The 72,089-nt window shown below is 35.1% G+C and overlaps 1 protein-coding gene across 1 annotated transcript; it reads left to right on the top strand.

Annotated features, from left to right (window-relative positions):
- Positions 1-13,915: 13,915 nt before the first annotated feature.
- On the top strand, positions 13,916-48,702 carry LOC149779796 (beta-1,3-galactosyltransferase 1-like). The gene is made up of 2 exons (XM_089940663.1): positions 13,916-14,157; positions 38,067-48,702. The coding sequence occupies exon 2, from the start codon at positions 38,114-38,116 to the stop codon at positions 39,506-39,508; it is 1,395 nt and encodes a 464-aa protein (XP_089796789.1). The 5' UTR covers positions 13,916-14,157; positions 38,067-38,113; the 3' UTR covers positions 39,509-48,702.
- The last annotated feature ends 23,387 nt before the right edge of the window (positions 48,703-72,089 follow it).

Below are 72,089 nucleotides of genomic sequence, written 5' to 3' on the forward strand. Positions count from 1 at the left end.
CTTTCACCTGAAATGTTCTCTACAAATCAAATTAGTCCACACTGTGGATGTTCGGAAAGTAGAATGGATCCTGAGAAGTAGTATAGGAACTCTGGGCCAGGAAAAATTGAACGTCCCCGGTATTCATAATGTTTCTAAGACATAACGATAGGCAAATATTTCATTCTTTTCTATTAAAAGTTCCGTCCAGTGATAGGTGCTCTGTTGAAAGAAAGTTTTGATGAGTTTAGTTTTCAATTAGATGATTGACGGTATGTTCAGTCAGGCATTCAACCCTTTTAAGATCATCTCTTCTTGCGTTAGGCTCTGTGCTTCGTCCACACACTCTTCCAGCTTTAATAACTGGTTCTGCTTCAAACGTTGGTCCTATTGCACTTGATTAAGACAACCGATTTGACAAACACAACCATATTTCTAAACAGGAGTATAGTTCTTTCAGCTGCGTTGATAGCAATATGGGAGACTAAGTGTCGTTCTTGCTCGGACCATCGTGATTGTACGACTGTGCGTTTTCTTATCTAGGCCTTATTCAGGTTCTGGAACTTGAAATGGTTTCTTAACAATAATTCCGTTAAAGGCAGCATTCCTGACGATGCCAGTGAATGAAAGTTAAAGTAGTTGACCTTGAAATACATGATCTTAGGTCTTGGATCGGCGTTAAGAATTAACAGTGAAGGTTGGACTTATATTTGGCTATTGGGATATTTGGATATTGTTTTTATTCCACAGCTTGGACAGTATAGTTTCTCAATTTAGTTAAGACATCAACACCGTGCAGACGAACATTCATCAATGTTAGTTTTGTGATCATTATCATTTGCCATCAGTATCTGATTTACATCGACGTCATTCAACAACTAATTTATTTTGCTACCTCGTGTCCAAGTTGAAATGAGCCAATCTTTCTAAACAAAGTCTTTGTTCGATTGTCTTTGGGCATTCGTTAGATCCATTTATGTGTATTTGACTATGCCCAAGGTGTCAGGTTTCTACAATAAATAACCGTGGAGGTGTGTGTTCGTGGTTTCTTTCCCTATGTCAGTACATTTTCGAGGAATGCCTTGTAAAGGGTAGGTAAGAAACGGTGTGTTATTCGAGCATAAATCCACTTTGGTGAATAACGAATGCATATTATTGTTGATACAAACCACTCTGGTATAAACATTCTCTCCACTTTAACACTGTTCACTTTCAGGTCAATATCGCTGCATTATTTAGTTTGTCTCTTGATTTTATACTAGATAGAAGTTGGGGTAATCAAAATGCAGACTTGGAGAATATCTTAACCATAGAATATAATCGTTTCGGATGACAAAGAGATCAAGTTATATCTCTTAGACTCGTAGTGAAATATTAATTTTGGTAATTTACAAGGTCCACATTTCTGACCATTTTTCTTGTATGCTTTTTACTGATCCTCTTTATGAGGTTTAAAGAGCTTTTGACATCTTCTCCAATCTCTTTCATTAACGTTGAATCTATTCACGCTACAGGAGTGTGCAAAGATTTTATATGGGTATCTCTGATCACCGAGATCTTTCCACGTCGTGATCAACGTATGTTTTTCAACGTATGTTTTTTCATGCCTTCGTAAACACTTGGAAAGAACTTTGATGGTTGATGAGCACCTTTTGGAGGATAATTGTTTCCGTGCTCATGGAGTAACCTTTTAGACCATATTTGTGAGTGACCATAGGTTTCATTTCGATTGCCTCCGCATGATAGACAATTTTCAATATATCACCCAAGCTGTATCTTCGTTGTGGAGCTACTCTCTGTTCACAGACTAAAGGATGTACAAAGCACACTAGAATCGTTTTTGAAAATGTAGTTTCACGTTGACGTTTAGGTTAGAGAATATAATATTTATTTCCAAAATCTCTAATTCATGCTAATGCTCACGTTGTCAAAATACAATATACTGAAAGAAACATAATGAGGCAAACTTTATACTTGTTTCTGCATTGGATTCGATAAATAACCTTAGTGAAAAGTGAATTTCGCTGCTTTTGCAGTGAGAATATAATCTCTGCTTTTAAATCTTGTTTCTTAGTATGGTATACGACGTCCCAAAATCAAACGGTGTCATTTCATTCTAACTAGTCAATTCTTCTGGAGCACTTCCGATGCAAAGATCGCACCGTTGATTTTTGTCAGTCGAATATTCTTGTAACCATTGTAGCACATCTTGCAGACTTTGCAGTTTGGATTTGGATGTAGGAAACAATTTTTGAATTGCTCTGTAGCTATCTGCGTGGAGAGGATAGAACAAATACGACCTAAGGTGTATCTGTGTTGCTGCTGCTCAGTACATTACGCAATGTTTGATGTCTTTATGGTCGTGTAGTATTTATCTATCGTTATTTTTGAAGAGTTGAGAAAGCGAGGTAGGGAAGAAAGACCTTTCTGTTGATTGCTATGGATCTTTTGTCATTTTTATATTTGTCACTTCTATCTGATCTTCGTTTTTTCTTTTCGGAAGCAGAGTGTATCGACATCGTCTATTTGGCATCAACGTTCAGTTTTTATCGCCTTGAGGTAAGGACATGTGTCAACGTGACCGCCAAACCTGGGCAAATTGTGTTTGACTAAGCATGTTTTATATACTTCTAACCTCTCCCTTTTCTTTTTCCCTTTTTGCGTTTTTCTCGTCCAGCAAACTATTGTCATGGTCTGTATACCTGGTTCTGATCTTGATTATGAAGCATTGAACAAGATGTCGATTTAGATTTGATTTAAAGAAGCGGGTTTTCCCTTGGAAAATTATACTGGTCAAGTGAAACATGCATACAAATGATTTGGTAAATAACTTCCTCATTCCAGTTTCATTTCAATATATGGGAATCTATTATCAGAGTTTAGAGTTGTGTCCTGATATAATTCTGGTGGAATATTTAAATCATTAATATAAATTACAATACTCATTGACGGGATTAAAAAATTATTTTGAGATGTTTGTGTTCAGTTCAAAGCTATTATGGATTACATCTTTGTTCCATCATCACACTGAAGATTACTAAAGTTCATTCAGGCAGTTGAGTGTGGCTGCGCTAACAATCCGCTTAATTTTTGTAACTGTGGCATAACACCTAGTCTCAGGATATGTTTCTGAAAAAGCAGTGACCTCTTTACCTATCGAATGTATTTATTTATTCCTAGGCAATGAGCTAGCTGGAGATAAGATCATGGTTAATTCAGTTGTAACATGCAAACCTCGTTTGGATGAAAACGTTGATTGGAAACATCCCTGCTTGATACCCCGCTTGTGCCATTACCAGAGCTAAGGCCAAAAGTTCTCTTGAGGATGATTTTGTCAGGAAATTATTTATTAAGCTGACACATACATTGAAGAGGACAGTTTGCTTCTGGTATTAATTAATCAATATATATTGATCATAGTGATTCTCATTTTACAATACATTCTCTTTAATCTAATCAGGTTGACAAAGGAAATCTCTGTGTGGTCACTGAGCTATCAAATTGTCGTTCGCTTCGATGCATATATACAGGAACCTATTAGTCTAGCCCATAAAAACCCGTTGACAGAATATTTAGGAGTCAGTAAAAAAATCGTTAAATTAAATTCATCATTTAAAATACTACGGATCGCATCACACTTGTCAAATAGTATGAAAATATAATCAGAGGATACATTTGACCAAGTTCAAGCTATTCCAGCATCTGTCGAGCAAATACAATCATAATTAGAGACTATGTATTTCAGGTAAACAATACGTGTTGACCATGATATCTGCAGACACATGATTTCCAGTGGAAAATATTAAAGCTGAAATTATAGTAAGAGCCTTTACACAGTTTTTCATAATTCCAAATCCACTCAGTGTGATCAAGGTTAAAATTTTATGTCTGAAATTTTCCAGAATGTTTTGCATGAATTAGGCATCAAAATTTTTAAAACTTCAACCTATCACCCTAAGGGAGGCTTTCGAACCATTTCATCGAGCTTTGAACAGTGTGATTTAGTCATATTTATTTTATTCATGAAATCATTAAGGTCAGTCTGTTCATGCACTGATGCTTGTTGCTAGGACACCAGTTCAAGAATCAATGACTCTTATTTCTTTTGAACTAATTTTGGAAATACTGTCCCTGGCTATTGAATTTCTTAAAAGAAAACCTTCTTCCAACCTAAGTTTCCAAAATTATTCTTCTTGATTATACTTCATGCCTATGATTTCAAATAATAGTCGTCAAAAGATTGTCAAATAGCATGGAGTGTGTGTGTGTGTGTGTGTGTGTGTGTGTGTGTGTGTGTGATTTGGAGGCTAAAAGTAGCTTTACCATTTTCCAAGAACTAATCTTGACTTTGCTCATTCTGACTAGAAACTAGCTTATGACAAAATACAAAGGAAATGAGCTTTTATCCCTGTGACCAGTTGAGTTTTTCGGAAAATTTTATATTTTCGGATTAGTGATTTGGGATTAAGGATTGCTTAGGATTTAATTCACAATACTGTGTGTTTTAAATTTTCACTTTGTATAATAGGTACATAAATTATTTGCTAATTTTATCAAACTTGTTGGATTTGCTTCTTTCTGTCACTTGTTTAAGACCAAAGAATGGTAATAATACATATAAAATGCAACAGCACGAATCAGCTTACCGAATTATGCTGCACGTGCTCTTAGTTGATGAACCTCCAAATCAGTCTGATCCGTAGACTTTATATTAAGCCGCGTTTACTTCTAATGTCATTCGTTCGTAAGACAAATCGCAATATTGTTGATGTCCCGAAAAGGCACGTAATGTATTGCTTGTTGTAGTCCATGACAAATGAAATTCAGTCAAGTCGCTTGCCAACTCTGACACAACATTTGCTGATCTTTCTGACTTATCTTGATCTCGCTTAAACAAGGCACATCAGTTTGGAAATTGTTAAATTCAAACAGGAACTTAAGGTCAAGGGAAAAAGTGTATATGCTAGTCATTCTACAACATGTGTGTGAGTGTGTAATTTAGAATTTTAACGTAGCTTTAACAATTTATCACATACGCATCCCTTACCATTTAAGGTACAAATGGAGTACCTATACTACAAAGCCATCATTAACAGGATGAAATATTGATAATCAAAAAGGGGATACACACAATTCACATATAAGCATCCTTGTACACACAATTCACATATAACCATGCTTGTACACACAATTTGCATATAAGAATGCTTGTAAACACAATTCACCACAATTAAGCATTCTTGTACACACCTACCTTATATAAGCATGCTGGCACACACAATTCAAATATAAGCATGCTTGTAAACACAACTCTCATATAAACATGCTTGTACATACAATTCACATATAAGAATGCTTGTACACAAAATTTGCATATATGCATACCGGTAGACAAAATTATCATGAAAGCAAATAAGCATTATTTTACACACAATGCGCATATAGGAATAATTGTACACACAATTCACTAAAGAGCACGCTTGTACACGCAATTTGATAATAAACACGCATGTACATACAATTAACATAAGGCATACCTGCACACACAATCCGCATATGAGCATGCTTGTACACACAATTAACATATAAACATGCTTGTACCCGCAATCCGATAATAAGCACGCATGTACACAAACTTCACATCAAAGCATGTTTGTACGCACAATTCACATATAAGCGTGCTTGTATACAAACTTCACATGCAAACCTGTTTGTACGCACAATTCACATATAAGCGTGCTTGTATACAAACTTCACATGCAAACATGTTTGTACGCACAATTCACATATAAGCGTGCTTGTACACAAAATTCACATGCAAACATGTTTATACACACACTTTACATATAAGCATGCCTGTACAAACGATTCTCATATAGACACAATTACCGACACAATTAACATATAAGCATGCTTCCACACACAATTCACATATAAAAATGTGGGTGTACACAATTCTCATATAAGCATACTTGTGCACACAATTAAAATAAAAGCATGCTTATACACACAATTCACATATAAGCATTCTTGTACACACAATTCGCATATAAGCATTCTTGTACAAACAATTCGCATATAAGCATTCTTCTACGCACATTTCACATAGTGGCATGCTTGTACACACACGTCACTTACAATCATGCCTATACACACTATTACCATATAAGTATGATTGTAAACACAATTAATATATAAGCATTCTTGCACACACAATTCACATATAAGCATATTTGTCCACAAATGTAGCATATAAGATTGCTTGTGCACACAACTCACATAAAAGCATGCTTGTACACACTGTTCACATACAAGCATGGTTGTACACACAATTCAAACATTAGCATGCTTCTACACAAAATTTACATATAAGCATGCTCGTAAACACAATTTGCATATAAGAATGTTTGTATAAACAATTCACTTGTAAGTATTCTTGTATACCTGTTTCATATATAAGAATGCTTGTACACACAATTATATAAAAGGATATGTGTACACATAATTCAAATATAAGCAACGTTCTACACATATATCCCATAAAAGCATGTATGTAGACACAACTGACATACAATTATGCTTGCACACACAAATCAAATATAAGCATTTATGTACACACAATTTGCACATAAGCATGCAGGTACACTCAATTGCATATACGAAGTTTGCATACACAATTTACATATAACCATTCATTAACACAAAATTTTTATATAAGCAGGCTCGTACACACAATTCACATTTAATCATGTTTATTCACACAATTCATATAAAAGCATATTTGTACTCACATTTCTAATATAAGCAAGACTGTACACACACTTCTCAAATAAGCATTCTTGTACACCAAATTCGCATATAAACTAGCCTGTACAAACAATTCACATATAAACTAGCCTGTACACATAATTCACATATAAGCTAGCTTGTGCACATAATTCACATATAAGCATACTTGTATACACTATTCACACATATGCATTCTTGTGCACAATCTTTTTATATAAGCATGCTTGTACACACAGATCACATTTAATATTGCTTGTGCACACAATTCATCAAAAGCATATTTGTACTCACAATTCAAATATTAGCAAGCTTGTACACACAATTCATAAATAAGCATGCTTGTACACCAAATTCGCATATATGCGTGCATGTAGACATAATTCACATGTAAGCATCCTTGTACACACACTTCACATATAATTATGCTTGTACACACAACTAACACAAAAGCATGCTTGTATACACAATTCACATATAAGCGTGATTTTACACACAACTCACATATAACCAAGCTTGTACCCACAATTCACATATGCATGCTTGTTCACACAATTCGCAAATAAGCATGCTTAGACACACAATGCACATATATGATTACCTGTACAAACAATTTGTATATAAGCCTACTTGTATACGCTATTCTCATATAAGTATTCTTGTACACACAATTCACATATAGGCATTTTTGTACACACAATTCACATATATGTATGCTTCTACACATAATTAACATAAAAGCATGCTTGTACACACAATTCATACATAGGCATGCTTGCACACACAGTTCACATATAAGTATGCTTGTACACACAAATCGGGTATAAGAATGCTTGTAAACACATTTCACATATAAATATATTTTGTACAAACAATTCCCATATCAGCATATGTGTACACACAGTTCTCATACAAGCTTACTGGTACACACAATCCACGTAAAATCATTCTTGTAAAAGCATTCTTGTACACACAAGGTACATATAGACCACTCCGGTGGTTTAGTTTTTATCGAGTCTGCCTCGGATGGGGAGGTCTTGTGTTCGATTCCCAGCTGAGTCGTACCAGCGACTTACAAAAATGGTACTAATAGCTCCTTCGCTAGTCGCTCAGCATTACGATGTTAGTGTTTTTACTGGTCGGCATGGTGTCGGGATAATGTGATTGTGTGGGACATCATGCTACATGTCTCCGGCATGATGCACCAGTGCTAGACATCGCTATAAAATGCCAAACTGCAGACATCGTATCGGTATGACTAAAAATAGTTAAAGCTACCTTAAAATTCCAAATTACACACACAAATCACTTACAAGCATACTTTTACACACAATATACATTGAAGCAATCCCGTACACACAATTCGCATATAATCGTACTTGTACACGCAATTCGCATATAAGCATGCTTTTATACACAATACATATAATCATTGTTGTACAAACAATTCACATAAAAGCATGCTTGTGCACACATTTCAGATATACGCGTGCTTGTACACACACTTCACATATGAGAATGATTGTAAACGAAATGCACATATAAGCATGCTTGTACACACAATTGGCATATAAGCATGCTTGTATTCAGAATTCACATATTATCATGTTTCTACACACAATTTATATATAAGCATGATTTTAGACACAAATCAAATATAAACATATTTGCACACAGAATTCACATATAAGCAAGCCTGTATACACATTTCGCATATACGCTAACCTGTACACACAATTCACATATAAGCATGCTTGTACACACTGTTCACACATAAAGATTATTGTACATACAATGGACATATAGCCATGCTAGTACACACAATTCGCATATAAGCATGATTGTACATAAAATTCAAGTATAAGCATGCTAGTACACACAATTCACGTATAAGCTTCAATGTACACACAATTCGCCTATAAGCATGCTTGTACACACAAGTCACATATAAGCATGCTTGTACACACCATTCATGTATAAGCATTCTTGTATACAAAATTCACATATAAGCATCCTTGTACACACAATTCACATATAAGATTGCTCTTACACACAGTTCTTACAAAACGATGCTCGTGCACTTAATTCACATATAAAAATGCGTGTAAACAGAATTACATATAAGCATACTAGTACACACAATTCACATATAAGGATATTTGTACACGCAATTCGTGCAAACGAGCGCATGTTCACAACATTCACCTCAAAGAATGCATGTACACAATTCACATATAAGCATGCTTGTACACACAATTCGCACATAAGCATGCTTGTACACGCAATTCACATTTAAACACGCTTCTATACACAAATCACAAAAATATACTCGTACACACAATTTACATATAAGCATACTTGTACACACTATTCCCATATAAGCGTGCATATTGACAAACTTCACATATAACCATGCTTGCACACACATTTCACATATAGTTATGACTGTACACATAAATTGCATATAAAATTGCTTGTACACACAATTCCCTTACAAGCATGTTTGTGAAGACAATTCCCATATAAGAATCGTTGTACACAATACAAATATAAGCATCATTGTGCACACAATACACATATAATCATGCTTGTACACACAATTTGCATATAAGCATTCTTGTGCACACTATTCACGTATATACATGCTTCTACACGTAATTCATACATCAGCGTTCTTATACGCCAGATTCGCATATAAGCATGGTTGTACACACAATTCGCACATAAGTATGCTAGTGTATACTTTTCACAGACAAGCATTCTTGAACACACAATTGAATGCTTGTGCACAGGAATCACATATACGCAAGCTTGTACACACAATTCACTTTTGAGATCGCTTTTACATACAATTCGGATATATGCATACTTGTACACACTAATCAAATATAAGCATGCTTGTATACAAAATTCACATTTAAGCACTCTTGTATATACAACATACATATAAACATGATTGTGCACATAATACATACGTAAGTATATTTGTACACACAATCCAAATATAAGCATGCTTGTACACACAATTCACATATAAGCATGCTTGTACATACAATTCACTTATAAGCATGCTTGTACGCACAATTCACATATAAGCATGCTTGTACATACAATTCACTTATAAGCATGCTTGTACACACAATTCACATATAAGCATGCTTGTACATACAATTCACTTATAAGCATCCTTGTACACGCAATTCGCAAAAAGCATGCGTGCACACATAATTCACATATATGAAAGCTTGTACACAAAATTCTCATATAAGCAAGCATGTAAAAACAATTCACATATAAGCGTGCTTGTAAACACTATTCACATATAAGCATGCTTGTACACACAATTCGCATACAAGCATGCTTCTACAATCAAATCGCATATAAGCATGCTTGTATACAAAATTCACATATGATCATTCTTGTACGCATAACTTACAAATATGCATGATTATACAAGCAAATCGCATATAAGCATGCTTGTGAACACAATTGATACGTGAGCATATTAGCACAAGCAAATAAAACATAACCATGCTTGTACACACAATCCGCATATATGCATCCTTGTACACACAATTTACATGCAACCACGCTTGTACACACATTTAACATAAAAGCATGATTGTACACACAATTCCCATATAAGCATGCTTGAACGCACAATTCGAATATATGAATGCTTGTACACACAATTCACATATAAGCATTCTTGTAAACGAAATTCACATATAAGCATGTTTGTTTACAAAATTCAAATATAAGGAAAAGTTAGCTAGTAGCTACATGGGAGGGTCGTTAGGGGATTCAGGATATATTTAAAAAGTACATTATTATCCTCAATCTTAATCTACGATTCCACTCGGAAATGAATTTTAATATAGCTCACTGTAAATGAGAAATGTAATTGGTGATGAGTATTTTAGGAATATTTGAATAAATTAGATTGTTGATGATAAGGGAATGGATTGGTTTCGAATAAATAAGAAACTCCAAAGTTATGAGGCTAACATGTCTGATAATTGACTTTTCCAATACAATATTTACTTTGTTGCATATATTTTCATGACATTTGTCGTGCATACCACATACCTTACAAATATAAATCGAAATAAAAGGTAACGAACAAAACTCAACCAATTGTTTTCTGTTATTAATGTACTGAATTGTGCGAAAATGTTCTGTTACTCTTTGGTAAGGACATTCATTATATTTAACTGGAAATATTTGGTTATCACATAAGAAAGATGAAACCATATCGAAGCTTAATACAAATATGAGCGATGGATAATTTTGCATCTTTGTTTCCTGTAGGAAAAAGAAGACTTTAAACTTTGGAAAATATATTTGTCTGTTTTAATGCTTATCCCTTCAAGGTGATTATTTCATAACTAAACACATTCTTGTTAAACTTAATGAATATTTTTATATCAGTCACATACCTTGTAAAACGCAGCTATTTTGCATAAACTTAGAATTAAAAGGTAGACATGACATTACTTTGAAAAGCTGCTGGCCATGGTTTATGCCAGTGAGAAACGACCTATGTACAAGGACATCACTTAACATCCAGCCGGCCGCTTGGCTATAGACATCCAATCTGATTAGTTCCGTTGTCGGAGGATATGGCAGCTATTGCGGCATTGAGTGATGAATGGTCCTCAACAGATGTTGCAAACCTCTCTCTCATAGCTGAGCCTTCAGTCAGCGGTCCTGGCTTCAAACGTCCATGACATCTGTTGACCACGCTGAACAGTTTCCGGGCAAACAGGGTAGTTGTACAGACAACTTTGTCCGATGGGGCCAGGCCACTGGCTCTTCGTTGATCTGTTAAGCTTTACGGACCATGTCCCACACTGAACAGTTGACAGGATCTACACCTTGCTAATGATAACGATGTTAAATGGCTGCGCATTCATTACACATGATACAAATAAATAAATATTTTTACAAAGAAACTTCTAAATTGAATTAAAAGTATTTCACATGAATATTCACTTGGCACAAAATTAATGTCATATGAAACTCTTATCCCATTATATTGTCTATATTAATTAAAACAAAGGAATTAATTATGTTTGATTTTTTTCTTTTTTATGAACAGTTGCTTGCAAACAAATGGTGGGTGCTTGCCTTTCATGTTTGGAAAATGTGCTGAAGTAATTGTATAACAAATGCATGACCCAACAAATCCCAGAGCCAGAACTGCTACATGACCTGAACAGTGTCAATGATGAAAGTTATGAGTGTGGAAATACTAATGAACAACAAATTAGACGTGCTTATTTAAACTTCTGTGTCATGTCTAGTGAGTTTAGTGCTGGAATTCAAGTTTTGCAGCACAAGGGCAGATTTCTGGTATTTGAATTAATGTTAAAAGAATAAACTAAACAGCCTCAATTACCATCTGTTTCTATGTTGACTACCTCTTAGCCATTAATTCACGACCTGTTCACCAAAGGCAAGTCAGTATTTACTGTATTTGACATTTACACAGTGACTGAAATTTGTCTTTATTGGCATGTCCAGCTGTCAAAATAACTAGCTTAGCATTATATGATTCGACTATTCTTACATGATAAAATGTGTCTGATCAAAGTGTATCAGTTTGTCACAAAACATATATTGAATAAACTAAAAGATTTATTAAGCATTATAACATTTGGTTAAACAATATTCAGTAATGTTAATCTAACTGCAATTTCTATTTATGTTACTCCAGAAGACCGAAACCACATTGCTGTCTCAAATGGATATAATATGAGCATTCTATGCACAACGTTTAGAAAAGTTATCCTCTATAGTTTGAGTGGACGGGGGGGGGGGATATCACAATATCGCTTACTACAGTGGAGAAATAAAATGACTTTCGCATCGCTTGTTTTCTGCATTTACCGTTAGTTCCTGTTTAAATATATTCGAAAATCTCCATTTCCGTCACGCCATTTATTTAATATCTTGTTTAGTTTTTGAACGCTTATTTTAAATAAAAAAAACATTCACATGACTGTTTATTGTTTAAATATTATATCTATATAGTCTATTCTTTTAGAATAACATTTCCTGTACTTTATCTTCAATCCCGTATAAATGAGGTTAAGAAATCCCATCGAAATATAAAGACAACCTCGTACACAAGTAATCCTAATGAGATGTACTTTCCTGTACACAAAAATCATCCTAACGAGATACAAAAAGACATACTTGTACACGAAAATTCCATGCTGACTAGATGAACACAAACATACTCGTACACAAAAATTCCATCCTAAAAACACAGACATACTGGTACACAAAAATTCCATCCTAACTAGATGAACACAGACATACTGGTACACAAAAAGTCCATCCTAACTAGATGAACACAGACATACTCGTACACAAAAATTCCATCCTAACGAGATGCACACAGACATACTCGTACACAAAAATTCCATCCCAACTAGATGAACACAGACATACTAGTACACAAAAATTCCATCCTAACTAGATGAACACAGACATACTCGTACACGAATATTCCATCCTAACTAGATGAACACAGACATACTCGAACACAATAAAACCTAAAACGGTGCATCCAAACTCGTACACAAGAAATCCTAAAGAGATGTGCACAGACATACTCGTAAACAAGAAATCCCAATTACATGCACACACACACACACATACTCGTACACAAGAATTCATAACGAGATGTATACATGTATGCTCATAAACTTAATAAAATGCAATGACATACTCGTACACAAAATATAACGAGATCTGGCTCTTCACTTTTTTGTATGTGTATGCATGTACGTGTGTGTATATATATGTGTGGGTATGTGAGTATGCGTGTGTGTTGTACCCACTATTAACTGCTTATGATTGGTCTATGCAGTTTAATGAAGCATAGCAATTTATAAAATCAATAAAAGTACAAAAACACAGGGCCACTGCACACCTACGGATTGACCTAAATGCAATCTGTTACAGCGAAATCAATTATGAGAGTGCATTTATATGCTTATGCAAATTCCATGCATGCAATCATAATGATTACTGGAAGAAACTGCTCCGCCTATTTTTACGTCAACATTGTTGCCGCTTTTTTAAAACAATTTTCTTGACATGCCCAGCATCCTATGCAGAGATGCAGAATTCAAAAGTCCATTTTATAAGAGTTTCTGATTTGGCGATATTGCTCTTTGATGGTACAGTTATCTGATGCAGTTTACATTTGACACTGTACATTTGTTTAAAGGGCGAATATAGCATCATTAAATTGTGCATGTGTTGATATTATATCAAGCTACGGATAAATAGAAATGATCTCTGTTATGTTCCCGGCAATTAACGAAGCAGATGTCAAATCAAAGGAGAACGTGACTCGTAATTCATAATTCTGTCCAGGTAGGTGTTTTGCACATTGTTCTAAGCCATTAAAACACACGTTGTTATAAAGTTTATTTAAGACGACTATTTTACTCGTCCTTAGAATTACTATTTCTAATGATATGAAACTAATCAGATAACAATCCTCTTACTTTGATCCATATCCAGCCACAAATGACTATTTTGGTTGTCGTGTTGTTTGTGTAGTCTTACAAACTGGCCATATCATTGCATTGTGTAACTTTCATCTGATTCATACATACATACATGCATACATACGTTCGTACGTACATTAGCGCATAGAAGCGAAAATTACTAAGAAAACTTGATATCGAAAAATGTCAGTTTAGAGTATTAAACAGTCAGGATGATTTTTCTTCTAGGAGTCTAAATGAAACTGTTGCATATGTTCTCATTATTATATAATTAAAGAGATTACTTTACATCTATCCGTTGAATAAGAATAATGGATGGATTGAACAAATTTACGATTACATAGAGGACAGGGTGAAGACTTACTTATCAATTTACTTATTTACATGCGCCATGAAAATGTACATGTAGATTTCAATTTGACTATTTTTAGTGTAATACAGATTAATATAATGTGAGCATGTGTATGGCGTTTTACATCATTTGAACGCATTATAGATATGCACACTTGTGAGTTGAAATAACTATATTCTGCGACGAATCGGAAACAAAGTTTTACAGTAAACCAAAGTTGTGTTCTGGGGATACAGATGCTCAGCCGTACAGAAAATTAACTTTCTTGAGATACAGATGTCCAGCCCGTATAACACTCTAAAGTTCTGGCGATACAAATTCCCAGCACATATAGCACACTAACGTTCTGGCGATACAAATACCAAGCCCATCTAGGAAACTAACGTTCAGGCGATACAGATGTCAAGCCCATGTAAAAAACTAACATTCTGGCGATACAGATTTCCAGTCCATATAGCAAACTAACGTTCTGGCGATACAGATGCCCAGCACATATAGCAAACTAAGGAAACTGATGCTGAACACAATTCAAAGTCAGACCAAAATAAATCTCAGTTTGATGCGTGGAACCTCACCAAAATCGTTTTATATTATACAGAATAGCAGACATTGATTCATATCACGGAATACTTTGCAAATGCGAAAAGATATTCCTGATTTAAGAACAGTGCTTTAACACAATAAATTCAAAACATGAGCTATATATTTTATTTAGTGAGTGGGTTGGTTGTCGGCCTATGGAATGCATGCAAAGTATTAGGGCATACTGCATTCTTAAGCACTAATAACACTATTTCTTCTCAAAAGATTAAAATTAGTTTATCAAATCCTGCAAACATAGTTGCGCCATGCTCAGTTAATTTCATAATTTCATGTCTTAAGTATATCATAGATAGGTTGAATCTTACCAAAAGATTGTGAACCATCTATGCAAATCTTCAGAAAAATGGCAAATAATATACGAGCGTTTCCGTCGTAATGTGCCTAAGTCTGTGAGTCGTGGTGTGCCTTAGTCTGGTGGTCGTGATGTACCTTAGTATGGGAGTCGTGATGTGCCTTAGTCTGCGGATCGTGATGTAACTTAGTTTTGGAGTCGTAATGTGCCTTAGTCTGGGAGTCGTGATGTACCATAGTCTGGGAGTCGTGATGTGCCTTAGTCTGGGGGTCATGGTGTGCCTTAGTCTGGGGGTCTTGATGAACATTAACCTGGTGGTCGTGATGTGCCTTTGTCTGGGAGTCGTGATGTGCCTTTGTCTGGGAGTCGTTATGTGCCTTAGTCTTGGAGTCGGGATGTGCCTTAGCCTGCGGGTCGTGATGTACCTTAGTCTTGGAATCGTGATGTGCCTTAGTCTGGGATTCGTAACGTAATATATTCTGGGAGTTGTGATGTGCCTTAGTCTGGGGGTCTTGATGAACATTATCCTGGTGGTCGTGATGTGCCTTTGTCTGGGAGTCGTGATGTGCCTTAGTCTTGGAGACGTGATGTGCCTTAGTCTGGGGGTCGTGGTGTGCCTTAGTATGGGAGTCGTGATGTGCCTTAGTCTGTGGTTTCTTATTTGCCTTAGTATGTGGGTCGTGATGTATCTTAGTCTGGGCTTCGCTATGTGCCTTAGTCTGTGGGTCGTCATGTCTTATTCTGGGAGTCATGATGTACTTTAGTCTGGTGGCGGTGATGTGCCTTAGTCTGTGGCTCGTGATGCGTCTTAGTATGTGAGTCGTGATGTGCCTTATTTCGGGGGTCGTGATGTACCTTATTCTGGGAGTTGTAATGTGCTGTAGTCTGTAGTCGTTACGTGCCTTATTCTGGGGGTCGTCATGTCTTAGTCTGGGATCGTGATGTACTTTAGTCTGGGGTTCGCGATGTGCCTTAGTCTATGGGTCGTCATGTCTTAGTCTGGGGGTCGTGATGTACTTTAGTCTGGTGGTGGTGATGTGCCTTAGTCTGTGGCTCGTGATGCGCCTTAATTTGGGAGTCACGAAGTTTCTTAGTCTGCGTTTGTGATGTACCTTAGTCACGGGGTCGTGATGTCCCTTAGTCTGTGAGTCGTTATGTGCCTTAATCTGGGAGTCTGCATAACGCGCTAAACAACCCATACATATTCAGTCCCCACGTTTGATTGCAAGATTTGATTTTCATGAAAGGATTTCCCTTAGTTGTAGAGTATCGATCAAAACGTCTTGACAGCAGGATTGGGATGATTTGAATGAGACTAAGTCATAAACGAAATAAGAACCAGACATGATGCTGAGTTTTGTTTCAGAAAATGTTATTCTTCGCTCTCTCCAACACAACTACGATGGCGTGCTTCAACTCTTCAGCAACTAAGCTGAAGAGAAATTCCAAGCAAATTTGAATGTTTCTCCGTGAAATTTGAATAAGAATGAGTATACTGCAATTCACAATCCCTTTTTTGAATTAAATGACTAATGCACATTTCTTACAACTGCTCTTGTTGAATTGCATATTGTTGTTGTTGTTGGTTGTTGTTGGGGTAATGCTATTTCTCAGTGCAAGACATTGCGGCAAGAATACCTGGTGCAGGTAGAGAGTCGGGAAAATCCCTGTAAGAACCACCGAACCACGGGAAATTTACTGGTAGGCTTTCTTACATGCATACATTAGACAAGCTCGAGACTTGAACCCACATGGATAATTGTGGAATGGCGGTGATTTAAACAGGATAGCCTTTTGACCACTCGGCCACATGGGACTCCTGCATTTCATACTACCTGTTAATCTGAATGGTCATTAGAATTCCCCCAAATCATTCATGCTTTATCGATTTATCTTTATATGTATATATATTTTATCGGGAAGACTGTTAAAGAAGAGGAAAGAATTCCATTAATGGTTCAGTTCGATAATGTTAAACCTCTGCTACAAACATTGCATTAATTTGCAAAATAAACTTCTGGAAGTACCGACCTGCCTGTTTTAAAAAGAAATTAAAAATGTGTGATTTAAATCCCAAATAGTCATTAACGGTTTATCACAAGACCAAAAGTATACACTATTTTAAATTAATTCCTGTGGTGTTCCAAAAGAATTATTATATTCAATGTGCTGTTCTACCTATAGTTGAAATCATTGATGATCTGACTCAACAAATTGGTTAGAGGAACATCAATCAGGGACAAATTTGATGATATCCAGCCATGCCCCAAATTGCATCAGTTGCTTTTACTGATAGTCATCATGGACCTTATTTTATATTGGCTTAACTTGACAGTGTCTCACAAAATGTTTCAAAAGCTGTAACAAAAGCACGCAAAACTCACTTTTACCTCAAATAATTGTCACGTTTGCAACCTTTACTAGTTCAATGAATTTCCAAACGATTTTCAAGTGATAGTTCCAAAGGTCATTGATGTAAGCGTCACAATTATATAGACCAGACGTTATCAGGTTCATGAAGCTCTGGCAAGTTTAAGTAGGAAATCTCATACCAAAAGGCAACCTTTTATAAAGTCCATTCAGAGTCACAAATATCCTTGGCAATTCTAACGATTGGAATTAGATGCAATCATTTCAAAAGGTTTAACCCGATAACATAGTTGGCATGTCCATCTTTGTCAGTGTAATCATCGATTTTAGGCATTGAAAATTATTCTACTTTGGTGACGCTGTTCACCTTTCTAGTGTCGGTGTGCATGGCAAAAGTATTATGAGATTTTGGCACTATAATACATGGAGAACTGCAAATAAATTGACTTGTTCTATGCAAATAATGAATTTTTATTCAGACATTCCTTTTGATATGATTCGTACTGTAAACAAGCTGTTTCATATGTGAATAATTTACAATGTTAACGATATCGTAGATTTTATTGTCATGTTGGAACATATGGAAGTGTACATACTTATATTAGAGCTATTTGTTTGTGGCTATTGAGTGAAAATTTATGTTTCAAATTATTTATATTTCTGAATTTGAAGATGGTTTAACTATAGCCAAATTGCATTGCTTCATTTAGATAGTCACTGTGTGAGACAGGTACAAATAAACTGACTGAGTGATAGCATACATATCTCTATCAACATACTCCAATGACATATTTACAAATTATATATGTTTTAACCTCTCATGAGAGTTAATAATATAATTGAATTGGCTTACTTTCTTTCATCTGTATAAGGGACATACTACTTAGCCTGAAGAGGGTTTTGAGATTTGGGGCAAGAGAGCCTGAACTCTATTACCAGGCCGAAAATTCTCTTCCTTTGCATTGCTGTCATAACTTATTTTTTTCTCTGACTTGACTAGACAGAGTGAATATTAGGACGTGCCATTTCACAAGTCTTTGGAAACTGATATTTGAACTGAGAGGATTTGTCAATAAAATTAATCTTTGTGTTTGCGATTGCAGGAAGTCTCTACTTTAATATTGTCATTGCTCCACAGACAGTATGTCCAATAACTATTTCAACAAAGACTAAAACCTAATATTTATTAAAATAATTCTCATTCCGTAACGAACAATAGAGGAACACATTGATCCCAATCATTTCAAAGCGATATGACCGAATGATATTTCTGAAAGTTTGATGCAAAATTCCTCCACGGAATCTCCTCTGAAAATTGTGTGGTTGCACACGTTATAGTCAACAAGCATTGGTTGCCTGACGTGATAGTAGGTAAGAGATCGATCTGTTATTTGGTTTGTCAAATGCAAGGATTGATTGCATCTAAGTATTATGTATCTTTTGAGTGGGTTATTCTACTATTTGGCAATTATGGCATGCGTTACATTATTTAGAAACATTACCTTTTATATTTGGTCAATACAAATTATCCAAGACCTTGTCCTTCATCTTAATGATCCCTAAATTAGAAAACAAAGGATGTGATAGGCTTGAGTAAATATTTCCTGTCTATATGACTTACGTTACGAGCACCAGTTTGAAATCACAATGACTATACGGAACCAGCCGGTGCATCAGGTGTTCTCCAATTTCGCGTAATGACCCCCATTTTAACAAAATAACAAACTGATACATGTGTGGTTCCAATTTCACTAATAGGAATCTGCAACAGACATAAACACATCGTTATCAGATTCCCGTCTGATAACGAGAGATTGTATTTTATTACAATGATTAGAACAAAACAAATGAGTAGTAACTACATAATCAGTGTGATCGATTGATTGATCAATAACAGGAGCAAACATGACTGGAAAATAAATGTGTCAACTAAAGGAATAATGTCCTGAGCTACATCATGTTCAAGACTATTTTAGCCACAGCTCTTGCAACTCCATAAGCTGATTTGAATGATTTCGTTTTCAATAGGTTCAAATCTTTAATCTAAATGAGGCCTGTCAGATACGACAGGATTAATCACAACATTATATCCAGTTAGGCCATTGCCTAGCAATACATTAATGTCTTCTTTGGGTAAAGAACACTGTTCCGACTGCCACTAGTCTAGAGACCAAATCAGATGACAAATTTACACATTGAAAACAAAAGGTTTTAAAGTCGCACTCTACGCACTGAAAAAATCACTTTCAAAAGAAGGAAACTTCTCAGATAAGACGAAGTACCTGCTAAGAAAAGACTGTGAGATGCTCATGCGACTCTTAATCTTTTAATAGGGATAGACTTGGCAGAATCATCAATACGTGACACAGAATGTTTCGAAATGAATGGTTCATAATCCCGCGTAATAAAATTTGACTGTGACTTGTTTTGCCCAACAAATGTATCGCATTCTATTGGATAGGTCTGTCTTTATTCTATACTTATTTTCTTGTTTAATATATTCAACTCTTGAACATGATCTCGTCAATAACACCAACTGAACCAGTCTAAATTACTTAACATTTGTTGCGAAATATGGTATATTGAATGCGAAATGAATATGTTTAATTTAATATATAAACAGAAAGCTATTTATCATTCTCTGCATCATTTGCTCAAACATCATAATGGTATGCATCTAAAACCTATATTAGCTATTACTGCCCTAAATAACTCTTAAGATGCAAACGATGGAAATACTGTATTTAAATTCCGGATTAAAAACGCCCATTTATAGCAAAACTTTTACAGGATATTAAATCAATTCAGACGTAACTTTTAAATTTATATGCAAATGAATAGTAGAGCTAACAATGGTAAGATCCCACGTTAAATTTAGATGTTCCTGCCTAATAATATTGTGTATATTCATAAATTAAGTGGTGTGAGCTATCTGAAAGAAGACAATATTTCTTCACTGTACTTTACCTTAAAGCATGTATGTATTTGTATATATGTTTTTCCGTGTATCTCTACGTATTCTTTCACCCCATCTTTATCTTTGTGTTATGGTATATCCGTTTGACATATTTTAGGTGATGGTCTTTTATGTTTGTGGATCTATTCATCTACATGTGTATCTATCAACAATGATGCAACCTCTTTCAAGAAACGTTGCAGCTGCGCATATTTGTAAATGAAGAATGGCTGAAAGGAAACTGGTGAATGTAAAATAATAATTGATTAGTATTAAAGAATAGAAGAGTTGAGGAACTTTGTGATTTCGTTTTGCTGGTGGCACTCAATGATAAACTGCACACAACTGATGTTTAATGGAAATAAACAAAACGGAATATTTATAATTACTGGCAGAAGACTGTATCAGCATAAATAAGATCCCTGTATGTGGTCATCCGGGTTTGTCGTGTTATGTAACTTCATATGGGATTTTATTGGACGTGGCCATTCTAGCTCCTAAAAAATGAGATTCCGCCATTAAGGGGTCTCAAAACTAGTTGTTTGTTACCTGTCTTGTACACTTGCAGTTTATAACTGGTTAAGATTGCTTAAACCATTTTATCACTGCTCTGCAGAGTTTGACAACTTTCTGCATGTTTAAATACGTGTATATGCATGTTTGAATACGTGTATATGCATGTTTGAAAGTGTGTATATGCATGTTTGCATACGTGTATATTCATGTTTGTATATGTGTATGTGCATGCTTGAATAGGTGTATATGCACGTTTGAATACGAGTATATGCATGTTTGAATACGTGTATGTGCATGTTTGAATAGCTGTATGTGCATGTTTGAATACGTGTATCTTCATGTTTGAATACGTGTATGTGCATGTTTGAATAGGTGTATATTCATGTTTGAATACGAGTATATGCATTTTTGAATACGTGTATGTGCATGTTTGAATAGCTGTATGTGCATGTTTGAATAGCTGTATGTGCATGTTTGAATACGTGTATATTCATGTTTGAATATGTGTATGTGCCTGTTTGAATAGGTATATATGCATGTTTGAATACGAGTATATGCATGTTTGAATACGTGTATGTTCGTGTTTGAATACGTGTATATGCATGCTTGAAAACGTGTATATCAATGTTTGAATACGTGTATGTGCATGTTAGAATACGTGTATGTGCATGTTTGAATACGTATATGTTCGTGTTTGAATACGTATATGTGCATGTCTGAAAACGTGTACATGAATGTTTGAATACGTGTATATGCATGTTTGAATCCGTGTATCTGGATGTTTGAATACGTGTATGTGCACGTTTGAATACATATATGTGCATGTTTGAATACGTGTATATGCATGTTTGAATACGAGTATATGCATATTTGAATACGTGTATGTGTATGCTTGATTACGTGTATATGCATGTTGGAATACGTGTATGTGCATTTTTAAATACGTATATATGCATGTTTGAATACATGTATCTGCATGTTTGAATATGTGTATGTGCATGTTTGAATACGTGTATGTGCATGTTTTAAAACGTGTATATGAATGTTTGAATACGTGTATGTGCAAGTTTGAATACGTGTATGTGCATGTTTGAATACGTGTATGTTCGTGTTTGAATACGTGCATGTTTGTGTTTAAATCCGTGTATGTTCGTGTTTGAATACGTGTATATGCATGCTTGAATACGTCTATATGCATGTTGGAATGCGTGTAGGTGCATGTTTGAATACGTGTATATGCATGTTTGAATACGTGTATGTGCATGTTTGAAGACGTGTATGTGCATGTTTGAAAACGTGTATATGAATCTTTGAATATGTTCATCTGCATGTTTGAATACGTGTATGTTTATGTTTGAATATGTGTATGTTCGTGTTTGAATACGTGTAGGTTCGTGTTTGAACACGTGTATGTTCGTGTTTGAATACGTGTATATGCATGCTTGAAAACGTGTATATCAATGTTTGAATACGTGTATGTGCATGTTAGAATACGTGTATGTGCATGTTTGAATACGTGTATGTGCATGTTTGAAAAAGTGTATGTTCGTGTTTGAATACGTGTATGTTCGTGTTTGAATACGTGTATGTGCATGTTTGAATACGTGTATGTGCATGTTTGAATACGTGTATGTGCATTTTTAAAAACGTGTATATGAATGTTTGAATACGTGTGTATGCATGTTTAAATACGTGTATATGAATGATTGAATACGTGTAAGTTCGTGTTTGAATACGTGTATGTTTGTGTTTGAATACGTGTCTGTGCATGTTTGAAAACGTGTATGTTTGTGTTTGATGAAGCAACATAATGTCACCATCAGACGAGGACATACCGCAATTCATCATGATGAGGCAATTGTTGAAAAATTTAATCGAACGCTAGCTGAGCGGTTATTTGGAAATCAATACGCGAAGGAATTTATTCAAGACAAGAGATCTCGTGAATGGGTTGCAAGATTACCAAGTGTGATAACTGCGTTAAATAATGATGTAACTCGAACGACCAACATGAAACCTATTAATGCAATTACAAGAAAAAATATACCAATACAACGACGTGATTTTTCAACGCAACCAGTATTAGGTAATACCACTGTAAGGTAATTATATGAACACGGTGAAGTCGAAGGTGGTAAAAATAGAGCGACTGATCCTATTTGGGGTGTTACCACATATAAGATATCCACCGTGACAAGATCCTCAGGTAGACCCGCAATCTACAGATTAGATTCAACTGCTCCTCAAAGTGGATTTACACGTGAACAATTACAAGTAATTCCTGAGGATACACAATTACCACCGCGATCACTTAACTAGCACCCCTACGTCGATTACACTCAAGACAGGTCAACATGGTATTTTCTCGTGTATGACCGCGACTGTTATCTTTTCTATCTACGGTAAATTGTCTTGGATTATTACTCGAATATCTCCATGACATCACACAATTACAGCTCGCACAATGATTATTCTGTTGTTGTTTCAACGTGCTGATAAATTCAACATCAAGATGAAAATCGCGTTTATATTTTTATCAGATTGTTTATAACCAGCTAATTTTTTTCTTATTATATCATTGTCAATATCATCACTAGACACTGACTCGTCCAAGACAATTCTCCGCAACTGAGATATTCTTCTGATTCGAGACACTGCGAGATAAACTAAGTTTGACCACTCGATACGATCATCTATAATCCAAACAACTGTATCATAAATAGTTAGCCCCTGAGATGAGTGAATCGTCATTGCAAATCCTAGTGTCCACGGAGATTTGTTCAACGATAATGCATTTTAACAGCGTTGATATCAACTGTGATAATATCATTTAATACTAAATTCAGTTTCTCGGAATGTCCCGGTATATCAACGTCAATATTTTGCCGCCGTGTATCAGCTGGTCGATAACATAACGGAACCGGCAATGTTGGAAATTTCTCTTTATGTAACTGAAACAATTCCCGTTGAAGTGTATCACGAACTATTTTTCTACTTGCAACTATCAGATCATTCGGTTTCCACGTCTGCAGAAAGTTGTTCATGGGTGTTTCTGAAATTATTCCACGCATTACTTCACATTGAATTTTATTCGGCTGTAGTCTGATTAATTTTTTAAAATGTTTTAATTCTTCATCAACTGCTCTATGATCATCATATATTTCTTCGTAATAATCAACGAAATTTTCTAACCAATTATGTGGAGATGGTCCAACAAACGGTGGTGGTTGACCGTGATCGCCGCACATTATCACAGCAGTATTTCTTGTTAATAACCAATCAAGAAATGTTTTTAACGTTTCTAACGCCACCGTGCATATTTCATCCCAAATGATGATCCTTGGAATGTATTTTTCTCCCATCCTCGAAGAAGTCCATGCATCACCCTTCCATCGGAAGAAGCTATGATAAGTACATGATTGTACTCCTCGTTGTTTCATCTCTCGCGCGAGTCTATGTGTGGGTGTTAGCACGATCATATCTAATTTCTGAAACAGTTCGATCGCTCGAGTGGTTTTACCAGAATCTCCAGGCCCGTTTAGATAAACCGTTTTATTTCAAGTTATTGGATCGTACACCGATGGTGCAGATGATAATTGTAGTTTTTGATGTTTTTTACAATAAATATCTTTAACCGCAACATCGGCTGATTCGGATAATCAAGTATATTTTCCTTTTTATTCTCCACGAACCCCATGATGCACAAGAATCGATATTTAATTTTTCTAACAGTCCTAAATATTTTTTATTGATATAAATGAATCTGTAGCGACTCTGACAGCGAGTGTAGAAACTTTATTTATCATCGATAATAGAGGTATTGAAACTTACGCGAGCATCGATCTTAAATGAGTAAACTGCGGTGACTCACCGTCCATATAACTTACAATTGTACCTAATTTAGTTCCATTTGAGAAGAAAGCTATTTCTCGACTTATAAACGTATTTCTGTTCGTTGTATCAGCGATTATAATATCTAACTCAGCATCATCCATGATCATTCTTGTACAATGTCGTCTGTGATCATATGCTCCTCCTTGGGTGAACTTGCTGATTATTTTTCTACTGACATCTTTTGTAATTTTATTCTCGTAATCGGTTATATCGGGGTTTTCATCATCGGAATATTTTTTTTGTTGTGGTAACCAAACTTCGGTTTGTTTCCGATATGATATAATTGCTTCACTTACAATCAACGTTATCAATATTTTACAATCGAGCATATGCCGTAAAAATACTATTGGTACCCAAATTTTTTCTGAAAAATGTTTTCCACACCAGGTATAACAAATCGCGTGGAGATCTTTAGACATTTCAAATGACTCGATACAAGCAAATCCAGTCAGGTCAAAATCCGGCAATGGTCCATTTATCGATTCTCGTGTCATCTCGTGCGTCGGATGACCGAATCGCTCAAAGTACACAAAACAATCTCCGTATCCAAGAAAAAGTCCAGGATAACATGCAACCGAAATAACATCTTTATAATTATACTTGCCATTCCACAATCTACCGTGTCCGTATTCGACACAACTTGATATTATATCATCGAGAAAATCAAACCGAGTTGGTTTCCACAAATTTTTCTTTCTAGCAAAATGAGCCGCAACTGTCGGAACAGTAAAACAGTTACTCAATAGTTCGTCAATGTCATCAGTATATTGAAGTGCAAGACTTTTTATTTTTTCGTGGAGAAGATCTGAAATAACACCATTCGGTCTTACAAATTGATCGAACTTGATTTTTTCTTCCATATCTGATTCGTCGTTAGAACTCTGAAACAGCCATACTGACACAGGATCGTTTTTACTTATCTTGTTAATAAAATAAAAAATATTTCATTGATAAAATTTAACAATTCGATCTCGTGGAAATATTGTTACTGCGATCGTCCACGCGTGAGCGTTATGATCAATAATTTCGATTGAAGCTCCTCTTGATTTATATTTCGATTCATACAAGGTCTCTCCGGTTATTGTTTTCACGGTTATTGGGAATTTTAGTGTTGTTTCCAACTTAGCAAAATCGTTTATTGTAGCTCCAGTATCCTTCACTAAATCAGCCCATTTGCTTATTTTTTCACGTCGTAAATTCGTCAGACCTTTTCCGCGCATCGTGTTTGTAAAATGCTCCTTTACTCATTCAGCCACACAGTTTATTTTTACAAATTTCATCGGCGCCAGTTTATTAATGCTGGGTTTTTCATTTATCACATAGATTCCATAAATAACTGCTGTCACATGATACGCTCGCTCATAATACGGTTTGTCAATACCAGTCAGCGCTCCTGGTTTGGAACTTCTACTTATTATGACAGTTTTTTATTATTGTGGACAGGATCATATTTGTCACGGATAATCCAATTATCTGTTTCTGTTAATACGACAAATTTTATTCTGAAAAGATAACTTCTATCATCGAGCTGCTCAGTAATAGTTGCCGGTCGTTTGTCATTCATCGTAGCGTCAATGATATCTTTGTCGCGTAGAATCTTGAACGTTGACCATACATGAGATGCACCATCTGCATGAAATTCTTTCTTGGTGTCGTGAATTTTATTGATCAAACTTTTATTTTTCTTATCAGCTAGATGTTTTATTGGTCGAGGTTGAATTTACTTGTTTTCCAAGGCTTGATTCTGGATAATCTCTCGAATTCTCCCATATTATATCTCAGACAAGTATTTAAATTGAAACATTATATATACAATGTCTCAACAGAACAAGTGCAAGTGGTTGATGATCGGATCATTGACTCACTGTAATAAACCCTGCAAAAAGGAATTCTGCGGGATTCACTTGCAGTCCGTTCGTAGACGTTGTTTAGGACCAATACCGTGTCTGTGATGTGGTGTTGGAGTACGAGTTAAACAGAGTTATGTGCAAATGGCGGTGGTAAAAAATATCGCGAGCTTAAAAGATATTATGAGAAAAAATATAATGTCAGTGACGGAGCTATAAAATCCGTGGAGGATTATCTAAATAAATTTTCAGACAAATTATGATTTAAACAAATAATATTATTGTATAATGGGCAAAACGAATTTGTCCCACATCCTATAATAACAAACTGCGAGTCAAATGGTGATGGTATGATAAGACACTGTCAGAGGAAAGTACCAGTTGGTTCTGTTAATAATACTGGTTATCTCATGTTCACGTTTCGTGCTGATAAAAGAAAAATTATCTCTGTCACCGTTTCGTATACGAGTGTCACAAGGGGTTGATCAAAGATTGTCTTATGATTGATCACATCAACGGTGTGAAAACCGACAATAGTTTATCCAATCTTCAAGCTATTACACAGAGCGAGAACTCTGCGCGTGGTAATACTGGTAAACATGAAAAAATTGCAAGATCCGTTAAATCTACAAACATCGAAACTTTCGAAGAAATTATATTTCAATCAATAAATTCTGCTGCGAAATACTTTGATATTAACTCGCGTGTGGTAAAATACATCGCAGATAATATAACCAAATGTACTCTTTCCAAGAAATATAAACAAAGAATCATCTTCCAATATCAATAATGGAGATAAACTATCATCAGTATCAAGTAATTACCTCGAATTCTATGTATTAACCATTTATTTAATTTTTATTTTGGGTTCCAGCATCTTCCACTCGTATATTACTTATTTTTTCGACTTGAGCGAAAGGGAGATAATTTTGTAAATATATATTTCTTTGTAGATTTCTGATTTTTTCACGGTCGTAATTAGTCAATTAACCATCTACGTCGTAATTAATATCAATAATTATACTCGTAGAGAGATATTTATGGTTTTTTAGCTTACAAAATAGAAGAATAAACGTATTTTACATCGTACAATGTAGCGAGTTATTTTTAAATCTGTTATGAGAAATCAAGGCAGAACATGCTGTTAGTGCAGATATTTACAATCTGTTTAGAAACCGCTGTTATAATGCAGAAATATTTAAACCGATCTGTAGGTAATAAAACGTTTGATGGTGCAGTGGTAGGAGATGTACATATATTTTGTCAAGGCAGAACACACTGCTAGTGCAGATATTTACAATCTGTTACGAGAAATCGAGGCAGAACACGCTGTTACATTTATATATTTACAATCTATTCAGAAACCGCTGTTTTAATATAGAAATTTTTACAATCTATTCAGAAACCGCTGTTTTAATGCAGAAATATGTATAACTTACAATCTATTCAGAAACCGTAGCTATATAATAATTTCCGAAAGGTATAATTGTTAGATGATTCGATAGCTCAGTTGATAATGTATCGGACCGTGATACTTGAGGTCCCAGGATCGAATCCCATGACTGACAACTGTCGGTGGTTACGATTATTAGCGATTTTTATAATTAATTGGAGCCCCACCAGCCCTCAAAACTCAACAGAACCCCCACCACGTCACTGGTGGTGGTGGGTGTTCTGTTGAGCGTAGAGAATGGCCCCATACATGCTGTGTTGTCCTTGTAAATATGTAAATATTATAAATACTACGTGTTGTGCTGTCCTTGTAAATATGTAAATATGTAAATATTATAAATACTATGGGTTGCGTTGTCCTTATTTGTATCCTCTAAACTTGCTAGAATACGGTGGTAAGCTAGACGTTTATGGGGATTGTGCTGTCCTTAATTAAGATTTATATGTTGTGCTGTCCTTAATTAAGATTTATATGTTGTGTTGTCCTTATGTGTGTCCTCTAAACTTGCTAGAATACGGTGGTAAGCAAGGAGTTTATGGGGATTGTGCTGTCCTTGTATTGAGATGCATCGTCGATTGAGGTACTCATTATATTTTATACAGTAACCAACTGAGGTGTTTCAGCTACAAATTCCAAGCACCACCAGTAAGATGTTGCGGTTAATTTCTTATCAGCTGCTTCCAGAATAAATATTTCTTCGGTTCACTTGTTTAATATGATAGTTACAACTCCAGAAAACTTGTCAGTTGAATGACGCCATGGATACGTTGTAAATATCTCGAATTTTTCAACACTGAACACAGATAGCCTGTACATGCCAATGACTGTTGCGGTATATTTAATAGTTTTATTCTGCGTTGACCATGTTGCAAATCCCGATCATACCGTGTATACGATGTTGGTAATATGCCCGGGAGTTATTCCAGGTGGAATTTTAATCAAACTAATTGTGTTAACGATCTCAGGAATCCCCGCTACGACGTCTTCGAGTGTTTTTTTAATAGTGTCGATGTTAGTTTTGATATCAGATAGTTTTGTGTCAACGGTCAACGGAGTACCAAAAAATTCCTCTGCGGTTTCGTTAATTTTTCTAAAATTTCTACGGAGATCTGTAAACGCGTTTACGTAAACATCATACTCGGCCCGCAACGTGGATAATTTGCCATCTACGGTGTTGTAGTTGACGTCGACGTATTTTTTCGTTGCTTCGTCGGATGTTGGATCTCTCAAAACTACTATCTTATTCCCGTTCATGCTGAGTTCTAGCGCCATTGTGTCACCGGTATTTTTCACGCGATTAACAACGCTTCTTGCAATTTCATCTCTGACGGTTGTAAACGATATGCTTAAGTCTCTGATTTTTTCGCTGTCAGTAAACACAGGGATGTTATTCGTGACCGTACCGAGTACTCGTCGAACTGTGTCATTCCATTTGATATTGCTGGTTTTTAAAACACCATATCGGTCCTGAAAAACAACAACTTCATCTCGGTCAACTCCAGCCAGGTTCATAATATCGGCAAATTCATCTTTAGTCGCTTACTTTGACAAATCAATGTCGTCGGAATTTTTCTTACTTTTCTTACATGTATAGGAAGATCTTCCGTAAATATCAACCATTATATAAGATCCTTGATCTGTTTAAAACACCTTGCGCGCAACGAAGCAGTTACTTGTATAATCATGCACAACTTTATGTGGCGGTTTGGATGATTTTGATATGGCGTTATGTACATTAATTGCTTCATGGCCGCATATTGGCGGATCTGTCATTGTTTGTGTTGGTAGCGTTGAATACCAAACTTTTTATGAAGTGGCTCGACATACTTGATAAATTCAACGGGTAGAGCTAACCCGTACGAATCAAAATAAACGATTCCACGTGGATCAAGTGCGCATGATACCCAATGAGTACCGGGTCTTGAATTTGAGTCGAGATTAATAATACCCGTTTCAGTTCATTCGGTTGTTTCGGTAATTGATCTCGCATAAAAACACCTCTAAAGGCAGATATTTTTAGTTGTTTAGCAGGATTAAGTAAACCAAAATTTGATGCTGGAACGTCTAACGGATTGTTCCTGGAAGCCTCAGACCTCTTCCCCAACGAGATCCTGGTAATCTTAGGCCGCGTCCCTTTTTTGTGTATCCCTTTCCTTCTGCTTTCTTTAGAGCCATTCCAGCAGCGGTTCCAACAGCACCTAACGCGGCTGCTTTTGCTACGGCTGGAGCAGCATCAGCTATTAATGCCGGAATGGCCGCGAGAAGTGGAAAAAATACCACCTGTTTTAATCATGTCCTTGACGGCGCTCGGAGAAAGATGAAATTGAACTCCGGGTTTTGATTCCAGCGCTTTATTGAGATGTTTAATCTGGTTATTTGTCAACGATAATTTGTTTGGACCGCCACTAGAAATCTGATCTCGCTTTAGTGATATTTTGTTCCGCATTTGTTGTCGTTTTTTGATTGAAGTTTCTTCACCTGACCGGGAGTCAGAGTGACATTAACGTGATTGTATGACATTTTATGATAAATATCTTTTTCTAAATAACACGATTATAGATTTTCCACTAGTGCATCAATGACTCTCATTCGACCACTACCACCTTCAAGTAACATCGCTTTGTCGCTAAGTATTACCGCGATTGCTCTATAGTGGACACCACCACCTGGCGGGTTACTAACATAAGCTCGAAAATGTATATCAACAACAGACTGCTTGGATAAATCAAGATTCTCTAGCGAAAAAAAATAAATCGGATATAGATTTGTAAAATCTAACTGTGATATTTGCAAACCAGTATCCACATTTTGATCACACGTGCTACATGGTTTAACGATATATTTTCGGATGGTTCTTGTTGTCCGTTTATCCGTAAAGAAACCTCAGTAACGCCTAAATTGTCAAATATCATATGTGAACGTTCCTGACTACCTATCTGATTATTATTTTGCAGTGCAACAAAAATATGTCACGGCGCAGAAACACCCTGTTGTGATGCTTTATGCCATGTAAATAAACCCCGAATAGATCTTTCAATAGCATCTGTGGCTACTGTTAACCATGATAGCAATTATTTGTCGCCTTGATCCATAAAAGATAATAATTTCTGTTCTTCTGTAATTGATGGAGTTAATACAGGCATCCACAGTGACAGTTTTTTTATAATTACTTTGCCATCAGCAATACCAGCACCTCGCCAGATCGCATCGTTATCATCACCCTTTCTTACAAGCACAACTGTGTGTTTAGCTCCAAAGATGACCTTTCTAAAATCTCTGCAAAATCCGAAGATGTGAGATAATGGAATTGCACATGAAAACTCTCTATTGTCACCTTTCAACATCACTCGGGGTGTTGCAAATCATAAGTTGCAAGTTGCATTAACACTTCCTATAATATCAAAAGCAGCACCTGGTCTATCCGCATGTTCAAAATCAACTGCTTGTGGATCAGATGCAGTACCTCGTAGTGTTTGTACTTTAATATACTGAACATGATCGGCGTTGTCGGTAATATCCTAAGCAAACATCATTGATGTACCAGCTGATCTTGTGTAATCATCAGAATATCTTGCTAGACCAATTATTGTTGTAGCAACGTCGACATCGTTCTCAATTGTCTCGATGTTTTTCCCATCGATCATATAAGTAGCGCTACTAAACAACACCATAATATCGTTATTGACAAAACCAACTCGCAAATTAGCATCATATGCCGTATCAGCTGCAACATTCGTCACAATTTCACCCTCTACCTCAATAAATGCCTCATGGGGTAAGAAATATCTACTCGTATCCTGAACTTGAAGTTCGATACGTCCACGTTGATTTGATTGTCTTGCGTCATAGGAATAAAATTGATAATCACGTTTTGATTCGTCCTTTTCGACAGGTGCTTCCATGTCGAATGCTACGTCAGATATACGTTTAAACATTTATTATATAACTTTGATTTAAATCTTTGTCGCGCTGACTTTGTCAAGCGAGCACGAAGTCCACTTCCTGCTATCAAATTTGCAGTAATATTTCTTTGTGCTTCATCAGATCCTTGATCCATCAACGCTGCTAGGAGAGTTGTTGTTGTTCTAGTTGTTTTTTCTCTCTATAAAGTCTTTTTACTTCTTTATCAAGATTTTTGTATTCTAAACCTCTAGCTTGTTTTTTGTTGTAATATATACGATATACCCATCTAATAAAATTTTCATTGTTTGTTTTTTCATAACCGGGTTTTAAAATATCAGATTTATTAAATATACCAAATAATATTATTTCGGGTAAATCATTTTCTTCAGTGTTTCTAATATCTTCGATAAACTCCTCTCTAAATTTTTTAATCAATTCTACGTTTTCTTTTACTGGTTTGGGTTTAGGTGCAAGTTTTTTTTCACGTCGGCGACTTCAGTACGAAGTTTTCCAATACCTTCAAGTATTTCTTCATCGACGGATGGAGGCTGAGCCGCAGCTATATCAGTTGGAAGATCTCCTAAAATCTTCAATGTATGTTTAGTTCTTCTTGCTATTTTTTCAGTTTCTTCTGCGGATTGTTTTAATACTGGAAAAATACCCTTTTTCCTCTTCTCCTCGTCCTCCTTAATATCTCCCCATATAGCTTTTTCAGCAGCCGCTGAAGCTTTTTCACTAGCTGTAGTGACGGGTTTAAATAGGTTTTTAATGTCTTCCTCGTACTCAACTTGTGATCGTTGCTGCGCTCGTAAGTTTTCTCTAAATGAGTCTCTAACAGGAAGAAATTTCTTAATTGCTTCTAATCGTTCTCGTGCTATTCTTGCAGTATGAGATTCAGAGTGAACCATTTTATTATAACAATAATTTTTTTAATTAATAGCAGCAGAAAGGGCGCGACCTCAAATAAGACGTAATTGCATAAAGCGCGTGCATAATTAACTAGAAACAATCACCAACGGCAATAAAGTAATATTAATTAGAAATTCCATAGAGACTCTCTTAGTAAAGTGTCGACGCTTTTTTAATTTTGTCGACGCTTTTCTTTTTTTCGATCATTTGTAGGAAGGCTTATTTTCGGTTTCGGACGCTTCTACAAAAAGGTCTGTTCGCCCTACCTGCTGCTGCATGTTTCAAAACGTATATATGAATGTCTGAATACGCGTATATGCATGTTTAAATACGTGAATATGAACGTTTGAATACGTGTATGTGAATGTTTGAATACGTGTATGTGAATGTTTGAATACGTGTATATGCATGTTTGAATACGTGTATATGCATGTTTGAATACGTGTATATGCTTCCGACACAGTATGTGAATTTGAGATTTGGTTTAACTAATGCTTTATCAACAGTTTCATTTATACTATTAAGATCGTTTTAGGTGGGTTCGCAGAAAGTCAAATGTTATTTTGGCACTATTTATTGCCGTCGTTTTATAGTGCATCCAGTGCAGGTTTTGGGCTCATATCTGTACCCAGTTAAGGTTACTGAGCCTAAATAAATTTTAACAATTATTAGCTCTGTTTATTTGGTTAACTTCATCTGACAACATTTACAATACATATATATATATATATATATATATATATATATATATATATATATATATATATATATATATATATATATATATATCATTACCTTTGATGATTATCTAGGATATTTAAGGAAGGAGAAGTGACCTGTATTGTTTCGGTATCATCATTTTGCCCATTAGCTGCACAAATGTTTGTACTTCGTGAACATGATGTATTCATTCAGTTTGAAAATATTTATTTTTGTATTATGATGTCTTTACAGACATCCATCCATATTTAGTACTGCTGCACTGTTAACATTTCCTTCTACCTTCATATATTACACTTGAAGATTATACATGTTGCAAACAAAAAAGTTGTATTTATTTTAGGAACTGTCATCTGCTAACTTTTTTAAGGTTTAATGATTTATGTTGTTTATGAAATACCGTAATGTGTGGTATTCTTGTTTTAATCGAACGTGGTATCTATCCTATCTATGGCGAGTTGCCTTTTACTGTGTGGTGCTACTTCTTTTGATATGATCTATTGTTGACAAATTCGTGTAAGCGAAATGTGCATTAACGCTCCTCACAAACGTAAAGACTGTTTCGTGATCATAAAGTGATGGTATCGCTTCTTCCATTTATGATAGTTTGCTTTTTCTTGGATACCTTATTCTTTCATGCTTTCATTTATTTTTATTCCATAGAAACATATGGAACAACAGTATTTCCAAGAATGTTCAAATAATGATCGACGCTTTTATTACAAATGCAAAATCGTTTACTCTTAATCTCTGCTCGAACTGTCTTATTTTAGTGAATCTTGTAGAATTGTTATCTGCCGAAGCCAAGTCAATAATGATTTGCTCAAGTATACCAATATGTGAGTTGTTTATATCGTTGTAGAGCATCAAATAATATATGCTGAAAAGCATTGTTTACTAACATGCATTTAGAGAGATGTACAGAAAATGAATGTCATGGTTGGATAAAAACTGTTATGATCTGGTTTTTATGACAAAGAGTTTTGTATCATATAAGTTACGAAATGCCTTTGCCCATGGTTAGAGAGAGAGAGAGAGAGAGAGAGAAGAAGGAATTCAGGCTCTCTAACAAGGGTGTCACCAATAACCGTGGAGATACAACTATATCTTGGAGAATGAGGTAAGCAATCACTGTAAGGAAAAGACAGAGCTGTTCTGACTGGAGGAACGAACTTTATATATATATATATATATATATATATATATATATATATATATATATATATATATATATATATATATATATATAATACTCAATTCTAAAGATACATTTATAGAGCCTTTATATTAAGAATAGATGAAATACATATAAACTTACACTTTTCCATCGTGCTTACCAACTTCATTGTATAATTTCTGCCTTTTAGAATGTAATACAGCTAGTTAAATCTCGATTAACTTCATGATATCCAATGAGTATAAAATTCAATAGTTGTGATTAATGCAACAATAATTTTGATGTATCGTGCTAAATTTAAAATAGGATACTAATTTGGAATAGGTTACTAATCATTGCTCAATATTACTTAAAGGATCTTTTATTTCCAAATTAAATCTAAACATGAAGTTGTTAGTGAATTCATCTTTTCCAATAATACATACCACAAATACAATTAAACATTCCATTATATTATAATATAAAAAATAAAGAACTCACAAACATGTTGGAAAATATCAACTTTACCGTTAAAGTCTCAAATATTGAAAAGTATACATTCTTTAAAGAAGTTTGCGAACACAGGCGATTCTTACCTGTAAGAAAAAGACAAAGCTCTTCTGACTCGAGGAACGAATTAATTCTTCATAAGCCTGCTTCGCTATCTATACAGTTTTTCGTTCGCTCAGTCTTAGTGAGAACAATGCCTCTTTGAACGTTTCCATGGCGACCCTGTGAACCATCTGCGTAACGCGTCCATTATTGATATAATAATTTGTCTGTTCGGCAGCTTCCCCCCCAAATCTAAATTGCTGATATTTAGATACAAGCGAAATGTATTTTGTGCTGACAATTGTTGATATTTAGTTACGAGCAAAATGTATTGCATAAGTTTCTGTACTTGCTTGCAAAGCGGGATCTTTTTATAATAGCATACAGTTGTATTACACAAATATATAAATTTTATCTCAATATATTTTAGTGGAAAATTGTTTTCAATATAAATTAATGAAAAATTACTTTTAATACAGTTTAGAATAAATTTGAACCTTAATACTTTTTATTTAAAAGTTCTGTCCTAGTAGAAACGTTAATATATTGAACTCGCTGCATCTAAGCGAATAGTTTGCCTATCAAATCTCATTATCACCATATGTAACGATTGACGTATTCTTCAGACTGTAAGATTAGTTCTTACCTCGAATAAGTACTTCTTTAAGAGCTTACGATAAATAGACTGACGAAATCTTAGTCAATATTTCAAGCACAGGTGTTTATTGTGAGGCTTCCAGTTCATTATTTCATGTTCTGCTTGATCTCTTTAGTACTAAAACTAGCGTCTATTTCTATTAAAAGTAAGTGTACTTGCATTTCAAACGTTTATTAACCTGTAAAAGACTTATGCTTCTTATCCAAGACATCTCATGAATACCATATTAGTAATATATGAATACGTACAATCAAAACAATTATCTCCTTAATATGTGGGGGGAGGGATTGGGGTTGCAGTTTTGATCATCCGTACGAAGCAAGACAAACAAAAACAAGAGTCAGCGTTAGGAATGTCACTTGCATTTCCGGTTTTCGTTTCCACGTCTGCAAAAACAAACAAAAATGATAAGGCTAATAGCTAACATAAAATGCTATAGAAAATAACCAAGGAGTGTATTTCAAAAAAATGGTATCATAACATGATCAACTATTAGACACACAAACAGACACACACAGACTCATATATGCATATATATATATATATATATATATATATATATATATATATATATATATATATATATATATATATATATATATATATATATATGTGTGTGTGTGTGTGTGTGTGTGTGTGTGTAAATTGATATAACGATATCTCGTTGTAATGAAATAACATGGGGCTCTTTGGTGCTTTCTCAATACAACTAAATTAAGTATGCAAAATACTCTGAAAGAACGAAAATTTATTTGTTTATGATGGACAAACTACCTTCATTCTGCATGGACAAACTACTTTCATTCTGCATGGACAAACTACTATCATTCCACATGGAAAAACTAATGTCATTCCGCGTGACAAACTACTTTCATTCTGCATGGACAAACTACCTTCATTCTGCATGGACAAACTACCTTCATTCTGCATAAACAAGCTACCTTCATTTCGCGTGGCAAACTGCCTTCGTTCCGCGTGACAAACTACCTTTGTTTCGCGTGACAAACTACCTTCATTCCGCGTGACAAACTACCTTCAATCCGCATGGACAAACTACCTTAATTCAGCATGACAAACTACCTTCATTCAGGCTGTCGTCTATGCATCTCTTATTATTGCCTATTTTAAGGGTTATTGTTCGCATCAATTTTTGTTAGCCTTTGAAAGGAATCTCTTCTGGTGTAAAGATAAGTACTTGTGTTGACTAATCGAAAATCATATCCATGTTTAATAGTTAACAAGTAATCGTGACAAAAGTAAATGTTTCACTGAGTGTATTTACCGCTAAAATTGCATTAGCAAAGTAATGTCGTTCATAGTCAGTGAGTTTCGAAATTATGCGCATTATATAGTATACATTCAGGACACAATATGTCCCCTTCCAGCATTAACAATTAATATACGATGGATAATCGTGGTGGACTGATCAGGGAAAAATGTTTACGTATCACGTATTCATATTCCCAGATTGACTGTATATAGGGTTCTCCAAAAGAACCCATACAAATGCAACCTTTGAGAGTGCTTCTTTCACATAGAGATGCCGGTTCCATTATAACAAAATTTGCTTATTAATGTTCTTTCCTTTCAGAATATTTCGTGTACGTCTGGTTTGACTTTGTCCAGATATTATCATTGATGAAAAGCATTGTCGAGTCTTCCGACGAAAATAAAACCATGAAAAAGTCAACTGACATGAATGTGCGATGTACACATTTACAGAGATCTAGATCCTATCCTGAAGGAATGTCCATTGGTAAAATTAACGCTATGGATAATGTGATGAATGTGCTTGTGTCAACGGTTGCGGTACGATGGGTTTTACGAAACATCCTAGTGGTCATTGTCTTTCTCGGAATACCGTGCATAATCATGAGCTTCCATTTCTTCTCGACCGTAAATCATCTCGGTATCATCCGACCGCGAATAATCGATCTTTACAGACAAAGGGGGTCAACATACAGGCCAAACCCTATCCAAAGCGACGATGAATACGATGCCATAACTCACAAAGGTGAGATACAAAATGGCTCTGAAAATCTTAAACATCATCTCACCAAAATTGATCGAATCACCATTGATGGAGTCTACAAAACAAGATCAAATCATACCAAAACTCTGTATCCTTTAACATTAGACGCACCATATCTGTTGTCAAATCCAAACTTATGCAAGTCAGCGGTAAATCTATCAGCTCTTGTGATAGTTCACACTGCACCGAATCATTTTGAGATACGTGATGTCATGAGACAAACATGGACCAAAAATTCATACTTTCATCAACTCGGGTCTGTCAGGATTTTGTTTCTGCTTGGCACGGTTCTTGATAATGCAACGCAAATAAAAATTGAGAATGAATTTATAAAGCATGGGGATCTTGTACAAGGAAATTTTATTGATGCTTATAGAAACCTTACACATAAGGGGGTCATGGGATACAAGTGGATATCAGAAAACTGCATGAATGCCAAGATGATTGTCAAGGTTGATGATGATGTGGTTGTGGATACATATAAATTGCTAAAAGAATATATTCCAAAACTTTCTGGTAGAACACGATACATTCTTTGTAACTATATTTTTGATCGTAATATGCCAATCATAAGAGACAAGAGAAATAAATGGTACGTCGATTCTGATGTTTTCAGTGGATATCAATTTTATCCACAATATTGTAGTGGGTTCGGTGTAATTTTATCTACTGATATTATCCGTTTTCTCTACAGGGCTGCGTATTTAACACCGTTTTTCTGGGTTGATGACGTTTATCTCTATGGAATGTTACCATCGAAGGTCAAAGATATAACCTATATCTCACTTGCCGGGAATTTTACTTTGGATTTTAAAGAAGGACTGGAATGTATCGAACATAGCAAAAAACCGTGTCCCTTTCTGATATGTGGTGGGAAAACTTCAGAAGAAGTCGTGAAGTTGTGGGATGCGATGGGGAAGGCATATCAAAGGACTTTAAATATACAGTTTAAATTGTCAAATACACCATATGAAATGAATGCCGCAAATAAAACAGAGTGACAAAGGCAAAAAGAAAAATAGCTTTAGCAATAGACATCGGATGTCACAACTTAGCAATATATTAATAATAGAGGAACGACTTAAAAGCTGCAGCAAAAACGATCATAGTAACCTTAATAGAAATGAAACAGATGGCGAAAAGGAGCAAATAAAACAACTAAATATTTTTGTTAAAAAGATCCTGGAAAAAGAACGCTCAGATGCAAATAGGGACGCTGGATGTGGGTGAAACTAAGTTAGGAACATACAATATGGGAATGAATCGGGAATCATAAGTTATTAATGTCATATAAATTTCTTTAAGTCGGTCCAGATGACTTTGTGTGTATGTATATGTATGTATATAGGTTTGTCTGCATGCACCTATAAGTGGACAAATGGATGAATCTTTCGATATGCAAAATTAGTGGTGTGCGATTCTGCTGTAGATTCTTATGTTTCTCTTGATGATCGCAAATAGCATGTATAAGGATAAGACACCCTTATCAGCGCATGCTGTTGGATACCATGTATAGTTACGGAGTTGTATGAGTTAAATCTATTACTGAATTCTTATGAATGTCCACTATATTACTTTTAGTTTTCATTGTGGATTCGTAGTATCTGGGGTTTTGTTGCATTAGGTTACTTGTGCTGACCTTTAGAAACCTTTTTGGGGCCCCGAGTGGCCGAATGGTCTAAAGCGCTCACCATCACGTATCATTGCTATCCCACCTCTGTCTGCGTGGGTTCGAGTCTCGGATTCGAGTACGCGGGAAACCTTGCCGTTAGCCTATGGTGGGACGGTGGTTCTTTTCGGAATTTTTCCGTTTTCTTCCTCCACCATTTATACTGTCCGCCATATATATCCTATCTTGCGTTGAAAAATGGCTTTAAACCCTACAATGAACAACAACAACAGCAAGAACACTTATATACAGATAAGTATGACTTCTCCTTTCTTAACATGTAAAATATAAAACTGCTAGAACCTAAATTTCTTGAACAAAATTCTCGCTGGACAAAGGTGTGTGTCAATCAAGATTTGCAAGACCCATATTATACGTCATGGTGCACAGATATTATAAAAAATGCCGCGTATTTCTCAGTATGATTCACAAGAGTGTCATCCCCATATTATAATTTTGGCTACTACTTATACGTAAAAATCGGCAGATATCTAAGGATAGAGAACTATAATATTACAATCCTATTACTAGTTTCGTTCAGATCGTTGAATAATGCGTGACCGGTCCAAAGCTAGAACAGAATAGCTCGTATCACAGATAATTTACACCATAACGTAAACAAATTCAATTTTAATCATATAAACAAATACAACCTAGTAAGGTATATTTCATATAGAATTTATAACATAAATTAAGCTCTTGGTGACTTGAACGGTTCCTTCCTAATAGGGTAGGTGTCACATAAAATTTCAGTATAACAATATAACGTCTACATATGCATTAAGTGAACATATTTACATCTGAATTCCATGTAATTCTCGGGGCCCCGAGTGGCCGAGTGGTCTAAAGCGCTCACCGTCTCGGATCACTGCCATCTCACCTCTGTCTGCGTGGGTTCGAGTCCAAGGCTCGGCTAGCGTGGGTACGTGGGAAAGCCTGCCAGTAGCTTCTCGTGGGTCGGTTTGTTCTTCCCTGGGTTTTCCAGGGTTCTTCCTCCACCAGTTATACTGGCCGCCATGTATAGCCTATATTGTGCTGAAAAATGGCGTTAAACCTAGAACAACCATATAATTCTCACATTACATTAAAACTTAAGACTTAGTATCTACATTAAACAAGAATAAAATAATAGCTTAAAGGTGTGTGTGATTTGGATTTTTAACTTAGCTTAAACATCATTTCATTCATATCGCTACGATGTCTGCAATGTGGCAGTTTATAGTGATGTCTAGCACTGGTGCATCATGCCGCAGACGTGTAGCATAATATCCCACCTAGTCACATTTTCCTAACACCAGGCCTATCAGTCCTAGCACTAACATCTTAATGTTGAGCGCCTAGCGAGGCAGCTGTTAGTACCATGTTTGTAAGTCTTTGGCATCACTCGGTCGGGGTTCGAACCCACGACCTCCCGCTTCCGAGGCGGACGTTTCGGCCACTAGGCCACCGGAGCGGTCATAGCTCAAAAGGAAATACCAGCTATAAGTGTGTGTGTGTGTGTGTGTGTGTGTGTGTGATTTGGATTTGTAACGTAGCTTAAAGAGTATTTCAGTCATATCGCTACTATGTCTGCAGTGTGACAGATTATAGTGATGTCTAGCACTGGAGCATCATGCCGCAGGCATGTAGCATGATGTCCCACCCAGTCACATTATTCTGACAACAGGCCGACAAGTCCTAACACTAACCTCTTAGCGCTGAGCGCTTAGCGAGGCAGCTGTTAGTATCAGTTCTGTAAGTCTTTGGTATGACTCGGCCGGGGATCGAACCCACGACCTCCCGCATCCGAGGCGCACGCTCTGACAACTAGGTCACCGGAGCGGTGCTAGAAGTAAGGTATTAGTAAGTAAAACAATTATTATAGTGTTCAGGATAGTTACCTTCTAGAAAACTTCAGCCAATAGTAAAGCAAAAATTAAACCAATATCTTATTGTAGCCCTATGTCTGCTAATGACGAAAGGTGATTTTGAATTCGCCACATTAAAAACCAAATTTTAAAGTGTTGGCCATTTCTATGGTAACCAAGAACATGAATAAAAGCAATTAATGATTTTTATCTCTAGATATCAGTGCATGTTTTAATCAATTTTTATTTTTGTCATACAACCTATTACATCTGCCTCGTTATTTAGCACATGAACGTCAATGTTTCATATATCGATGATGAATCACAAATAAATATTATGAACGAAAACTTGTTTATTAACATTTCCATGTAATTGGCAGACAATTCATAACGTATAGGCCTTAGTGCTAACGTCGAACGTCGAAATGTATATGACAATGGCTGGTGTTACTCAAAAGCCACCTCGGTAACGTCTAAATCATTTAATTAAAACGCTAATAATCAGCTATTTATTGTTTGAATAATTTAATGGCATGACCGCCAGTAGAGAAATAACATTTCAGATAATATATAAACCACCTTTTATCGCAGCAAAAAATAGCAGACAATTTAAAAAAAAAACAGAAACAACAACGTTGGAACAAGAACAAGAACAAAGCTTGTTGTTCAAACGCATGAGAATTTTATGACAGAAGATGGTACTGGTAGACCAAGCACAGTGTTCTTTTTATATAGTGATATAGTTTTGTGTTAAAAATAGGTTTTAAATTATAATGATCAAAGAGCTTTAGCTGTAAAACTGGTATAAATGATAATCTAGAGTTAGGTAAATTAGTTAAAGAATAGTGGCGTAAACATTTTCAAAAATGCTAGAAAAACGTAGCATTACATTGACTTTTTATTACCTGTTACTATATTTGCAACACAATATTTAATAAGATCTTGATATCAATATATTGATAATGACAGCTGAAGTTTCTACAAGTCATACGGTTGATTATACTGACTTTTTACGCCATTTTCTTTTTGATTATTTCATAGTACATACCAGGCAAAAGAACTAAGAATATAATTAATACATAATATATAATTTTAATAGTTTAATTACGAGATTATGCAAATTTCATCTATATTGTTTGCTTAACCTTTGCCTGCATTGAGGATAAGGGTTTGGGCCTACCTGACTAATGGGATTGCTTTATAAGATGTTTCCTTGAATTTCAGTTCAAGAACTGGCCTTGATTAAGACCATATTAGGTTATGAAATCGAAATTCTTTAATGTAAGTTTTCATTACGATGACTGGAAATTGTTTCAGACAATGTTATTGCCACATAGTTGAAGTGTGGACGAAAAATGAAAAAAGCCTTTTGTCAACGATGTGTTCATTCAAATCTTAATATCAGATTTTTGGGAGTCAGTGATTCGAGATTCTAGTTGCGTTCAAATAATGTTAGAGGAATGATCATATTTATTCGTTGTAATTGCAAAGTGATCACTGTATTTTATTGGATAGATATTACCATGCCAACTACAATAGCTGATGTGGATATAACATGATGAAACAGGTTATAGTCAGATTACAATGAAAACGCTTAGATTGATCATGAAAACACGATGTTTATTTATAGATGAATAAAGATAGAAAAATCCTACAAATAATTCGTGGGCATACTTTCCAAGACTAGATTTTTAAACCATGATGCGCACCTAGTTATAAAACTGAACGATAACCGAAATAATATAACAAAAATGATACGGTTCCTAACCGGGACGAATTGTAAGATGTAACATAAAATTAACAGTCAACAATAATGAAATGAAATGAAACAAATATTCAGAACACAATAAAACAATCAATCACTCCAAAAATGATACATGAATTTCAAACCAATCATTTAGTTTCACTCAGTGATAACTGTTTTCATATAACGAATGACACTTTTCACTCAAATAGTGATAACAGATTTGATATAAATTGGGACATATATCTTGCAGCGTCCAATTTATAACAACAAGGTCACATCAGCCCAATCGCTCTGACGGATGGTCCAAGAGCCACCATTAAGGGTCCACCCTAAACTGCCTGCCTAAGGATCCATAGCACATCTTATTCCCTGTTAGTCCTGAAGCTTTGGCCCCTCACGAGATAACCGCTATCATCCTCTGGGCCAACGTCACCATCGAGAGCAGCACAACGGGCATATACTAACCCAAATTAGCCTTAAAGCTAAAACAACAATTTCAGTAAGTTCGCAAACACATCAATGATACAGCATCGTTCTGTTATTATTGCTCTATCACTCCTTTCAACCCTTCACCTCTTTCCAGATGAAAATATATCTGAATCCGTATAATGTCAGTGACACGATGATGTTTCGCATGCAATGACGGACGTACGTGACGCATGCGCGTAAGTGGAGTTGATCATTTTATAAAAATCGTTATCGGGATTGCCGTATAAGGTTATAATAATCATGTTCACATGTGAACCTGTATCTGACGAGTTTCGTACAGAATTTTAACTTACATTATCTCGTCCCTTGATTCATACAACATTAATGAGAATACATTCCTTCTGTTCAGTTATACACCGGTGAGCTTGAAAACAGACTATACTAAAATCTAACATTGCATAACACAGCTCGGAACTATCAAAATGCACAATAAATATTAGAACAATAAAACAAAACAATTATATCCTATAATACAGATAGGAACATACAATTACCTACACCTGCAGCCGTAAAGTGGATCGCTTACTGACAAGACTTTCCGTAATGTGCGATTTGAATGTACCATAGGCCTATATGTACACTGGCTATGTTGCAATGCACGGCATGTGCGCCCAAGTTAAATTGGTTTTCTCATCGTAAGCACTTCGCTTGTGCATTATTGAGTGAACCGAACGCAATGCATTGAAATAATGTATGATATGGATAAACCACCCTCTGGTAATGCTGTAATAATAAATGAAACCAGAGTGCATTCTATTCCAAATATTTACAAACAATAAATATACTACATAATTCTGTAACAGTGGGTGTTGTATATATCTGCTTGCTTAGGTGTCACATCAATAGCAGGCGATTCTGTTTCTTTGGTGCAACGTTGCTATGATTAATTAAAGAAGCTATCAAAAGAAGTTCTAGTATTCAGTAAAATTTAAAACCCGAATAGTTGTTGTTGTTGTTGTAGGTTTAGCGCCATTTTTCAGCACACGATAGGCCATACATGGCGGCCAGTATTATTGGTGGAGGAAGAACCTGGGAAAACCCCCGGAAAGAACCACCGACCCACGAGAAGCTACTGGCAAGCTTTCTAACATACCCACATTGGCTGAATCCGTGACTCGAACCGACGAAGACAGAAATGAGATGGCAGTGATTCGTAACGGAGAGCGCTTTAGACCACTCGACCACTCGGGGCCCCTAAAACCCGAATTGTGATGTGATGTGATTTGAATTTTTAACGTAGCTTTAACAATTTTACAGTCATATCGCTTCGATGTCTGCAATGTGGCAGTTTATAGTGATGTCTAGCACTGGGGCATCATGCCGCAGACATGTAGCATGATGTCCCACCCAGTCACATTATCCTGACACCGGGCCGACCAGTCCTAACACTGACCTCTTCAATGCCGAGCGCCAAGCGAGGCAGCTATTAGTACCATTTTTGTAAGTCTTTGGTATGACTCGGCCGATGATCGAACCCACGACCTCCCGCATCCGAAGCGGACGCTCTAACCACTAGGCCACCGGAGCGGTAAACCCAAATAGTGTGTAACCTATGTTGCAAGTAAATGAAAAAGAACTAATGATATGGCGAGTGAATCGATACACGAGATTAAAAATAAGGCATGAAAAATGTAATATCAATACCACGGAGTAAAACCTCATACAGCCAGACATAAGGCGAAAGGTGAAAATATGGAGATTTACGACAAAAGTAGTGAAGTTGAGCAATATAGGGCAAATGAGAACAAAGAAGGATAAACACCCTAGGTCTGTATAGGGCGAACATTTATAGGGCAAATGAGAATAAAGAAGGAAAAACAATACTTCGAATGTTTTAGCTAGAACAGGATTTGTCTATTTGAGACCTGAGACTGGATTGGGATACGAAGTACAGTGTTTCAGTTGCGGCCTGAAGTTTCGAATCGATCAATGTATCTATAAACATTCAGCTATTCTGTAACATACTCGATCGTTTCCGCACTGTCCTTAACTTTCTATGGCCTTTCCACCCATCACACTGCGGTACATTTATGACGGTACCTTAGAAAAAGTAGTTCCTTTGTCCAGGAAAAAAAAAAAGAAGTCTTCCAAATTTAAACGCACGAAATGAACGATGCACAAGCTTGAGACTTCATTCGGCTAGTTTAGAAAAGGACAATTTCCAAGATCGATAGTTCATTGTGACTACCAAGACCAAGCGAGAAAGATGAATCCTTTGAAACAGATATCATTCAAGTTCAGTGATTTTCAAGTGGAGTGCGATGCTGTGCCTTGCGATGAGAGCGATGCAGTAAAGCATCATGGGAACATTGTTATCACTACTATTACTACCACTACACCTACCATAGAAAGTGATGCTGTGCGTGTCAAACCCGATGAATGCGAAAGCAATGACACTCGTTATCGTGGACTCTTTACTGGTTTTTATTATCAATGTCAACTTTCACGTAAGGCCATGCGTCTACCACCCTACGGATGTCATCCAACACTCAGCAAACTCCTGTTGATGTCACCCTGCCCTCATGAACACGAAGCTGTGAAACACGAATATTCATTCCCTGTGTGTTTTCCTGAATACTGTGACTTTGACAATCGTCTTCAAACCTTCCCAGGAAAATGGGCTAAACATCTGGAAGGACAGATCCCCGAAGAATTAGCCAGAGCCGGATTTTTCTACTTGGGCGAAAGGGATAAAGTGAAGTGCTTCAGGTGCGATGGTCCCCAAATTGTCAGTACCTACTTTAGTGGGACCGAGTTATTCAAGTGACATACCATGTCCTTTAAGAAACAAAATTGGCTAGGAGTCAAACGTTGGACCCTTTTAAAAAATAAATATTCAATCATTACCAAACGAACTGCAAGAGAAGATCTACAAGGGAGTTTGGCATGGACTTGCCAGTGCAAACTCTCAATGGGTAACTGTAGAACTTTTGTGTCGAGAAATTCAAAAGAAGAAAGTGAGAGAAGTCAACAAATGGATCAGGTTGTTCTGGATCAAATGTGCGTTCATCCTATTATTTCGCTTTAGACCGTTTACATCAGAATATTTCATTGACATTCTTGATCGTTACCCTGAATGGCAGTGGTCAGAAATTACTCACTATGTTCATTACTTTCGCTCTAGAGGAAGATTTTAAATAAAATAATACTGACTGACACGATCATTGATACTTTACAAGAGAACATTCGGACTTGCCTGTGGAGTTGAGAGAACGCATTTACCGAGAGCTGGTCAAAACACAAGTGAAATGCAAAGAACAATTGCATCCGTTACGTCACCGGAGTTTAAACCACTGGTATCTGAATGCTATAAGAGGACTAATTCATCTGAAACTGTTACAGTAGTCAGACCTTGTTAAACTGTTCGTGGACGAGAAGTATAGGCATGTTAATGATTTTTTACTACGAGGTACACATACTGCAACGAATTCAAGAAGAAGATTTAGAGGATTACCAAAATCTTTTACACAACGTAAACTTAGTTGAAGGGGAAGCTTCTGAACGAAGTGTGATGTGTATGTTAGTGACTGAACGATTTAGATTCGCTACTGGAGTAGGATTATCTCTGTGCAGAAAGTACATTTATTGCTTCCATAAAAAGAGGGTATAAAAACAGGCTACCATGTCACGACCTTTATCAGAAGTACTACAACAGATTCCGTGGAAGGAAATCAATGACACTATTCAAACAGTGGAAGATTACCAACACTTATTACGAGAACTGTGTCCATTCAGTTTGGGGTCGACGCGTGGTGTGTGTCTTAGTGACTTGTTTTCTGGGATTTCGTTTACCAGCCAGTTCTTTGTGGACTCTTTACAAATAGTACTGACCACCAAATTAAACATGAAAGTGATTCTTTTAAATGTCCACAAGAGACTCATTCTGCTCAAAGCCTTGCGTTTTCATCTCGATACTTTTCGACCTCTACGGGGATAAAAGATTCGTCAACTTTTAGGTGCCAAAAACGTGTATGACGATGTGTGTGTAGCTTTTGACTTACACCGTCATCGGTCAGATGTACGTGACTGGAAAAATTGGAGTTTTGAGGCTTGGACCCAAAAAGTGGCCCATTATGCTCGAGAGTTGTGAACCTCCATTCAAACGTCCTAGGAAAAAACTCACTTTTAAACCTGTGTAAGTGACAGTGCTAGAAGAACCCGTCACCGAGGACAGCCATTCCATTCAGGACAGGACTGTCATGGACATTCCCTAAAGACCATTCCGGGAGGACACTTGTGTTACATTACCCCATGTAGAGACTGTGTAAGAACATTACACACTGTCCCTAGGACATATTGGTTACCAAAAACATGTTGTACAGAGACTTGTTTATATTCCACTTTGATCGTTTTGATGTGTGTTTTATCGTTGTACTTAACCATTTGGCTTTCATGTATTTTTGCTTTCGTGTTTATTTTTAATAAATCAAAAAAGAGTCCTGAAAAAAGCATTAAAACTCTTGTCTTGTCTGTCTTCATGACACAAGTGACATTCCTTGCACTATGGCTACTCTGCTGTCTCTGCTCCTTCTTCCTCCACTTTCAAAGTCATCGACGAACACTTAGATCGTGTCAGTTGAGAGGCCTTTTATCTTCGACATCCCATTAACATGTTAATTGCTGGACCTAGCTGTCCAGGCAAAACTGAATTTGTCAAAGTTTGATTGAACATAAACCTCATTTGATCGATCGTCCACCTTGTTAGGAGAAGACGAAGAAGAAATTAAACGGGTTTACGCGCAAAGGGCATCATCGTAATGCCAGTGTCATTTATATTACTCAAAATTTGTTTCAACAAAGTAAAGCCCATCGCACCATCAGTCTCAATGCTCATTAGGTTGTTTTGTTTAAAAGCCCTAGAGATAAATCGCAAGTGCAAGTAATTAGGAACACCTTGTCTAACTCACGCGTACGACGATGTCACTCAAACCCCACACGCCTATCTACTCGTTGATTTGAAACCCACAACTCCCGATTATTTATGATTTCGTACCCATTTGTTTCAGCACTGGTGTCACGACGGAGTGCCTGTCATATACATGTCTCCGTCGTCGACTTAACCAAAAAAATCTATAAAAACCTCAGGTACTTTGGGTCTGTTTCACACAGCGTCAACATGATGTCCCTTCAGTCTCATCTTCCCGTCGAATTGATTCGTGCCTTGTATGGCATCAGTCGCGAAAAAATTCACAAATACGTGCTCGTGTCTTAGAAGATAGTCTCAAAGAAGTCTTACGATGGTTTACGGTGACAGCACATCAATTACTGCAAGGCATCATGCAGATTCCTCATCAAACCAAACGCTTTTTTGATAGAAACAAAGTAGCCTTGACACAACTGGCCCATCCCCGCGTTGACACTCAAACCAAAACGCAAATCATTTTGAAACCTGGAGGGAGCGGTTATCTAGGAGGTGTCATCATTAAAAAAAAAACAGCCCATTTCAGGGCTACCCAATACTCTAGAAAAGAAATGCTCATTCAATTGACAATGGTATGTTAGTAAGTTAGAACAAATAGAAGTGTGCCTATAAGCGCTTCATTTCTTTATCTTTGTTAGAAAGTGTGACTATAAACACTTCGTTTCCGTAGCTTGTCAAATTAGTAATTAATGTTTGTCATTAAAAAAGTCAGTTAGTGTTTCTTTTAAGTCCGTTTGTTTCATGTTTGTTTGAGGTGATGATATGGTGTAGTACGTTTTGGTATCAAGGTATGTTTTCCTTCACGTCCGCGCTAGACAAAATATAAAGGGAAATGATCGTCAGTCAAGCTACCCATTGTTGAGATTTAATGGCATCTGCAGAATGTCAGGTGTCTACTAAATGAGATACGTATGGAGGATGAAAAAAAAAGATGGATCAAGAGAAGGAAAAGGAGAAGGATAAGGATATAATCCTCCTGGTAAGGACGATTTGCCATGTCGAGCCGGTAAGAATAAAGAAACAACTACCAGTCTTCACCGTACCTCGTACAGAGGACATGGATTGGGAGTTGGAGCTGGAAGCACGCTGGCCCCAACACTAAGAGAGAATTGAAGTTTTTGAAAATAGCCCTTTACAGTGCTACCCCAATACTCTAGAAAAGAAACTATTAAGTTGCCAATTCGTGTGTGTGTGGAGTAGTGTGATTATAAACACTCACTCGTTTACTGATGTGATTGTGTGTGTTTGTGTGTGTGTGTGTGTGTGTGTGTGTGTGTTTGTATGAGTTCACATACGTTTGTGTGCATAGTAGATTTTTGGAGTTTGGAAGCGTTCGAATACGTTTGTGTGGATAGTAAAGTGTGTGTTTTTTTTTTCCCTTCCCTTCTGTATGGATAGTATATTAATGTTTTGATTTTGCTTATTCCCGTGCGTGGATAGTGTATTTTGGATTTTGATAGTATAATCAGGGTTTGATTTTGTTCCTTCTCGTGTATGGATGGTATATTAGGATTTGTTTTTGCTCCTTCCCGTGTGTGGATAGTATATTAGTAGTTAGGTTTTGCTTCTTCCCGTGTGTGGATAGTAAATTGGTGTTTAGATTCTTTGCTTCTTTGCGTGTGTGGATAGCATATTGGTTTTTAGTTGTTTGCTTCTTTGCGTGTGTGGATAGTACATTTGTGGTTAGTTTTTGCATCTTCGCGTGTATGGATTGTATATTTTGATTTTGTTTTGCTTCTCCGCGTGTGTGGATGGCATATTTGTGGTTAGTTTTTGCTTTTTTGCGTGTGTAGATAGTATATTTGTAGTTAGTTTTTGCTTCTTCCCTTGTATGGGTAGTAAATATGTTGTATGTGTTATATAAATCTAAGTCCCACTCTTTCTTCCCAATTGAGGTCAGTCCGGTGCACACCTGCACACCCGCTCTGTGCTCCCCATTGACGTCACCTCACATTGTTTCCCATCTTCAGTAATGTGACGTTACCTCACGTAGTTGCAACATTGTTACCAATTTCCCTTACTGTGACGTCAGACGCTATACAGACTCCACTTTCCCTTGTCCATAAACAGACCCAATATTACCCTTGTTAAATTCCCATTGTCCCTATACAGGCCCGGGGTGTTTTTCCTTCCTTGTTCTCATTTGCCCTATATCGCCCCACTTCACTACTGACAAATTAAAGAAGTAATATAGCATAAAGAGTGAAGAAGGTTTTGATAAAGCTGCAGCTACAATAAATGAAATGAAGACAAATGGTCAAAACAATCGAAGACTTTTCCCATAAATTTCTCTTTTACAAAAAAACAGTGCATATACAAAAGAAGGGCACAAAGGAGACACAAAAATATTTTTATTGCACAGAATTGCTAATACAAACATTATCACAAAGGCATAGCGTACGTAACACATTCCAATTCACTTTGACTAATATTCAACATTATTGGTACCGCGTACCTAAAACATTACAATTCAAAATGACTAATATTCAATAGCATTTGTACAGTGTACATAACACATTACAATTCAATATGCTAATGATCAATACTATTTGTACAGCATATATAACACACTAAAATTCAATATGGCTAATATTCAATACTATCTGTACAGCGTATTTAACACATTACAATTTAAAATGGCTAATATTCAAGACTATTTGTGCAGCGTACATACAAAATTATATTACAATTTAAATTGGGAAATTTTCGACACTTGCACATGATACTTAACAAATTACAATTTAACATCCCTAATATTCAATACTATTTATGCAGTGCACATAACACGTTACAATTCAATATGGCTAAGAGTCGATGCTATTCGTACAGTGTAGATAACACATAACAACTCAAAATGGCAAATAAACAACACTATTTGTACAGCGTACATACCATAATATAATTCAATATGGCTAATATTCAATATTATTTGTAAAGTGTACATAACACACTAAAATTTAACATAGCTAATAATCAATAATATTTTTACAGCGTACATAACACATTACAATTCAATATGACTAATATTTAAGCTTATTTGTACAGCATACATAAAATATTAAATTACAATTAAAATTGGATAATATTCGACACTTGCACATCATACATACTACATTCCAATCCAAAACGGCTAATAATCTTTGCTATTTGACAGCGTACAAAAAAGTTACAATTCAAAATGGCTAGTATTCAATACGATTTGTACAGCATCCATAACACATTGCAATTCAATATGGCTAATATTCAATGCTATTTGTACAGCGTACTTAAAACAAATATTCAATAATATTTTTACAACGTACTTAAAACATTAAAATTCAAAATGACTAATATTTAATATTATTTTTACAGCGTACATAACACGTTACAGTTCAATATTGCCAATGACCATTACTATTTGTACAGCGTACATAACACATTACCGTTCAAAATGGCTATTATTCAATGCTATTTGTACAGCGTACTTAAACAGTACAATTCAAAATGAGAAATATTCAGTACTATAACAGTGTAATAACATGTTACAGTTCAATATGGCTAATAATCAATACTATTTCTACAGTTTACATAACACATTACGATTCAAAATGGCCAATGTTCAATGCTACTTTTGCAGCGTATATAACACGTTACATTCAATATTGCAAATTATCAATATTATTTGTACAGCGTAAGTAGCATATTGTAATTCAAAATAACTAATTTTCAAAACTATTTGTGCAGCGTACATAACAAATTAAATTACAATTTAAACTGGGTAATATTCCACACTTGCACATCATACATAACACATTACAATTCAAAATAGCTAATATTCATTACTATTTGTTTTGCGTACATAACAAATTACCATTCAACATCCCTAATATTCAATGATTTTTATACACGTTACAATTCAATATGGCTGGGAGTGGACACTATTCGAACAGCATTGATAACAAATTACAATTAAAAATGGTAAATAATCAACATTTACTGTACAGCGAACATAACACATTACAATTCAAAATGGGTGATATTTAATAATATTTGTACAGCGTACATAACATGTTGCAGTTCGCTATGGCTAATAACCAATAATATTTGTACAGCGTACATAACACAATACAATTCTATATGGCTAATATTCAATATTATTAGTACAGTGTACATAACACATTAAAATTCAATATGGCTGATAATCAATACAATCTTTAAAGTGTAGATAACACATCACAATTGAAAATGAGAAATATTCAATACCATAACAGTGTAATGACATGTTACAGTACAATATTGCTAATAATCAATAATATTTCTACAGCTTACATAACACATTACATAAAAAAATTAAATTGCAATTCAAACTGGATAACTTTCGATATTTTGCACATCATACAAACTACATTAAAATTCAAAATGGCTAATATTCAATACTATTCGTACACCGTACTTCAAACATTACAATTCAAAATGATAGATAATCTATACTATTTGTGCAACGTACTTAAAGCAATAAAATTCAAAATGACTAATATTCAGTACTATTTTTACAGCGTCCATAACACGTTACAGTTCAATATTGCTAATAATCATTACTATTTGTACAGCGTAATAACACATTACAGTTCAAAATGGCTGATATTTCTTACTTTTTGTACAGCGTACATAACACATTACATTTCAAAATCGCTAATATTCAATACGATTTGTACAGTGTTCATAACACATTACCATTTAAAATGGCTCATATTTAAAACTATTTGTGCAGCGCACATAAAAAATTAAATTATAATTTCAATTGGGTAATATTCGACACTTGCACATCATACATAACACATTACAATTCAAAATAGCTAATAATCATTACTATTCGTAATGCGTAAATAGCAAATTACAATTCAATATCCCTGATATTCAACACTGTTTATACAGTGCACATAACACATTACAATTCAATATAGATTAATAATCGATACAATTTGGACAGCGTAGATAACACATTACAATTCAAAATGGCTAATATTCAATACTACTTGTACATAGTACTTACCACATCACAGTTCAATATGGCTAATGACCAACACTATTTGTACAGCGTACATAACACAATACAATTCAATATGGCTAATATTCAATATTATTTGCACAGTGTACATAACACATTAAAATTCAATATGGCTAATAATCAATACAATTATTTACAGCGTACATAACACATTTCAATTCAAAATGGCTAATATTCAAGACTATCTGTAGAGCGTACATAAAAAATTAAGTTGCAATGCAAATTGGATAATATTCGATACTTGCGCATCATATATTCTACATTCCGATTCAAAACGACTAGTATTCAATAGCACTTGTACAGCGTCCATAACACATTGCAATTCAAACTGGTTAATATTCAATGCTATTTGTACAGCGTACTTAAAACATTACAATTCAAAATGATAGATATTCAACATTATTTGTAGAGCGTACTTAATACAATAAAATTCAAAATCACTAATATTCAATACTATTTTAACAGCGTACATAACACGTTAGAGTTCAATATTCTTGATAATCATAACTATTTGTACAGCGTACTTAATACATTACAGTTGAAAATCGCTAATATTCAATACGATTTGTACAGTGTTAATAAAACGTTACAATAAAAAATGACTACTATTCAATATTATTTGTACTGCGTACTTAAAACATTACAATTCAAAGTTACTAATATTCAGAATATTGGTACAGTGTAATAACACGTTACAGTTCAATATGACTAATCTTCAATACCATTTGGACAGCATACATAACACATTACAATTCAAAATGTCTAACACTCAATTTGTACAGTGTACATTACACATTAAAGTAAAAATGGCTATTATTCAAGATTATTTGTACAGTGTACATAACAAACTAAATTATAATTCAAATGTGATGATATTCGATACTTCAACATCATGCACAACACGTTGCAATTCAAAATGACTAATATTCAATACTATTTGTACAGCGTCCATAACACATTACAATACAAAATTGTTATTATTCAACACTATTTGTACAGCGTACTTAAACCATTACAATTTAAGATGACAAAGATTTAATACTATCTGTACAGCGTACTTAAAACATTACAATTCTAAATGACTAATATTCAATAGTATTTGTTCAGCGTACATTACACGTTACACTTCACAATGGCTAATATTCAATACTACGTGTACAGGCTACATAACACTTTACAATTCAATATGGCTAATAATCGATACTATTTGTAAAGCGTACATAACACATTGGAATTCAAAATGGCTAATATTCAAGACTACTTATACAGCGAACATAAAAAAATTGAATTACAATTCTAATTGGGTAATATTCGATATTTGTACATCATACATAACACATTACAATTCAAAACGTCAAATATTCGATATTATTTGTACAGCGTCCATAACATATTACATTACAAAATTGCTAATATTCAATAATATTTGGACAGCGTCCATAACACATTACACTTCAAAATGGCTATTATTCCTTACTATTTGTGCAGCGTACATAACACATTACAGTTCAAAATGGCTAATATTCCTTACATTTTGTACAGCGTACAGAGCTCATTACTATGAGAGATTATTGTTATGACTGGTCGGCCTGGTGTCATGATATTGTGTCTGGGTGGGACATCATGCTACATGTCTGCGGCAAGATACCCCAGTGCTAGACATGACTATAAACTGCCACACTGCAGGTATCGTAGCTATGATTGTTGGTCACCCCACTATAACTAGAGTTCGATATTCCGAACTTTCCATGATGACACCTGGAAATAAATACTGTCAAAACAAGACTTAATTGGCGCGACTTTGCAACACGTACATATATTTTGCTCAATTAAAATGAAAAACATTATCCTTATCCGCAACTTTGAGATACCTCAAACAAGTGAACAAAAGTCATGGCACAAAATTGACAAAAGTTGAGCTGCTATTATCATTAAGCACTCACGCATAACCTACAGGAATACATTACGAGGGGGGCTTAATGGATGCTATGATAAAAATACAGCGATGTAATTGAATGTATACTGGAATATGCACATGATACGCTGCCCATTAAATGCTTTAAACTATATACCATCCCCTGCTGCAATGATTGGCTTATAACGCTGTCGTTTACGGAATACAGAACTTCGCATTGGCAGGGTGTTTATGAACAATGCTTTGCTAGTGATGCCCTTCTAATTCAACCTTGCAATTTGAAATAATCACAGTATTAATCATTTTACAAAGAATTTTCTGTATATATGTGGGCTCATATTCTACCGCCACCTATTTTAGATTTTCTGATTTTAGTGACACATGGTGATAATGATGATGGATATAACGGTAAAGATAATGATAGCTGTTCGTGCACAATTGTCAAGTTTTTCTAGTCTTTGCCGTGAAAGCAGCGGAAGTGAACAAAGATATTTGTCGGAGCTTTCATTGTTGGAGGTAAAATGTTGTCAGACCTGTTATCAACAAACACTGAAATCAAGAGAAAATCAACGAAGCTCATAATGGATAATAAAATCAAAGAATGGAGCAGCAAAAGAAACAACATGGTAAATAAGGTAGTTAGGAATGCGAATGAAATCAAAGAGATTACATAATCATTGTAGATACCAAGATTTCAAGCGAAAGTGATAATCAGTTGAACCTGATGATGCTAGTAATCTCGACGATAACAGTAATCTCGATCATAACAGTAATCTCGATGACAACAGTAATCTTGATGATGCCAAAAGACATCTTAAACAAGACGCCAATTAAGTTGCACAAATAGGTGATAAAGTAGTATTAATGATGTCAAATGAGAACATAATGTATGTCCTTACCTAGAAAGCATATAGTTCGCTCATTGTGTGATGTCAATTTTTCCGTCCTATGAATTTTGTAACTCTGAAATGTTAGAGAGAGTTTGTGTAGAGGAAGCCGATTCCAGCGTCTTTTTGAATTTCAATATACATATACAGAATAAAGAGATTAACATATTTATACACCTAATACAAAGTGCAGGTGAGGGAATGTGCGATAATGTTTAGGAATGGATTGAAGACTGGGAAATACCAGCGCAAAATAAGCTGTTAAACTCTCATGATTATATAGATACCTGAAGCGACAACGACAAACTTACAAGCATTTGATCTGAAAATACTAATTGTATTATCAATGATAATAATTGTGTGCTTGAAAATAGTATGGGTGGACATGCCATATTAGGACAGTACATGAAACGCATACAAAATAAGGAGCTACTGATTGATAAGTATGGTAATGAAAATAATCAGTATATGGCTGAAGCGACAAAGAGTTGAGACATTGGTGGATAGAGTAAAATGCTCCAGAGGAATAGCTGGGAAATAAAGGGAATGAAAGGACAGGAAAAGAAGATTGGTGGCAGAGAAAACTAATAAGTTGTTTTAAGAACCTCTAGTCAACGATGTGTTACAAATGAAGGTACGAACAGTTCATCGAGTTTCTTGAAAAAATGATGTGATTTTAAATGTTGGTGGAATAAAAAAAAAATAGTTTAGAAAGAAAAGGAAAATATAACAGGGAAAATATAACAAGGCAAACAACTTTTCTTCTTCATTATGCAAAATCATATGAAACCAAGCAGTAAACAGATTTGACAAGTAGAATGTGACGTTAAAAATTATTTTCTGCCTATAATTTGGAAAGCAATCTTTCCTTCATACACTAGATATTTCGGACCGAAATAGCTATGCCCAGACAAGAGCTATACCCAGACGACAATGAAGACCATAATAAAAGCCACTTCTTTTGTATCAATGTTGTGGTATGCCTTATACAAATTCAATCTTATGTGAGCTGAATATATGTTTCTAGAAACAGATCGAACCAAAGTCAGTCTGTTAACCGATAACGATACTACCTGTAGGTATATATCAGTATACACAAGCCGCCAATCGGCTGCAATGAGGCAACAGTCCCTCAAATAACATACCTTGTAAAGAGACCAACGACGTCTACAATACTGCCATTATGCCTGTTTGGACACGTTCTTAATATTATATTTCAGGGTCACAGCCTCTATGCCCCCTGACATTTCCTCGCAATCAATAAACGTTGTACAACCCGTGCATCATTACTATTAATAATTTACAAAAGTGATGTGGCACGAATAAACAGTCATGCAGGGATGTAGAACAGTGCCATGCAAAAACCGCGTTTGATACATCTATAGTGGACAACATACTCGACTTTTACTAACTGTAAATCTCCATCCATACGGTTTCTCATAGGTGCTCGAAGTTGTGGGTTATTCTCCAGCTCCAGCAACAAAGTTTTGAAATCAGCATTGATAATGATTTCATCTTCAATTGCCACCAATACATTTTAATGATCATGTTGAGACTTCCTTTAGCCGCCGCAAGCAGTTCTGAATAGACATGTATTCGTAAATGTTATCACGCGGAAATTAATTTAGCCATACCGCCAGAGCCACCGGTGTTATTGATACGGCCCCGACAATAATTCTGATAGGAGCATCCACTATTCGTTTCGTGGTTGCAATTCAGTTACACCAAGACTAACGGTTTTACTAAAGCAAGAACACAAATAGCACCTTAGACGAAGCAAGCGCTTTTTGTATTTCGTGATCAACATCGTTCTTCTGGTGATTTCAACTTGAAGTTGTTGCTCCGATTCGATTATTTTTTCACGGCGGTAACATTTAGGATCCATCAGAGTTCTTTTATTAATAGTTAAATCGCGTAGTACAATTGAACTACTGGCAGACCCAGTCGCGACTCTCGTGCCTGTGTGAAAAATGCACTCGCAATTATAGCCAATTACTGTTTTATATTGGCACAATTATCTTACAATTATGGAACATATCAGCCTCGCGAACATTTAAGTTCTGGAGGTTGTACGTTCGGGAGTTTAGCACCATTTTCATTTAAAAACAGTACCATTACACCTGCACCTTTAGCATCTAACGATCACCATTGTTCAATAATTGTTATCCGAACAAATGCGACCTCTCTGGATCATATTCGAGATCATTCTTTTCTCAACTGAGTCAATGCTGGTGTAAAATATTCGATGATGAAAGTAACAGCCTTAAAGCATTGAAACCAATCAGTCTAAACCAGGAAGGCTAGAAATAGATTGCCACTCACAAATAAAAACGTCTTTTTGCAAATGGCACATTTTCTGATAAATAATTCTCTCAGGGATATAATTCGCGATTACAGAATGTTAATAAAAATGACAATTAGCTATATGGCTCATCGAATTCTAGCTAGTTCAATATAAAATATCTTTGAGCATCCGCATCAAGTTGAAGTAAACAATTTGAAACATACATGTATTTCAAGATTTTATTGCTGTAGAAATAATAATGTAAAAGTATTTAAATTCATCGACTTTTTTGTTTATTTTGCCTCTGTTTTGTGTTTGCCTTTGAAAAGACTCATTTGGAGTCGAAAGCGCTTTGTTTAGTTCGAGTTCTTGTCAGTTTATTGCATTTATCTTAATCCGTTCCTGACATAAATGAACCATTGCTGCATCCTGTGCAAAGATATGTTATTTCTGTTGTTATGTATATTGATGCAATTATATCTAATTTAATTGTTTGTAAGTTTAAAAATCGTGTTCTTTATGTTTTGATTTCATTATATGTCAAAATAATGTGTGCTAGGAACTCATACCTTTACCAGAAAATAGTATGACCTTGACTGTTCATTTTATTAAACACCAAATTTTGACCTAGATCCTGACTTGATTCAAAATTAGTAGCACCCTCGCAAATAAGTTCTAGTCTTATTTTAAAATGATCGGTTGTTGTTGAGGTCATGATGGGACTACGTGGTTTAAGATGTAAACATTTTTTTAAATTTTATTTCTTAGAGTAAACTTATTGGTTTTCGTCAGGGTCATGTTAGGTGTACGATATAACCTTTATTTTGGAGAAATATTATCAGCTGGGCTTTTTACTTTACACTCGAAAGGGTTGTGTCGTTTGAAGTTATTTTAAATTACTTGGATTCAAAAGGATTAATTCTTTATTTTTCCTGGAGATATACGTGCGTTCATACAAAAATCTTGAACAAAGACAGCTGTTATAAAAATTTACTCGGATTTCCAAAACCGGAGTGATATTTTTTATTTCTACAAGGAACTGTAGACTTTAACAAACTACAGGTCACAGCATACGTCATCGTCTTCCATTTTGGGTTCTACGTCGGGAATCGTACTAAAAATCATAAGAATATTTTATTATTAGGACTTCTAAAATTTTATACGTGGATTATTCTTGTATTATTTTTTGATTTGATTCTTAAAACCGTAAGTTCATATTTTCTCATTTTTACAGACGTTTTCCAGGGAAATAAATTATTATATTTTTAAAGCTTGTTGTGTTCACTCTTTCTTGTTTTACTGTTTATTCGAGCCTAAATAAGTAACATGAGACTATAAATATTAGAGAACGTGTTATATTTGGTCGAAAGATAAATTTGTATAAAGAAAGAACAATCGTCCTTTGACGGAGGAAAGCGATATTCATAAAGTATAAAACATATCCTACATTTCTACTCTGAATGCATGTGAAAATGTGATTTCTATATATCAAAAGGATGACCCACACCATGACCGTCTTGAACTTGTAACCTGGAAAAACCTATTTAATATTTATCATTTAGAATCAAACAAATAAATACATTATATAAAAGGTGGAAATGTTTACTTTAAAACAATAATGCATCTTAATCCAAGTTTTTAATTGTGCAAGACGCTGTCCCACACTTACTTCATCGTCTGCTCTCCATTATGTAAACTTGCCGCTAGAACGAATTCTCAAGAAATTCCCCGGCGTATAGTCTGTTTCTAATATCTTTTGCATTTTCCAAGCAAAAGATGGTTATAAACACATTAAATCCTATTCATTGTTATATTTCGTTCATTTTTATAAAATGTTGAACATTTTACTGGGGTTTTTTTTTTGGTGCAAGATCGGTTTAGTTTCTAAATATTTATGCCATTTAGTGACATTGTTCAGTTGATTTTTCAAAACTCACTATAAACCTGACCTAATTACTAAACTGAAATGCTGAAAGAAAGAATCCAAAGTCATGTATTTAATTTCCATAGCCCGATGAATAAATGGTTTATCTTTTCAAGGCTATGTGAAGAATATGCTGACATAACGCGAGTCATGAAAATATAGGGGTGGGATCCCGTGTGTCCAAAAGTAATATATTATGGAACAGAATATTCTGGTGATAATTGCCTCTTTTTAAGTGGTAAGTATTGATGTATTTTATTTGTCAATATGTCGAATTCGGTTTGCTGCTTATGTGCACCAATTTATTATATACATGTTAAATTTTTTAAACTTGTAAATTTCATATTTGTCATTTGCATATATCAGTATGTAAAATGAATCTTCAATTTGGCAAGTCTGGATGGGATTAAAAATTTAAGCGGCTTCGCTTGAAGTGTAAGAACATATGTGTACAGCTTGAGCATTCATTATGTGAACACAAAGTAATTTATTCTAAATCAGAGATTGTAAAAAGCAACAGTCAATAAAATGTGCATTATTTTTGAAAGAATTTCAGCGTTGTTCAGTTTGCATAAAAAGTATTTTTTTCCTTGGCTACTTGGTTCTGTTATTTATTTTATGCATGCATGTATTGTACATGATTGTGTGTACATTTTATATTATGCTTGCATGTAATATATATATATATATATATATATATATATATATATATATATATATATATATATATATATATATACACACACTTCTCTGTCTATTTTATTTTATGTGTGATTCCATGTCCAATCAGATATGAGGTACGGCAATATGACAGGGGCTTCAACCGCTAAGGGGTCAAGATTTATAAGAGTTACGTTTGGATCTCTTCAATGCACTCGTTGTGTAATTAGTTGTCATTTAAATCGATATATAGTTCATTATATGGGCTTGATTTTGCATTTGATTCATTTCCAAATTTCAACATAAACAGGGCCCAGGGACATCAAAACTCGCAGAAGTGCCAGGGTCTCTCTCATCCGGAATTGTATCTGCTGGCATGTATTGTGTATGCGGGAATGTTCATTTTTTATTCAATCTTTAGCATGGCCTTACTTCCTTCCAGAGAAAATGTAACGCTTTTACTAATTAGACGGTTAATGAAGAATGTTGAGTGTACCCCGTGCTGAGCTACAAGAAACTTAATTTCTTATACAACATGGGACTGAATGGAAATTCCCCAAAGAGCCTTGTTGCTTTCCAGTTCATTAATATGAACACGAACCAATTTTTGTATCGACATGAAATGTTAAAAAATGTAGCTAGCTTTTGAGAAGATAACAAATAGATGCAAAGCTTTCTTAAAGTCGATAGATATAATGATGACAATGAGCGACAATGATCTGAAAACAATGATAGCGATTTCGGAAAAGTAAGTGCAATTAAAGGAAACCTAAAAGAGCTTACATGACATTGGGAAAATCTAGACGACAAAATGGTTTATAGTTTTTCTTGATTTCAGTGGATTTAAGTGGCCAAGTGCCTGGTTGTACCGTGTCAGGTTAAAGATTCAACAATTCATAAAAGTGACATTACTGTCAATAATTAACGAAAGTAATTAAAATATTTTTAATGATAACATATGGAAAAGCACTGTAACAGGATAGACCTGAATGGATGCCTGGATCGAATGACAACACAACACAATGTTATGAATGATGCTAATTTATATAAAATGAATTAATGAATATATATATATATATATATATATATATATATATATATATATATATATATATATATATATATATATATACAAATACAGTGATTTTTTCACGATCTCATTCAAATACCTTATCCAAACATTCACAAGTAGGACAACAAAAAATTATTCAATTGAAAGCGAGATTGAAATAATCTCCTGGAACGTTAGTGAGATTCACATAATCTCATGTAATCAAAATAAAGATTCAAATAATTTTATGGATTCAAAATGACTCAGTTATACTCAGTTGAAACAAGTAAGTGAAACAAACATGACTCGTTCATTTGTGCAGCCATTTGATTTATATATATTTGTAAAACTGGCAAAATGTGTCCACTGACAAACTACACAGCGCTCCCGAATTCTTGCGTTGGCCCTCACTTTTATTGGCCATACACACTTTTCATGGATCATCCATGCGCACAAGTTTACAAACTAGCGGTTTCGTCTTCATATGGCCTTGATGGTTACATCATCTTTCATATCGACACTCAGTCTGCCAGACAGATAGCCTGAGATACCCGCATACACATACGCACCGACAGCACACAGTTCTTCTAGATTGGGCTGGAACACTTTATTGGCTCTACCCTCCCTTCATGGATCCACCATGCGCACAGACATACGTATAGACATACGTACAGACAGCCCTAGACAGCTACAGACAGCTCTAAACAGTTTCAGAGAGCCCTAGACAGCCATAAACAGCTTTAGACAGCTCTAAATAGCTTCAAACAGCCTGTAACAGCTTCAGACAGCCCTAAACAGCCCTAAACAGCTTCAGACAGCTCTAAGCAGCTACAGTAATATCAAACTGGTGAAAATATTAGATTCGGAATAAATATCTACAGATGCGTGCTACTAAATTAAACTAATAGCAACTTGTAATTCAAATGTTCACACCGTTTCAAATCTGCGTAGTAATAAAGGCATCATTTCACGATACGACATTAAAAACTTAATACGCTTCACATTTCAAATAGGAAACAAATGTAACCCTTGCCGTTATGACTGGAGAGCACAAATGGAGAACGTTCACTCATTTGCAAGATCCATAGAACAGTGTGTCAGTTAGAAACGGAACTTGCCTTAAATTCAAAGGAGAGTTAGTATTAGTAAGAGTAAAATACCCGTACTTACCGTGCTTTTAGTGAATCTCGCCGCAATCTTAACTATGACGAGGTATATGTTACTTCAGTTGCTGACGTAGAAAAACAATTATTCACCCTAGGTAACGTTAAACACATGTACGACGAAACTGATCAAACCGTACTAAGGCAAAACCAAGTTATTTCTTACCATATTCTGTGGCAAACATTGATATAATGTTTTAAGTATGTATATAAAAACCTTTTACATGCTTTATATTTTGGTATTCAGAAATAAAATTAGATGAAACTATTTTACACGGCGATATAATTAACAAATACTACAAGAATTAAATATGTCGGTACTTGTTTAGCAAAAAAAACGAGGTTGTAGACAGGGGTATGCAATTTCTCCATACATATCTATTTTATTTGGTGGGGGAATTACTATTGATGATGCTAACAATATACCAATAATATTCAGATACCTTCAGATATATTGTTTCACTTTTAATATTTAAATTCGACTAATAGGGAGATAGAGGCAATTACTAATGGTTGGCAGAGGAAAAATTGCTTGAATTTAATTATTAGCTTGATGTAAATTTGTAACACCTGTTCCAATCTGTACCTGATCCACCAAAGTTTCAACACGGAAACACGTGATACATTGTTTTTGTCATTTTATTATGTTTCTTGAATATTGCGTTTTGAAACAGAGGGCCAGATCGTATAAACATGCATATGTTACTCAACAATTACATGCATGGAGGTCAAACCTGTTATTTTGCATCTGATAGTCCAAACCTTATTTGGTCTATCCATGATATTCCAAAACATTTTATCTATCGAGCAAAATTTTCTGTATCAGATTATAAAACTGAAGTTTTTATTTAGAATTTTGTTGTTATTCTGACTGATAATATATTTCTAACGGTAAAGCAATCCAGTAGAAATGTTTAGTACAAAAGACAAATAAGTATACATATTTTGATATCTCTTTTGCAAGGCTCTTATTAAAAAAAAACAGCAAAATTTGTAAATGTTCTTGCTTTAATATATAATACCAAAATACCCCGATATCAATAAGGTTCTTAATCTGGCACAAATATTTGTTGTGTAGTATGATTAGCATATATTTCTAAGCAAATCATTTTATTAAATTAATAAGTCTGTATCTAACATAAAAAATAAATTTGTATCCGTCATTTCTATATAATTAACATATTAATTATTAACCCTATTTCAATATTGTTCCGTTTTTGTCTCTTTTGTATACTTCGAACAGTCGCATTTGTTTTAAATGTAAGTTGTTTGACCCAGTAATGAAAAGGTCTCAACACATTGTTACAAGCTGAAATGTTAAAATTACACAAACTTTGCGTCACAATCAAAACAGCTGCTGATCTCTGTAATATGTCTGTATTTATGTTGCAAATGTTTGTTTTTTTTTTCAAATTTGACCATTAAATTTATTAAACAAGTTCGATTCCTTGATAAATTTAATAGCAAATTGTAAGTCCCTCGACTTAAACTTTCTTTTTAAGAATATAATTCATGAGACAGTATGTTTGAAACCCTGATGCTGAGATGGACTTTTCATCTACGTTTGGTATTTTAGATTAACCTTGTGGTATGTTTTTAGGGAATTAGAGATGGGGTGAAGTTTTTCTCCAAATGTGGGTCTCTTCTAACCACGTCTTGAATGATAATATGATCCCTGAGTCTTTCTTACGTTGTTTGAATGATTGCGAAAATTCAGTACAAGAGTACGTCTGATTAACTTTTTGCACACCAGCTTTATCTGAGAACTCAGTATAAAAAATGATGTCCAAATATTGTTGTCCTCCTCAACTAACCCTAATTTCTCAACCTAGATACGTGTAATGCACATCAACTGTACGCAGCTACATACCGTACACATCCTTTATCACCAGCAGGAAATGTGGACATTTTCACTAAATATGTTGCATTTCTTACAATTACGAACTTGTGTTGGCATCTTTGAGTAACTCGTCCTCCACCCCGCCTCACGTCTACCTCCATATTACCCACTGGAAACAAAGCATAAATAAATACAAAATTTAGCAATAACGAAAGCGTATCCTCCAATTCAGAGATTTCCAACAATTTATTCATTTAGTGTTTAAATTTCCATTCATTAATCAAGGTCGATTGCCAAGTTCGTAACAACTAGTACTTTGGGTCAAAGTACGCCAGGCATTAGATGAAAGGAGAGCAGTTCAACATAGAGTGATCGGAGAAGCACATTTTGTAATGTAGGTATGTCACGACTGCCCCAGTCGCTAATTGGATAATGCTAATACTGTGTTGACAAACAAGATATTTCACAATAAAGTAATTTAACTTTTCGGGAATCTGTTCTGATGATTCATATTTATTTATCTGATACGCATAAGGTGATTATATTATATTATATATCACTTTCCCTTATATTTATTATATTTATTTGTAAAAAATATCTATCGTAAATTCACAAATCAAAGCGAATTAATGTTAAATCAAAAGTACTTCTTACAGCTACAAACGCAGATTTGAAAGAAGAACAATTTTAATTAATGATTTTATTATAGAGCTACATGCCACATGTCAACACTAAGTATAACAAATAGCATACGTTTCATCTTATTTCGAACTAGTTTATATTTCTCTCTCAAACCTTATTATTTCGATCTCTCCAAAGCTATATTTTAAAGACAGTACCATTTTGATATATCCACAAATATATTTTAAAGGCACTGCAGTTTTGATCTTTCTATAAATAGATTTTAAAAGCATTGCCATTTTGAATTTTTGAAATATTACGTAAAGTTGCAAGCTTCGCTAGTGCCAATTCATATAATTCAAAACCTCATGTAATTGTCAAAACAAATAAATATTCGACGATATAATCGATAAATATGGGATCATCTCGAGACATAATTTACCAGATTGTCATCGCCGGTTATTTAATAGCAATAAGATTATTGCAACATTTAAATTTTCATCAGACCTTTCAGGCCCCAATTAAATTTGAAATGATGGAAAACGGATTTTTGTACAGAAATTCAATAACTTGGAAAAAATTCTTAAATTCCGGCTTTTCTATTATCCCCATTAATCATTATATGGTTGCGAAAAAGCATGCTACTAAATTAAATAAATGAGCCACTTCTAAATGCAAAGCAATAATGGATGTTTAAAGAAAGAATTAGAGTTTGCCGGGTCGCTAATTGCTTATTCAGTTATTTTGTTTTCTGCAGAGGTAAAAGACGCTGCATATGTATTACTTCAGATATGTCAGAAAGATCCTGACTAAAACAAGAAAGGTTTTAATGCCCACTTTTTTTTGGAAACACGTCTACATAATGTTTTTCACTATGGGTTGTTTAGTTGTTCTTTCTGTAAATTGAGAACTATGAATTATTAAAATATTTTTCAGCTTCATTGCGTATTACGCGTAAATCTCAATGGTCGTTTCATGTCGCGGTGCATATTACGTGTAAACTGGAACGGTCGTTTCATGTCGGTATCCACATTACGTGTAAATCTGAACGGCTATTTTATGTCGGGATACACATTACGTGTAAATCTGAACGGTGTTTTTACGTCAGGATGCAAAACGGTCGTTTAGTGTCGGAGTGCATAAAGGTAGCAGAAATAAAATCAAAATGACATGAGTCACTCCAGATTTCTTTAATTATTGTATTAGGGATAAATGTATACAGCAGATGTGTAGCTTTCACTTTCGTCCAGTAATTAATTTAGAAATGTATCTATGCACTCGGGGAATCGAAGTGTATGAGTTGCGAATTAAATCATTTGTGCTCAAACCCTTTTAATTAAGTGGCAATGAAAAATCGCGTCGGCAGCTATAGATATTTAATAGTTTTATTTTAGAAAATGAGGTGTAATCCATGTAATAGAAAATTTATTTCACGTAATCTTCACAAAAATGACTTTCATTGGATAATGTTACAAAACACAACTGTTACAACGACTACTACCATTACTATGAAAACAAAATAAATGATTGTAATAGTGCCATCCCCCTCCCCGCCTAACTTCTACACTACCTTCCAGATTATCCACTGGAAAGAGAGCAAAAATAATTCAAAATGTATCACTAGCGGAAACGTATCATTCCATCCAGAGATTACTACCTACTGATACCAAATTATCCATTCGTTTTGACTCAATCCTTTGTTATAAATTAGCATTAATTTAGCATTGATCCATATGTTTAACAACATGGACCTAACAACGTCTGACAGGAATAGTAGGAAAAGATCTCTAGATTTAATATTTTGCGATCCTAAGTCTTCTAATAACCAGAACTCATAAGTACAAACCATGCAAAGATACACACGAATCCACAATAAAAATAGTGTGAAATATCCTGTTGGATCTAGTTTCGTACAATTACGAAATTCAAATTTTTCATACACCTTGATATATATAAAATATCAAAGAAAAGTAAATAATTACGGAAAAGCATTCGACAGTTGGACACAGCGAACTATATTCAGCCTTCTCTTCAGGCCCATTTGATTTTTTCGAAGAATAAATGTTGAAATATTGTTAATATGACGTGGACATCATACAAAATTGTTGTAGAACATTCCGACAATTCTTTCTGAAACAAGAAGGTATCGGTTCTTTGAAGGACACATTAACCTTTGTCAAAGTGTGCGGATATGTGTACCAAAAGACGTTCTTGGCAGAGAAAAAACTAGCCATCATACTATTGTATCGTATCGATCTGTCAACCGTCGAGATTCAGCTAAAGTTTTGTGTTGGCTACGTTATTTGCGTCAAATCTGAAGACAGACAGATAGAACATGCTAGAAACGGCGGGGGAAAATATTGGATCTTATTCTGTGAATAATATGATTTATAAAACCCAAAGATTGTGTACGAAGTTCAATCAAGTTTATTGTACGGATTCCTCACATGTTATGCTGACCTTAAACTGACAAATGCTTCAACAGGGTCTCTGTAGAGGAGTTGTATTACAAAACGTACCAACAACGATTGTGATTAGAAAGTGAACGATTGAAGTGGTACAAAAATGAGAACACGCTAAGATATATGTTTCAAAACAGATCCAGAATTTTAACACATTGTATGAGGCTACGATGTGTTGTAGCCTTAGAATCCACAGGTCAGTTTGAATAGAGGACGAACCAAAGTTATAGGAAGCCCATGAACGTACCTTGACAGGCATTTGGGCAATTCTTGCATTATCTCATGATCTCCATTATCTATACTGACTGATAACAAAAATACGAAATGTAACTTTCCTACAACATAATAATACCAACACGATGACGTCACGAGTCCAAGGGTTTGTCTTAAGACTAAATTTAAGAGTTTCTAAGCCAGAGCAAGAAGCCATCGATTATCCTTGCTAGAGTCACACCCCAAAAGAGAACAAAATGAATTCATAGACTAGTACCAATGCGCAGGTTTAACGTGCGATATTACCAAGGACCGAATAATTGGTATAACCTATTAAAATGTTAAGCACGTCAGTGATAAAGAAAAGCGCATCAAACAGGTGGAAATGATTGGTGAAGAATACATTGTTTTCTATATGACGTTTTCGAAACATATTCTTTAGTAATTTACCCGTATCCACAAGTACATCTTGATCAACCCTGACAACCGTTTGAACATTCATGAAATTTTCTGGTACCCGTATGTGTAAGATTTTCATACGCATCTATAAAAAAATCGTTTTTGTATTCAGCCTCACATTTTTCGAATTCATCCTCAAGTTTTCTTTATTGCATTATCAAAAACAGCACGCAGAAACAAAATTGTGACGTACCCCAGATTTGCCTCAAATCTGCATACATTTGGATTTGAAAACAAATATGGCGCCAATAATGTTACCATATATTTAGTTTTGTAATATCTTGATACTGAATTGTTGACTCTAGAAAGTGTAGTGAAATGATATTTCAGAGATTGATTGCTAGTTTTAATGTCCCTTTTATTAATTATATTTTTGTAATAGTTGTCGCTTTGGATAGGCTTTGGTCTCTTTTTTGACCATGTCAGTCCGTGAAGATCAGCGAGTCGCGACCCGTTGACACTGATTTGATTTTCATTCGAAGTAGAATGGACGCTTATGATCACGCTGGACATGGATAGAAACATGGACTGTGTGTGTTTGTGGTTTGGGTTTTTAAAGTAGCTTTAACAATTTTTCAGTCATATCACTACTATGTGTGCACGTGTTGCAGTTTATTGTACTATGTATATTTAATTTAATTGTTTTTCTGTTAGTTTTAAATTTATGTTTATTTCAGTAGATATTATTGTAATGTAACATTGTTTTCTGGACTTGACCTTGTCCAAAACTGAATCATTTCTGCTTGACCTTATTGACATTTTGTAATTTTTTAAAATTTAATTTATGTTAACAACTAACAGTAGCTTCATTATGCTCCATGCATGATCTTATAGCCATATTATTATTCAAGAAAGCAATAAATGGTAAATATGTTGCTCAGGGTCAGGGTTTCGGAGATTCCACCGTGAATTGTATAGGTTATTGTGTTGTAAGTAAACAATGCTCATTAGACCATTCTAGAGGTTTTTCCATTAGATAATGGTTCTTTTTAGAAAATGGTAACGTGACCTGATGTCAAGAAAATTACTAGATTATCTCGTGACTGTGAAGATTGTACCAGTCAAGCTTTAACGTCTAGCACTTTAAGGTGTATTATGTTGCAGCCAGTTTGGGGTAAATTTTATTTTCTTCAAATTATTAAATTTAAGTGATTATTTTCTCTGGAACTACAAAAGTGCTCTGATAAAAATCTTTGATAAAGATATTCACTGTAATTTATGCTGAATTAAAACCTGGAATAATATTTATGTAATTCAACAAGAGACTGTTGATACATCAGCACCACGCAGACCATAACAGACATGTCATCACCGTCAATTTTTGATTTCTTAGTCACTTAAACTGACTTTCATCCAGGACTTTGTATTACTGGGACTTGTGTCTTTAATTCTTTGATTATTTTTGGATTTAATTAGCAATATCGTAAGTTCTTTATTTTCTCATTTTTCACTTTGTATTCTAGGGAAATAAATTATTTGTTAAATTTTACAAAGCTTGTTGTCTTCACTCTTTTCTGTTACTTATTTTAAGAGCATAGACTCGTAACAAGATAGATAGATAGATAGACAGACATACATATATATATATATAGATATATAGATCGATATATAGAAAGATAGGGATAGATATATATTTAGATAGATAGATAGAGAAGACGAGATAGACGGACGGACAGACAGACAGACAGACAAGTAAGTATATAGATAGAAAGATAGGTATGAAACCCGATTAGTATCGTTTATTTTAATGTAATGAATTTTCCGCCTGGATGCAGTAAGTCATTCCATTTTAAGGCTTGTTCGGTGGTGTTTGAGAAGAAGTCGTTTAAATGTTATCTCTTTTATAAAGAAAAAAGAAAAAGTGGAGTACTTGATGCCAACACTGTTTCAACGTTTTACATTCAATTCAGCCCACTATAGCTTTCGGAGGTCTGGGTTCCTTCATGTTCTTGCTATCGGTTTGTCGTTTTTGTTGTTATTCTTTCGTTTCTGCATGATATTTGGCTTTTATTTTTGCATATAAGATTTCTTTTATTGTTGGATTCCATTTGAGTGTTAGAAACCATGGTCAAGTCACTTCCATATAAAATAAATCCGTTGTACATGGAATTAACACAAAAAGTTTAATAAATATTATGTAAGAATACTTTCCTCAAATATCTTTGGTAAGTTGTATTTGCATAGTTCATACTAGACAATTCTCTTTTCCATGCAATATGTCATATTCTGATGAAACGTGGGGACAAAAACGGTACAGAGAACCCTTGACAGTCATCTATGGAATCTGTAAGAACCCTGCGGTATTAGACACTCATAATATGATCCAGAGTGTTGATATATAAACAAAGAGTCTACTTTTCACGAAGTTAAACCCTCCGACACA

This window comes from Sinohyriopsis cumingii, chromosome 17, assembly GCF_028554795.1.
Source record: "Sinohyriopsis cumingii isolate HCF-2022 chromosome 17, ASM2855479v2, whole genome shotgun sequence".
In the NCBI taxonomy this organism is placed as follows: Eukaryota; Metazoa; Mollusca; class Bivalvia; order Unionida; family Unionidae; genus Sinohyriopsis; species Sinohyriopsis cumingii.

Coding starts and splice junctions, on each gene's coding strand:
- LOC149779796 (XM_089940663.1), top strand. CDS start 38,114: ATGAAAAGCATTGTCGAGTCTTCCGACGAAAATAAAACCATGAAAAAG.